A 71,670-nucleotide genomic window follows, 5' to 3' on the forward strand; every position below is an offset into this window, starting at 1 on the left:
CCCGACACTCCCCACTGTGGCGGGCGCTGTACTGGCTGTGACGTCACATGGGGGCGGTGTGTGCGTTAGTCACGCACCGTCCCAACGTCACCTTCCCGCCCGCCCGCTACATTGTAAGGGGCATGTACGCTGGTCACTGCATTGAAAGGGGGCATGTACGCTGGTCACTGTTTTGAAGGGGAGTGAAGAACACACACACAAAAAAAGGTAACTTGTTAATTTAACGTTTATTTCTATGAGGAGGAGTAATTCTGAGGGGTCAAACAAAGAAATAATAAAAAGTGACAAAAAAAGTTATTTTTATAATGATGAGTTTTGCGGCTCCCAGTTTTTTTTTCTTCGGAAACGGGTCCAAGTGGCTCTTTTTGTCCTAAAGGTTGCAGACCCCTGGCCTAACTGCATCCACCTCATTCAGGAGATTGTAGCCATAGAGATAAGAAAACAAGAATTGTTCCATTGTCGGAAGAGGTCACTTCCTGGCTCTCATGGAGAAGCCATTTTCAACCGAACCCAGTGATGGAAGTGCACAGCTGTATTGAGGCAGCATTGGGTGTTGAAATTTTGCGCCTCCTAACAATATTGCACCCAGGGCAACTGCCTCATGCCCTCCCCCTCCTCTACACCACTGCTCAGTCCGTAGAACACAAGACTTGTAATTTCAGGGTCCTGGTTTCGAGCCCCATGTTGAGAAAAAGATTTCTGCACTGCAGAGGGTTGGACTAGATGACCCTCGTGCCCCCTTCCAACTCTACAATTCTATGATTCTATGATCACACCTTGTTTCAAAAATATGTAAGTTAGGGAAGAGCACATTTAAATGCAAACTGAATCAAATTTATCCTCCATCCTTACTGGGCATCTCAGGTACAAAGAAGACTATTGCATTCATGTCCTTCTTATGAGCGTCCCATACTTGGTCATTGTGAAAACAGGATGCAAGACTAGGTGGGCCTTTAGTCTGATCCACCAGAGGTCCTTTTATATGCTGCAGTCAATTGCAGTCAAAAAGGTGTAGATCTACACTGTTCTGGCTATACCTCTCACATGGACCATGTGTTGTTGCTTTTTTAAAAAGTTCTCGTTTGCCCTGTATATCACATGTGAAGCAAAATACAAGGCTGTTTCTCCATATTGCACCAACTCCCTCATTTGCTTGAACACTCACCTCAGCTCCTGCTTTCTTTCAACTAGAAAAAGGTGTGAGAAAATGTTGCAAAGACAACTTGGGAAAGGACTTCAGATTAGTTGCACAATTACACAAGCCACATGGTCAGGCCCCAGACACCAGCTCCTGCAAAGAGCAGCTCTGCACAAATGCTCCCTGTCCATCAGTGCTGCATATGTCCAAATTTGCACACACAAACCAGGCCAGAAGGGAATGGACGTGCGCAGAGCTGACCTGAAACATTTTACCACCTGAGCCAAAGAACATTCGGAAATGTCCAAAAGCATATCAGACTGGCAGTGCAATCTTCCATCGCAGATGACTAGGGATGGGCAAATCTGTTAATGGGCAAATTGCTTTCTCATTTTTCAAATCTTAAATTCATTTCTGCAGCAACTTTTTTTTTGCATACAGTTTTGATTAATATACCTTTTTTTGGCAAGCATTTCCCCCTCATTTAGTCTTGAAAGCTATCAAAAATGTTTTGGTTCAACAAATGTGAATCCAGTCATTTCTCATTAAGATGCAAGCAAAACTACCCAAATCCTCAGTCCTTTATTTAGGGATTCCCACCCCCCATCCCTACTAATGACAAGACAGTGTTGTCTTCTGTACCTGAGGCCAGCAGGCAGGCAGGGCCGAATTTAGGTTTGATGAGGCTCTAAGCTACTGAAGGTAATGGGGCCATTTATATGTCCAGCTGTCCTTTGTCAACAACAAATTATCGCTGTTTTTTGTGTTGAATATATGCTATTTGGCAATTTATGGACCTAATAGATATCTAAAGCCATTTGTAAGAGAACAAAATATATATTTCATCAAAGTAATTGTTGAACTGAAATACAATCAAGAAGTAGTTGGGGCCCATTACTTATCATAGGAGCCTACACAACACAAAACACTGTTGCTGAATGTAGGTTTTATTTTATTTGTTTTTTATCTTATATTTTGGAAATGTACATCGTTTTTTCTTCCTTTATCGCTTGTTAAGCTTATACGTAAATCCGGCCACAGGCAGGTCTAGTGATTGCATGGCAGGCTGTGTGGCACACAAACACACAGCTCCCATCTCTAACTCTGGGTTAGCACTCTCACCCTTCAGCACCTGCCGCCTGAGGCATTTGCCTCACTTTGCCTAATGGTTGAGCCGGCCCTGAAAATGTGATTTTCATAACACATAAAGCAGGGGTGGGGAATCTCAGGCCCAGAGAACATATGTGGCCTTCCAGAAGTCTCTGTCAGACCCTTATGATTATGCATCCCCTCTCCCTGGGGTCAGTACACATGAAGGGTGGGCCGGGTGGGAATCAAACAGAAAATAAATCACTGCCCCCACAATGGTCAGTCTTTAGGGAGCTTGAGCTGATGCTTCCCTTGTTGTTGCCATTGACTACGGAGTGTCTGTGATGTCTCAAAAAGACATGGTGGCTGAGGGGAAAGAGGCAAGCGCTGAATGGGATGGAGGGATGAAACCCAGGAGGACTAGCCAGAGACACAGAAAGGAAATCTGGGTCTGCTCCTTCCTGTCAACTGTCATTGTATATTGCTGGCAACTTAAGTAATCAACCAGCATAACATCACTGAAAACCAGCAAAGCCACAAAGTCTGTGAAACACTGTTTAGAGGGTAAACATCAAAATTTCAGATATTGGTCAGAATGGTGGCTGCCAAGCTCCACCCCCTCTCAAACCACCTGAAAATTGCTGAGGGTCTTGGCGGACCACTTAATGGTTTTTCTGCCTGTTGTAGCAATTGTAATGTGCTGTGCCAAATGCTGTATGATCTGTAATTGCATTTTTACCGCTTTTATTTCTTACATTGCACTGCAAACTGGATTCCATAGAATTTGAATTGCAGTACAGTATAGCAGAATAAAAGAAGCAATAAAAATACAATTAAAAATCAATATGCATATGTTTACAGACCACTGGTGGTCCACAGACCAGTTATTCTAACCATAGCCAAGTTTACACCTGAATCTTTCAACTTGGATTTGTTTTCAGCCGTAAGTTTCAGATGCATGCAGACACAGAGGAACACAGTAGGGTGGCTGGCCCCACCATCAGGCAAAATGAGGCCTTGGATGTAATGAAAGACAACAAATTATTACAGTATTACATTTTTACTGCCAGGTAGGAGAGGTGCCTGTGTAATTTTCTGCCACAGTTGACCAAAGGACTAGGCTAGCCTTGATGGGGAACAGTATCATTTTTTTCTTGTAAACTGCCTTGGGATCAGTAAGGAAGGCAGTATGCAATTAATTCATTAACAAAATGCTTAATATCAGGCAGCAAAATCTGAGGATTTAAAAGTGGCCATGATCTTTGAGGCACCCTTGCAAGAAATCCTTTTTTTAGTGTGGCTGCACCTATCCTTTGGAACTCCCTGCCCATTGGCATTAGTGACTTCGCTGTATTCTTTTTGGCACCTGCTAAACTTTTGTTTAGGCAAGCCTGCCCAGACACGTAAAGTTTGCATGTATTTTAGTCTGTAATTTTACCCTATAATGAATATTTTTAACTGTTGATTTTATTGGTGGGGGGGGGGCGTTTTCCCTGATGGTGTTAAAGTATATTTTATATTCTTTGTAAACTGCTTGTTTACAGTTAAGTGACGTTTTGTAAAATGAAATGAAACAAAAATGGAGCAGCCCTATGCCTGGGTTTTTCTTTATCTCTTGTTCAGTTTCCCTTCAGCCTATTTGGTCTTCTTCCTGTCATTATCCCCTTATTCCCATGCCTAGAGCTCGGCACGAATGCATCCTTTGCTTTGCACTTGGTTCCACTGCTGGCAAGATGACCTGAAAAATAACAGATTTTTTTTCTTCTCCAAAAAGTATATTTCTGAGAGTGAGGCTGTTATTAAACATTACTACCATGTACATGGCATTTGCAGACTTCCACCCATCATTAAGCAGCAACAATGGCAGAGATAAAAGCCACATCAGGGGACAGAGTGCCCCAGATCAAGTTTGTCACCAGGCTACTGAGACTTTTTGGCCGACCTCTTTGTTATGCTCTTTTTGGCAGAGTATAATTACCCAAACTGTTTTGTCCAGGCAATCTTTAACAGAGAGAAGACAGACCCTTAATAGAAAGGAAATGAGAAAAAAACATGTTTTTCCCTCATACAGAGTGCAGCATTCTAACAATTAAAAACAAAAAACAAAAAATCATTTTTTTTAAGCTACTCCCCTTCTGCATAGAGACCCATTTAAGAGAATGCTTATCAAAGATTGGTTGGGTTCTGTAGCTGCAGCCCTGAAGCAGAAGCAATGCTGATGGATATGTCTTGATATCACTTACCTGGCTGCAAGGCCATGGGCAAAGGTTAGAGGGCACAGCCCTGGTCTTTTCTTTGCTAACCTTAATGGATTTATTTTTTGGTTGGGGGGGGTGGAGAGGAGAGGCTGAAGCAAAGCTTGTTAAGTGCATAACCAAACACCCCCCCCCCCCCCATGTATAAACACAACCTTTCGGATGGAGAGGATCACAAGGCCTGGGAACCCGGTTGAAAACTGTTGAGCTTAAGGCTATTAAGAGTGTTGTGTTTCACTATTTTGTGAGGGGACGAGGTCACTGCAGATAGCTCTGGATTAGAAAGCAGCTCATTATTCCTCCAACAGCTGTTAAAAACTTGTTGATTTGACACAAGTACTAAAGTTGCCATATTTTTCATGATAGAGTCACAAGCATTTACTGTCCAGTGGTACCTCGGGTTAAGTACTTAATTCATTCCGGAGGTCCGTTCTTAACCTGAAACTGTTCTTAACCTGAAGCACCACTTTAGCTAATGGGGCCTCCCACTGCCACCGGAGCACAATTTCTGTTCTCATCCTGAAGCAAAGTTCTTAACCTGAGGTACTATTTCTGGGTTAGCGGAGTCTGTAAACTGAAGCGTATGTAACCTGAAGCGTATGTAACCCAAGGTACCACTGTATATAGAATTGGAAAGCAAAAGGCTTCAGCTTTTTTTTGAAAAAACACAAAATACCAAGGAAGTCTGATAGTTACACTTGTTGCCTACATTTCTATAATATACTTAAACACTCAGGGCCAGTTACAATCCTGGGTCTTTCGGGGGTAAAGGGTTACAATAAAATTAGATGTGTGGGAATCTAAATAGGCCAAAAAGAAAAGAAAGAAATTCAAAGCATGAGCAACATTTGCAAGAGCAACTCCCCTCCTTAAATAGATGCTCCTTGACCAGAGCACACATGGGGGATTCCAGTCAAAAGATTATAATTAATTTCAAATGTATCCTCCCACTCCAACTTCACAAGCCTGGAAGAGATTCTAATAAGGTACAATTAGGCTAAAATCTCTCTCCCCCCCCCCTCTCTCACACCTCCCCCACCCCTTCATGCATGAGTGAAACCAGATGCTGCTTTCTAAGATGATAAAGCTTGTATTTTATGAGATGTTCACACAAATGCCACTTTAAATTATGAACATGTTCTTTCAAGTAAAAAACAGTTTCTATAGCCAGAAATAAGGACATGACAGCATACATGTTATCTTTCCAGCATGCGTCCAAGCAGTGTTCCAGTCTCACTCAATTATTTGCTGCTACAAAAGGATCAATAATTACTGCCAGGCCCAAAGACTGAAAGCCACACATATATTAACTCTCTGCTGCAGCACAGATAGTGCTACCAAGCACACCAGGTGGACTGCAGGCAAGGCCAACTGCGCCATGTTATGAGTGCATTTCCCAACACCAGTACATTACAATGGCTAGCCAGGTTTGCTCCATCACAATATTGCAAGAATACTGTACATCACAACGTTAACAAACTGAAGAACCCTCTTTCCAGGAGGCGGCTCAGAACCTCAAGATCTATTGCCCTGGTCAGCATATTTTACAAAATATTTTTAAAAGACAGTTGAACAGAGCAAGGGCTTCAAGACCAGCCATATTGGCACTGTTCACTGACACACTCACAGGCAAGCCAAGACACCAACAAAAGGCTCTTTAACACCCTCATTCCCAGCGTGGACAGCAGCAGAGGACTGGGTGGCGGCCTCGTCTTGCAACGTGCATTTGCTTACAGCGGCGAAGGGTTTATGAATCCTGCTGCTGACTCTCACTTTGCGCAATTCTCCCTGGGTGCTGGTTCCTCTGTGCAGGCCAAGACACAGCAAGCGGCTTAAGAGCACCAAGGGAGAGTTCTGTTAAAGCCTATGTTGCTGTTCACACCAGGAATGAATAGATTAAAGAACCCTTTGTCTGATGTCAGTGTGGCTCTGGGGCATACGGAGTGTGTGGAGCTTAGGGACAAATGAGATATCCTTAGGGCTCCAATGGAGAGCCTCCAGCCCACGGGCTCAATTAAGTCTACCGGGCCATTTCAGCTGGGCTTACCTCCCCAACACTGAACATGAGTTACAGCCAAAAGGGGGTTTCAGGCATTGTCAATCAGCTGTCTGTCAGGATGGGCTGTGCATAGCACTCTGCAAGCCCTGACATTCAACTGATAGTCTGTGCTTTGCAGGCTGTGCTGCTGCCCCCAGTCTGATTTCAAACCAGGCAGGCAAAAAGGGGTCACCCAATGTCACTGTGGGCACGAGAGGTGCAGGAAGATAATGGTCTGGCCAGCCAGCCCCATCCAGTTCCCCACCCCTGCCTTACAGGATGGATTATTGGTTAATAAGATTTCCCTCACATCCACAGGAATTTTTTATGAGCTGGCTTACCATATATTGAGAGAACAATCACAGTAGTTGTGTACAGAACAGTGGAGAACAGACTAGGTTGCTTCTTTCCCATTTATTTATTTACTGGCATTAAGTCTTCCCTGCCCCACCCTTTTCGTTCCTCCCTCCACAACATCTCCCCTCAATGTCAAAGTGCATTTACTTTTAAGGTATGAGTTTTTAAAATAATTTTGGCTGATATTCCCTCAGTCTAGCCAAGCGGAGCTGACCCTGCTTTCCCCCCTCAGTTTTCCAGGTACAGGTGACCTCTCGATTCCAACACCGCAGCAAGAGACTTGGGCAACGGTTTCTAGGGATGAGAAAAGAACCCTGAGGCAAAAATGATGGCTTTTTCTTTAGCAAGTCCTAAGACCAGTGTTCAGCAGCTTATAAGGCTCCTGGGATCTTCTGTGGCGGGAGGCCTTCCTCGATCCAGAGGGAAGGGGACGGGCCGCTGTGTAGCATTCGCCGGTGAATCCGTCGCAATCGCAACAGGTACAGCAGGATGGACAGCAGCACAACAAAGAAGCAGGCAAAGAATAGGTAATGGTTGTAAACAAAGGAGAAGCTGCGCCAATGGGAGTGATTGCCTCGGAAATTCTCCTGCTGGATGTCCCTGGGAAAACAGAACAAAATTATTAGCGTGAAAGAAATCTTACAGCAACCCACACCTCAGCAAGTCAGCCTCTGTAAGGGTGGGAGATTCCAGAAGAAAGCTGAGAGGGCAACTGAGGAATATGGTGATTTTCAAGTGGGAAGAGCCCCCAACTCCTAAACTGCCCCTTAGAACTTTATGGGGGGGGGAGTTGTGATGTCAGCAGCTGTAACACTAATGTCATCTTCCTCTTAGACCAATTCCTTTCATCCTCTCAAACCTATCTGAATGCCTATCAACCCAACAGCAAAGGCTGCTGTGCTGGTCTCGAGGAACAGGGCACACAGAGGTGAACAACAACTAGTGTTTACCATTCCATTCGTCCTCTATTCCCACCATCTGGCGGGCAACTCACTAGCTCTACATGATGCTCAGAAACCATCACAGATGCAAAGTTTTCTGGAGAAAATTATCCACTGAAAGGGTTGTGACTGGTGACTGGCTCTTTTTGAACACCACACTTCAGAAAAGCGAAGCCATACCTCAAAGGCAAAAACCGTGTTCGATAGAGAATGGCCCCCAACGTCCATTGCACCTCTTTGTCATAGACCTGCAGTGCAGTTTTTAAGTTGCCATAGTTTACAGGAAAAGAGAAACCATTGTGAAACACTTCATACATCCAGGCTGACTTAAAGCATTGATACCTACAAAGAATAAACATTAAGAAGTCAACTTCTGCTGTTTTTAAACAGAAGCAGAACTCGTTAAGACATAAAAAGCACAGCCTGAAAAGAATAACTGAATTCCCTTGGTCTTGTGCATTAATTGCATATTCAATGGCACACTTTCTACTTAAACTTACACAGACATTCTCTAGATTGCACCCAACAAATGAGGCACTTATATAGAATAGATTATTAAGTTTTGCTATGACAGAGGGAGTGCATCTGCTCCAGCAGGCTTGAACATTAAACCCAAGAGATAAAAAGGTGGGATGAAAGCTTAGGTATTGGCTACTTTAACAAGGCTTTCTCATGTTAATTTTCTGTAATTAATAGACAGTGTTATTGGACTTTCCAGGAATAGATAATATAAAAGGTAAAGGACCCCTGGATGGTTAAGCCTAGTCAAAGGCGACTGTGGGGTGGGGCGCTCATCCCGCTTCAGGCCGAGGGAGTCGGCATTGTCCACAGACAGCTTTCCGGGTCATGTGGCCAGAATGACTAAATCGCTTCTGGAGCAACATATCGGAAGCCAGAGTGCACGGAAACACCGTCTACCTTCCTGCCACAGTGGTACCTATTTATCTACTTGCACTGGCGTGCTTTCGAACTGCTAGGTTGGCAGAAGCTGGGACAGAGCAACGGGAGCTCACCCCGTCCCATGGATTCAAACCACTGATCAGCAAGCCCAAGAGGCCCAGTGGTTTAGACCACAGTGCTACCCACTCCATTTTTCCAGGAATAGCAGCATTTAACAGATCTGGCACTGCGGATCCGAAAAGTATAAGCCTTTTTCACTAATCAGTCACCTTCAGGAACACTAAGATATGATTCATAAACTCACTGGATCATTACTCTCCTCCTGAGATGGAGAACGTCCCCTCACTACTCCTCCAACGTGGAGGTAAGAGCTTGTGTGAACCACCAGATGCGCAATGGGATTTTATGGAAGCCCAGCTTATGTGGGGGAAGACCGAAGTTCACGGATCAGGCATTTGCATTACAGTCATACCTCATGTTGTGTTCCACTCGTTAACGACTTTCATCTTATGAACGCGGCAAACCCGTAAGTGTATACTTACGGGTTTGCCGCCCGCACATGCGCAGAAGCGATCTTCATGCATGCACAGAAGTATTTGATTGCGCTGTGCATATGCGCAGAAGAGGCGCTCTAGTTGCGGACTTTTCGGGGTGCGAACAGCAACTAGAGGTACCACTGTACTAACCAGCTCGTGTAGGAGGTCAGCCCCATTGTGGGGTGGGTCTCTCCCCTCCACCACATGGGAACTGACTGCAACAGTCCTAGTGGTTGTTTGCACTAGAACTGTGTTATACGAAATAGCTATAAACGTACAGCATCCGTTACATGCTTATGAAACTGTACTCGGTACTCAACCACAGTTCCAAAAAGCTCTGCAGTTTATGGCTAGTAGTTCAGATGGCAAGAATGAATGCTTCTGGGCCTCCTTGAAGTGTTTCCTTCTAGGAACTACTGGTACAATTTGTTCTCGGCTCTTCTCTCCCCAGGAAGGATGCTCAAGCAGATCCAGCCATGGGGGAATACGAACACTCACTTCAATCGATGAAGGTCTGCATGCGAGGCATAAAGACCACGGTCCAAACGTTCCCTTAGGACTGACCACTTCGTTGCACAATAATCCTGAAAAAGAAACACAAAGAATGTAAATATATACATTTTGAAGGCAATGTGAAAATATGATATAGAAAGTATTATACATTTTTGGAGGCAAGGAGTGTAATGAAATATTGGGGGCTAAGAAAATTGAGGGCTATTGCATTAACCAGAGAAGCTGCGCAGTATATTGGACAGAGTGTTCAACCTCAATTAGGAAGAGCAGGGGACTTCCGGGTTAGCGCCACTGGCAATGGCCGAGAGGAACCCGCTCCGCGAAAATCGGGTCTTGCCACCGTGGCGAAGGCGGAGACCCTTCAAAAATCCCAGGCGGAGGAAGCCTGGGAACGTGGGATTCGGCTGACACCAAGAGCGCCTCCCCTACTCGCAGGGAAACCCTTTTTCGGGGATCCGAAGTGAAGTGGGGTGAGTGGCGCGGTGTTTTGAATCGACCGCTACTTTTACGGAGTGAAGCCGCACAGCCGTTGCCGGAGAGCGCTGACTTTTTCCTGTGGACAATTGGACTCTAAACAAGTACCCGTGAGTAGAACGGAAAATTGGACTACAAAACATTTTAATTTGGCACCGAAGCGGGAAGGTTCTAAACAGGAAGTCCACCTTCCGCTTTTGTAAATAGATTGAAGCAAAAATTTTGCAAGCTAAAGTCTGGAAAGTCATATATAAAGGACTAAATTTCCTTCAGTTAAAACCACCAAAACCCCTCTTGGAAGCAGGAGAAGAGGGGGGGAATCTTAGATTGTTTAAGCCTGCAGGAGAGAGAGAGAGTAAAGAAAGATAAATTTCCACCATCTCAAACCTGGGAACGGTGTGTCAGAGACAGAATTTTTGGGGAAGTTCATTGACTGTGAATGGAACGTCTTTTGACAGATAGTTAAAAAAGAGAAACACATTGATTCCAATGTTGCCTTTTGCATTCAAAAGAAACAAAATATTTGAAAAATGAAAGTAATTTTCTTTTGTTGGACCTGCTTTCAAAAGATGGATACAAATTGAAATTGTCTCCTCTAGAGGGAGCTTGTTAAACTGTTGCTGGAGTCGATCTGGGGAATTTCACAGCTGTGGAGATTAAGGATCGTGAGACCAGACTCTGACCTTGGACAAGAATGTGTTTAGAAGAAGTTTTGGTGCTTGCTTTTTGCAAGACAAGTGCTTTGTTGGAGCAGCTGCATGAGAAGATGGATTTGATGACTGTTGCAGTCAATAATTTTGGACAAACAGGGAATACTCATATATAGAAACCATTCAGGAACCAACCCAGGAATCTGTTTTGACAGGGCAAGTGCAAGTGCAGGAAAACTTAAGGCTGAGAGACAATATCTTGCCCTAGGTCAGTGATTCTTAACTGGTGCCCAAAGGGGGGGGGCATGATCTACAAATCTTGGGGGTGGGGCATTCAGAATTGGTGGGGGCAAAGGCAGATTTTAGGCAGCCCTTTCTCCCTTCTGCCAGCCAGCAGGGAAGGGTTGTTACACAGTATAGTGCTCACTGTGTTCAGAGGATAAAATTAAAGATAATCCTTTTCAAAACTCTTTTAAAAAGCAGCATGCAATAAAGAGGAGTCAAACATGAATGCCCCTCCCTGCTAAGGGCAAAGCCCAACAAAAAGTAATGCACCTCCATCCACTTACAATGAGACTTAAATATGTATGAAGAGCTTCCAGGAATGAAACAGGGTGGGGGTTATAACAGGAACACACACAAGGGAGAAACAGGTTCTCTAAATAAAAAGAAAAGTGTCAATTGGGCTCAAATAAAAATTGAGCACCTTTTTAAAGAACTTGCTTCTCCCTTGTCAGTATGGGCTTTCAGAGCCTACTAGCTCAAAATTACATCTCTTTCCATCTCCACCACCCATCTCTGCTCCACCACTATGGGCAACTGCATTATCCCTCAGCCAGGCTCCCTCCAGCCACTCTTCTTGCCCAAACCTCTTCCCCAGTTTGATCACAGTAACTACCACCCCCTGCTGTTCCCTCTCCATGAAGCCGAAAATTAAGGAGTTGGCTGGTGAGGATTTTATTGAACACATGCAGGAAATCTGTGTATTGCATGTATATGTCTATACCTCTGGAACCCACCCCGTTACATATCATACAAGCACTGTCTCTATTGTCCTTTTTGGTACCAACTGAAGACCTTCCTTTTTCAAAAATCCTTTTAAGTGAATATTCCGATCCCAGTTTGTATCTGTATTGGTTAGGAAATCTTTCTTATTGATGGGTTTATTGTCGATCGCTTTGGAATGTTTCATGGAAAGCAATTCATAAATGAAATATACCTATATAGCAGAATGTTACCTTAATGATAGAAACTTAGGACTCTCAGAACCAAAACTCTTCAACATCAATCACAACTCATGTCCATGTGTAATAAAGAGTAGCATTAATTTTATTATATTTTGCCCTGCCCTCCTTCCAAGGAACTCAGGGTCATATAAAAAGCACGCTCTCTTTCTTACACACACACACCACTGCCAATTTCACTTTCACAACAACCATCTGAGGCTGGTTAGGCTGAGAGAAAAGTGATTGGCCCAAGATCACCAAATTAGCTTTGTGGGTTCACTGAGATGACGACCCCTCGCCTCCCAGGCCCTTGGTCTGACAATCTAGCTGCCCCTTCACCACCCAAAAGCAGAGGGACCTTTTACCTTTGCAGCTTTAATAAACTTAGCAGCGATGTACTCTCCTCCCATCCGCAATACATCCTCGGTACAGTAATAGAACTCCGAGAACCCATAGAACTCGCTGTTCTCAAACTGCACAGGAGGCTGATAAATGCCATTCAAAGAAGTCTGCGTCTCATTTGTCTTATTCATGAAAGGCTGAATAACATCACGGCACAAGTGAAAATCTCCTGTCCCTCGAAGATGCATCTTCTGCCCATTCTGCTGGATTTCATCCTCAGCATCCAAAGGCAGGCAAGGGTCTAAATAGGGGGTATCAGAAGTCATACCAATCTGTTTGCCTAGAAGCCTGCAAAAAAGATTGAGCAAAGTTACATGTGCAAAAACCGTTTACAGGATACCAGATTGCTCTGCCTTGGAGAGTGGTCCCACCTGGCGCTGTGTCAGGTGAGCAAGCACAAATTGGGGAAAGCAACGCAATGGCAAAATCTGTGACTTCTAGTAGGCCTGTGGTGGTCAATGCAGGATGCAACTACAACATCCTTAACAGAGGACCATTCCACCTGTGCTTAACATCCCTGACAGACAACCATCCCACCCGTGAAGGAGGGCCCACCACTCCCTGAGGCAGGCTGTTCCAGTGCCACACAGCTCCTCCCATGAGAAAGCTTTTTCTAATGTTCCTCTTGCGTGGATACACGATCAGGACGCTGGTCAGCAGGGCTTGCTGGCAGTCCAGAGGGTGGCAACATGAGAACAGGGTCTTTTCTGTGGTGGCTCCCTGCTTCTGGACTGCTCTCTCCAGGGAGACTCACCTGGCACCTTCATGGCATATTTAAGCACTAGGCAAAAGCATTTCTGTATAACCAGGCTTTGGCTGAGTGAACATTATACAGCCTTTAAATCTGTTTGTGGGAGAGGGGTTATTGGTTTGTTTTTGTTTGTTATGTATTTTGTGTTCTCATTTTGTGAACCGCCCTGTGAAGGGCAGTATATACAAACTGAGTAAATGGCAATATTAATCATAATGATGGCTGGGAGATAAGTCAGATAAGGAAGGGCTAGGGAGACATGTAGCAGTTAAGAGTGAGGCTTCCAAGTTCCTTGGAACTGAGGTGTGATGAAAGGGGTGAGGGCAGAGCGAGCCTGACTGGAGTTCCAGTTGAGCCAAAGCCCTCCAGGGAGAGGGTGCTGGGAAGGAGCTTATAGAATCATAGTATTGGAAGGGACCTTCATGGTCATCTAATCCAACCCCCTGCAATGCAGGAATCTCAACTAAATCACCCACCTTCTGCTTAACAATCTCTAATGAAGAAGAGTCCACCACCTTCCGAGGGCGTCTGTCCCACTGTCAAATAGCTCTTACCTACATGATTACTGCAACCATCTGAAGATGTGCCCATCTCACTGGGGAAGATTTAAATGTTGACATGTACAGGAGGGAAATCATTTGGATCTGGAAATCAAGTTAATCATAGAATATTACCTGTTTCTAAATACTGTGGTGGTAAATATGCTGTCTGCATATCTCTGCCGGGCAGCATTTCCACCAAAGCCGAGGAAAGTTGCCACATAAACTCGGTACACATGTTCAGTTTGGTGAGCATCACACCCTAGATTAAACTCTGCAAGTAGGTTCTTGGCCACCTCCTCCTGCAGATCCCAAAACACGAGATTAAAGAGGCATGAACAGCTTTGCTTTGTGTTGTGTAACACTTAACTCTGAATAGAGGGAAGTTATTTCAAATCTGCAGCTCTCTAAACATTTTCACAAGAACTTTCTCTAGAGGAACTCTTTGTACTCAATACCCAAGTGTCAAAGCGGGGGACCTCCAGATGCAGTTGGACTACAACTCCCATCATGTCTGGCAATCAGACATGCTGGTTGGGGCTGATAGGAGTTGCAGTTGATTAACATTTGGAGAGCACCACATTGGGTAGCCCTTGCTAAAGAAAGCGGCACCAACACCCAAAACTCTGCTAGTTGACCAAATCTGCACAATTTATGATCCTGGTTGCAGCCACCCATGGGGGAACTGTACATGTTCTTATATTCACCCGTTAACTCTTGCCTCTTCTTTTCCTTCCCTCCCTTTGACATCTTTACCACATATATAGTATAAATTACTGAAGGGAAGGGGCAGATATATTACCTTCTGAATGCCCTGGAATTATTACTCCCTCCATGGGACAGAGAAATCTTTGAGGAACATGAATTGGGGGCAGAAGAAATGTAACCTGGCGCAAACACCACTTAATAGCCCTAGAGGTTAGTCTCTAGAGCAAAGTCCAGCAAAACCTCCGTTCCTGAATTACTTTTGAAATTACTACAGAGACTATTTCTACAGAGGCATTCTCTGTCTGTGGGTTAAAATGTTCACGTGAAATATAACCTGCCAGTTGGCTTAAGAGGACACATCATTAAGAGGCTGAAAACAAATAAAGGATGAAGCGTGTTTAAGTAATTTATCAAATAAAGTTATCTACAGCTGGGAGGTTCTCCATTTCTGAGAGGTTTTCATTTTACTGTGATCTATTTTCAACCCTCCATCTCACTGATTAATGTGTTGCTTGAAAAGCGGAGCTACATGGCTGCCTATGGGACAGAAATGTTAGGAATGCACTGCTTGACTCTTAAGATAGGCAAGAACTGTGTGGATTTCTGAGAGTGCACCGTGGATGCTGAATTTTAAACTATTTTAAAGCACATACCAATAGCAAACTTAGTTGGTCTCTAAGCTGCTACTGGAAGGATTTTTTTAAAAAAATCATTAACTGTCAATGTCATGCAGCAATTATTCCATAAGCAACTGTTAGAAATTAAAGTGGAGATGAGTAAAATGGTTTTAAAAATTATATTGTGTAAAGCCGAGGCTGGAGAAGTTACAGAATACTTGGAGAAAATGCTGATGGAGAACTGCCAGAAAAGGAGAACGGAATGGTAAAACTGGAGACAAGAGAGGATGAAATCCAGAGAACATCCACACAGATGCCTGAAGGAGTGAAATAGCCAAATGGTGGAGTTATGATGTTGGAGGAGGCGGTGGTGTGCATAGATGGAGAGACTAAGAAATATCCTGAACTGGAAGAGATAGAGTTGAGAAAGAAAGGAATGTGATTGAAACTGGAAGAAAGAGCTACTACGTCTCCTGCAACATTTTTGGAAAAAGAATGGAAGAGGAGAAAAATTCTATTAAAAAAAAGGATTGACAACCAATAGCTACAAGGAAACGGGATTGGAAGATATGAATTTGGGAGTGGATTAATGACTATATAAGAACTAAATAATTATGGACTGTTGTGTTAATACATAACCATAGTGAAGAAATTCTGGAACGAATAAGGACTGAATGTTTCTTAAAATTGGAGGGAACGTTGTGATGTTGGACTAGAGGAGGACTGTTGTTGACTCTTACAGATAATAATAATCAAAGAACCTCCTTTGGACTTCTTGCAGTGAAAGAAATGAACAGGAGAGTCCCAGATGGAAAACTAGAAAAAAGCACCTAGCTGGATACTACTCTAGATTGAACATTTGACTGTTTTGAAGAACTATAGTATATATAACTGACAGATAGATAGTTGGAAGTCCTTTTTATCTACTTTTTATTTTTCATTTCCACTTTATTCTTTTCTTTAACATTCTTATTTGTTTTCTTTCCTTTTTTCTGCTTTGCTTTGGTCTTTTGTATTATTTGTGGCTCTCTATTCAGGGTTAAAGAGGGGCTAACATGCTGATGAAGGTTATTGATAATTGACAAAAGAACCTGCATGAGGCAGGAAAGAGAATCTCCCAGGTGAGAGCTGGGATGGTTCACGTGTCTCTGTGTGTGACAAGTTAAGATTTATCTGTGAAAGAGGACTTCGTATTCTCTTTTCTTTCTTTTTTATGTTTATGTTTTTGTTTAGATTAGTTGGTTTTTATTGCAACGTATTAGGAAAGGTCTGAATAAAACTTTATAAAAACAAACCAACAAACCAAAATAAATAACACCCACAATCCATACACCACCGCATATTCCCACCAGAAGTGTCACAATTTAAATGGCACAATTCAAAATGGGGGTTAAACACCAGGAAAAGTTAACAGTTGTGTAGCATAATTCAAGGACATTTGTATTAAACTGACTGATGAAATGAATCATGTACAGGCAGACTGCTTAGCAGATGGGACATCAAGATGCAACCTCCTCTCGTCTTGGGGTGAAGATGTCACGTAGTGAAGCACAGAACTCATAACACGCAAAAGAAAAAGAATCAATGGTATATGGATTAAAACACAGGAAAAAAACAAAAGGAAAAGAAGGAAAAGTTGTACAGATAATAACCTGCTGTGAAGAGGCAAAGCTTACAGTTTTAGGGACTTCGTATGCTATTTGAGTTGACACACCACCCATGTCAAGTATACCCACAGTCCTCTTTCGAAGAATGGCTTCCTTGTTTTCACTGCCAGGAATATGCACCTCCACTACAGCATCATCCTCTGAAAGACAAGACGTGAAGGATGTTGAGATGTGGGGGCAAACCCTTCTGAGGATCTGAATTTCAAACATTTGCACTGCCATACAATGTAGAAATGGCAATCCTGCAATGGCAGCCTAATGCCAAGAGTTTGCTAGGCTGCAGAGTTGACAAAAACATGCAATTCTTGGTATAACACTCTTGAGGAGGACTCTCGGTAAGCTCTCTGAGCATAGTGCCCCAATGATCCCACATCACAGCCATAATGACAAGAGTCCTGGAAGGTAATAGGAAAGTTAGCTTGGGGTGGGAGAAAATATGTGCTATATATTTTAACAGTATTAGGAAAGAAGCTTGGAGTAAAACAGGAAATGTTGCAATGTCATTCTAAAGTAGGCATATTTAGAATGACTTGTATATTGTTTTCAAAAATGGTAACACAGAGCTGGGAAAGATACAGAAAATAGCAATGAAAATAATACAGTATGGGGTTGAAGCACTTATTCAAAGTCGCCTCCATACCTCTCAAAAGCTAATGTTTTTGGGACTTCCTGGTGCATGTGTGTGTATACACACACAAACACACACACACCCTTGTTAAAACTTCTGTAGCTGAAAATATTTAGGGTATTGTTTTATGCCTTCTGTTCTCTAATAGGCACACATATTTTTAGACTCTATATCTTTATTATGGATCAGAATCCACCAAGCACAGCTGCTGATCAACTTTTATACACAGCTGCTGAAGGATATTGTCCACTAGCAACAGCCATCGGACCATCAACACCATTTCTCCCTTTGGTAGGCTACATAGAGTGCTATTAAGACACTTGCCATCATCGGTATGCTCAAATCTTCCAAGGACAAAGTTGATTCCAATCCATGCATATACTCCTAGAAAATTTAAGAGAATAATTTTAAGTATTAAAAGTTATTGAGCTGCACCTTTAAAAATAGTAAACTTAATTAAAACAGTATTATAACAAGGGCCCAACGAGACTTGCCCTTGCCCAGTCACTTTCACCCCGGGAAACCAGATCTTTACCACTGAATCGGAGCAAATGCCAATCAGGTTTACTCTGGATTGATGTTTGCTGCAATTTATTGCTAAAGAGCGGGTTTTCTGGAGGAAAATGGCAGGGCAAGGGTAAAACTGCATTCTAGGCACTGGACAACTACAAGTCTGGATGAGCCCCAATAAACTTGAGTTGTATGGAAAACTACTTTCCTTTTAAAAAAAATTAATTCAGACATGCTACTTCTCAGGTACATGGTTAAAAAAAAGAAAAACAATTCCTCACTGGCCACAATGATGTGTGAAAAAACCAGAAAATTCCAGCCTCTCCAAGACCTTCTAAAAATCTATGTACAGTCATACCTTGGCTCTCGAACAGAATGCGTTCCAGGAGTCCATTCGACTCCCGGAACAGTTAAAAAATCAAGGCAAGGCTTCCGATTGGCTGCAGGAGCGGAAGACACGCTGGACATTCAGCTTCTGAAAATCATTCGAAAATGGGAACACTCACTTTCAGGTTTCGATCATTTGGGAGCTGATTTGTTCAGGAGCCAATGCGTTTGAGAGGTACGACTGTACTGTAGTATGAAAGTGCTCTGCCCAGCGATTCCAAATGTTGCCACCAGAGTGTGCTCTTGCAGCTTTATAGTAAAGGTAAAGGGACCCCTGACCATTAGGTCCAGCCGTGACCAACTTTGGGGTTGCGGCGCTCATCTCACTTTATTGGCCAAGGGAGCCGGAGTACAGCTTTCAGGTCATGTGGCCAGCATGACCAAGCCACTTCTGGCGAACCAGAGCAGCACACGGAAACGCCGTTTACTTTCCTGCCAGAGCGGTACCTATTTATCTACTTACACTTTGAAGTGCTTTTGAACTGCTAGGTTGGCAGGAGCAGGGACCGAGCAACGGGAGCTCACCCCGTCGCAGGGGATTCGAACCGCCGACCTTCTGATCGGCAAGTCCTAGGCTCTGTGGCCTAACCCACAGCGCCACCCGCGTCCCTCCAGCTTTATAGTACAAGCCTGCTAATGAACAGCTATAAATAACAGAACAGAATGGCTTAGCTAAAACAGGCGTGGGGACTCTGTGGCCCTCTAGATGTTGTTGGGACTCCAATTTCCATCATCCCCAGAAGGATGATAGGAGTTGTAGTGCAACATCTTCTTGAGGGCCACAAGGCACAGGAACTATGATGAGGGGAAAGAGGTGTATTGCTGGAAAAAACAAACAAGGGATAAAGAAAGGCTTACAAAAAAATAAAGATTCCAGTATCTGTGATGTGTGCAGTGAATTAAGCAGTCAGCTAAGCAGACAAAGAAACACCTGATGACTTATTTATGTTTTTCATCAAGTTTTTATGCCAATTTTCTTCTTGCATTTTGTACTCTGCCTTGATTTTTTTTAAAAAAATCAAAATATAGAATATAAATATATAAATTTAAAAAATAAGAGAAATCTAACTAAGGATGCTACAAGAAATACAGGTGAGTTGCAAAAAGTGCATTTCACACAGTGTAATTGTATTTGAAAATAATGGAGGGGTGTGGGGGTAAACAGTGTATGGTTATTCAAAGACATTTAAAGGTAAAAGGACCCCTGACCATTAAGTCCAGTTGCAGACAATTCTGGGGTTGTGGTGCTTATCTCGCTTTACAGGCTGAGGGAGCCGGTGTTTGTCTGCAGACCACAAACAGCTTCCAGGTCATGTGGCCAGCATGACTAAGCTGCTTCTGCCGAACTAGAGCAGCACATGGAAACGCTGTTGGAGCAGTACCTATTTATCTACTTGCACTTGACGTGCTTTCGAACTGCTAGGTGGGCAGGAGCTGGGACCAAGCAACGGGAGCTCACCCCATAGTGGGGATTCGAACAGCCGACCTTCTGATCGGCAAACCCCACGTCACATTTAGAATCTGCTTTATTCAGATCAACTGTTGACATTCCACTGATGAATCTCCAATAAAGCCCTTTCTCAGCCTCTCTCGATACTGCACAAATCCAGCTGATTTTACTCTTACAGTGGTACCCCGCAAGACGAATGCCTCGCAAGACGGAAAACCCGCAAGACGAAAGGGTTTTCTGTTTTGGAGGCACTTTGCAAGACGAATTTCCCTATGGGCTTGCATCGCAAGACGAAAGCCCATAGGGAAATGCTGGCGGTCGGGAGCAAAGACTTTTGCCCACAGCCGGCCTTCAGAAGAGGACCTCTTCTGAAGGCCGGCGGGGGGCAAAAGTCTTTGCTCCCCCCCGCCTGCCTTCCCCCCCGCCTGCCCCGGGCGATCTTAAAATGCTGGGGGTCGGGAGCGAAGCGTTCGCTGCCGACCCCCAGCATTTTAAAACGCTGTTCCGAAGCGGGGCGGGGGCGGGAACACCTGCCCCAGCCGCCCCTCTTCGGAACGCTGTTCCGAAGCGGGGCGGGGGGGCGGGAACACCTGCCCCAGCCGCCCCACTTCGGAATGCTGTTCCGAAGCGGGGCGGGGGCGGGAACACCTGCCCCAGCCGCCCCACTTCGGAACGCTGTTCCGAAGCGGGGCGGGGGGGCGGGAACACCTGCCCCAGCCGCCCCGCTTCGGAACGCTGCTCCGAAGCGGGGCGGGAACACCTTCTGAAGGCGGGTGGGGGACGAAAGTCTTTGTCCCCCCTGCCTGCCTTCCCAGGGGCTTTTAAATCGCCCCGGACAGCGGAGAAGTCCTCCGCTGTCCGGGGCGATTTTAAAATGCCGCCCGCCAGCATTTTAAGATCGCCCGGACAGCGGAGAAGTCCTCCGCTGTCCCAGGGTTTTTTAAAATGCTGGGGGTGGGAAGAAAAGCCCTTGTCCCCCCCCCCCAGCCTTCAGATGAGGTCCGGGGACAGACTGTCCCCGGACCTGGTCTGAAGGCGGTTTTCCTAGGAACGCATTAATTGATTTTCAATGCATTCCTATGGGAAACCGTGCATCGCAAGACGAAAAACTCGCAAGACGAAGAGACTTGCGGAACGAATTAATTTCCTCTTGCGAGGCACCACTGTATATCATGCAGTGAAGACTTCTCATCCATTCATTCTCCTTCCCACCAAATATATTCTACCTAAAAAACCAACCACCAAACTAACACCCTCAAACTCCCTAACCCTGGTACATCCCTGGATATTTTTTTTAATTTATAGTAGAGAGGAAATGTAGCAATCTAAGGAGCCCCTGCCCCTTCAAAATTAACTTCCCATTTGCCTGTGTTTTTTGCTTCTTAAAATTGGAGTGACCTGGTATCGACACAATCTGGTTGTAGGCTAACTAGGTATATAGACATCCTGGAAAGGGACATATCTCTGCTCTCCTCATTCTGTGTTGTGATTCACAGCATCTCTTACAATTGCGTTTCTTGTAGCAGTTCTCTGTCACCCACTGAAGGGGACCTGCTCCCTGGACAGACATTCCATCAGTCTAGTGAATGTGGTTTCAAACTTGTCTTTTTCAAAAGCAGTTCCTTACCTTCTTGCTTTCCTGAAATAACCTCAGCATGGGAGTCCGAAAACAGAAAATCAAAATGCACTGGGATATCAGTTAGCAGGTCTTCTAGTATTGCCTTTTGCTGGCTGCAAGATTCCAAATATGTTTAAAATACAAATAGACCCCTAACATACTCAATTCTCTGTATTAAACTGTAATAGAAAAAAGATATTCAGTCACCTCTCTGGTAAGATTCTCATCCCTGCTGTACAAAGGATATACAGAGGTGTTTCTTTATGTTTTGCACGGGGGACATGTGCAGCAGCAAAGCTCAGAAGTGGGAAAATATAGTCACTGACTTTTTCAGGAGAGGTAGCAAATTCTGAAATGCCTAAAAAAGCAATGGAGATACATATGAGTATATATGCATACAGCAGAAAGTGGGAGAGTCCAACATACAAAAAACCCCTTATTATTTCAAAGAGTTTCTGATTATAAGAGTTGGAAGCTGAATAACTTGTTTGCTTTTTTGGTGAATTTTCTGGGTAACATTCAGTATGCCAATCCAATTAAAGACAAAATACTGCCTGAGCAAAAGGATCTACTAGCCACTATAATTCATGTGGCCATAACTTTACTACAAAAGTGATTTATTGGTTTTAAAAAAGCCTGTTTTTGGAAAGGTCAAGACTGTTGTTGAAAAAACCCACGATATGTGAGCTGAGATTAGTAACATTATCTAGGCAAAAAGTAAAACACCTTGGATCCCATGCTACAAAGGTTGTATTAGAATGGACCTCGGAATATGTTTTATTAGAGCATAAAAGGCATATATAACTGGAGTCTATATAACGGCCATGCAACCAAATGGAGAAGAAAGGCCCCAAGACATCAAATAATCATTCCATCTATTTGAAGGGAGGCATCCACAGTATGTTTGAATGCCAGGGAAAAGGCCATATTACAGGTACTTGAACGATGCATCTTTCAATTTATGTGTCAGGAAAAGCATACGGCTTGAAGTTTAATATAGCATCCTGAAGTTTGCACTTTGAATAGAACTGGTCCACAGATTCCAGATCCTTAAAAGCATTTCACTCATTCTGAAAAACAGGGCATTTCGTAGGTGGTTTTTTTTAGTGTTCTCCATTTTTTTCTATTTTTTTTTTTTTTCAAATTGGAAGTAAGTTTCACTAAACAGAGTCTTGTGCCTGAGTAAAAATGCCTAAGGGTATTCCCTGTAAATTTCATAAATATGCCAAATAGCATAATTTCACATGCTATATTGGAATTTTAGGCTACAGCAGTATTTCTTTTAGTAAATATTGCATATAAATACAGTTCACTGATGAAAAGAAAATTATGACTTGATCATATTTATTCACATAAAAAATAAGGACACTGAACAGATGCCACAGATCGAGTCTGACAAATAAAATCTCAACATAACATGTCAACTTCTATTTATATACCATATATATATATATATATATATATATATATATATACACACACACACACACACACACACATACACACACACACACACACACACACACATACATACACACACACACACACACACACACACACACACACACACTCAAGGTAGCTTCCATGAAACAGTCACTGTTAGTTGACGTAACTACCAATAGGTCCTTCCTCAAAGTTTTTCTAAACTTATAACTTTTCAGTTTACTGCACAGGCCAACCAATGCTGAATTTCAAACCACAGGAAAACAACTCTTTGTTTTTATGTTACAATAGCAAGCAGAACTGTCTGCAAGAATGAGGTGAAGGAGGTTAGAATGAAATCAAAACCCTTGGCTATATGGACTGACTTCCAAGTAAACATGGGCAGAATTGGCCTGCACATATCATCCCAAGTAAAACAGGGATAAAACACAATAAAACATTTAATAAAATGAAACTGCTACATTTTTATAAATTACCATTCTTTTTAAGACATGCTGCTAAGCTATGGCAGGGAAAAAAAACCCAAGTTATGGCCTTTTCTCCAATACCTGGTTTAATTTTCATAACCACTGGTTTGCTGTTTTTGTCCCTCATTTGTTTGATGTCCAGCAAATCATGTGGGTTGCCATTGTGCCTCGGCCACCAATACACAAAGATCCTAGATCCACTGCTACCACAGTCCACCATAATACCATAGTTCAACTTGGGATTGTTGGTATCTGTAGCTTCTGTGTCAGTTACTCGAGCAAGATACCTGGAAGAGAGCATCAAAGTGTTGTTTAGCAGCAAATTTCATTGAAACCAGTGGGACTGAGCTTAAAGAGTCAACAAGAATAAGATCTCACTGCAAATTGTATTCAATTTATAGGGACTTAGAAGCACATTTAAAAGCAAAAACAACTATCCGTTACTTGTGTTGTTCTCAGATGTGAACAAACACTTTTGGAACATATATTTTTGTCTTACAGGATGTTCTTACCTGTGCAGCTTTTTGTCCCTGTAGCCATATTTTACAACAGAATAGTACAGCAAGAAAAAGGCAGCAGCGAGCAACCCAATGACAATAATCTGCCGTAACGTGGTGTTCAATATTCGTGGACACCCTACTGGGGAAATGCTGAAGTGCCAAGAAGCAGGAAACAGACATGAAACACTGATCCTGAAATTTAGAAAACAAAAAGATAGCCTGTCTGAAAAGGTACCTTACTACAGTATACTCACTGACACACAAAGGATCCAATCACTGGATCCCAAATGTTATAAGCCAGAAAATATGTCATAGTGAATTTAAGTAGATTGTAAACTCTTCAAATAGATGATTCTGCAGTTTCAAGAACTGAAGGAAGACTCCAAAAGTTACATTACTAACTCTTAATTCCTAGATTTAAAATGCTTCCCTACACTTTGTATGTATTTAGAAGATGTATACCTTGTCCTCCTATTGCAGTCATGATGCTCAATTACAGTAATTCTAAAACCTCAATATCATCACTATTGACACTAAAGCAACAATCCAATATTAAGAACATAGATATGCTTAAGTAGATGAGTGAATGCAAGCTAAGTTTGCATAGCCCCCAATACTGCTATGAACACAAGTAGCTGCCTGGGGACAGAGGAGTGAAGCCACAAGGGTGGAGACTGCTGGCAGGAAGAAGAGATGATCAGGGGATATGGCTTAGTCACACAAAATTGTATATGTGGTCAGAAATTTCAGCTCCCACAGTGTAGCCTTCTAAGACACTGCTATATTCAAGAGTTTGTGTACTGTAGTTTCTGCTGTAAGTCAAGCAGAGCTTATTAGATGACCCTAGGGCAAGCCAAAATCCTCATATCTCAGACTGCAGGACTACAACATGAGGGGTACTACATTTATGGTATTGAGTTGCAGTAATTAGAGATGGAATCTTCAATTCATTCATCAGTTAGATTAACTTAAGCAATTAAATGCATTTTGATTTACTAAAAGATGCCCCAATTTAATCAAGTAGCAGGTTTTCATTTCAGTTTGAATAAAATTACTTTTTAAATTGTGGAAGCAAGTACCACCATTCTTCTTGTGTGAGAAAGGGCAATGCTTCCTTTATGATGCTGCTTGCTACAGGTGTGCAACATTTTTTCAAAGAACACTTTTCCTTTATCACAATCTCTCAAATGCATATCTTATCAATTCATTTTTAAAGCGTTAAGTAGATGACAAGCCTGGTAAAATATTTTAAAAATAATTTATATATGTGCTGTTATTTCCAAACACCTTTTACCCACTTTTCCAATTTACATGCAGTGCCACTGTGAGTCCTTTCCACTGAAGTCAATTTCAAGTACTCACTGCAGAATTCCCATTGGCATCTAGTTGGCCAGTGTGAGAACAGAGTGCTAGAATAGAATGGCCTTTAGTCTCATTCAGCAGAGCTCCTTTTGTGTTTTATATTTCTTCATGACACAAGTGCTGAAAACAAGCAATGGAAATTCAGCACCTTTTGTTATTTATTCATTATTTGTACCTATTTGTATCTTGTACAGTTCAGTATTCAGCTGTAACAGTTTACAGTGGTACCTCGGGTTACAGACGCTTCAGGTTACATACGCTTCAGGTTACAGACTCCGCTAACTCAGAAATAGTACCTTCTTTGCTTCAGGATGAGAACAGAAATTGCCCAGCAGCGGCGCAGCAGGCCCCATTAGCTAAAGTGGTGCTTCAGGTTAATAGCAGTTTCAAGTTAAGAACGGACCCCCAGAACGAATTAACTTCTTAACCCGAGGTAGCACTGTACTTGTTAACAATGTGAGGTGTTTTGTCTCCAACTGTACCTTCATCAATAAAAATAGTGCAGGAAGTGTCAAAATTAAGGGAGCCCACAGTCAAATAGACTTTTAAGTCCGTTTCATCCCCATCAAGCACTCAGCTTATTCCTTTCACCCCGACAGTATTCGGATACTTACCTACCCATTTCAGAACAGTTTGATCAGGCAAGGTACAGTAAGAGAGACTTCTATTGTCAGCCAAATGTTACAGATTCATAAGACACAAACATAATCCCCAGGACCAATGGTACAAATAGGAACTGAAAAGAAAAGATTGCAGTGATATTAAAAAGATGGTACTTTTATTCAGATCCAACATCTGATGAGCACAAAAACTAAACCAATGTAACAAATTATTAGCAATGATCCCTGATCTATATCCTACCCTTCTTTCAAAAAGTACAGGATGGTGTGCATGGGACTGTCCTATTTTAACCGCACAACTAGGCTAAGGATAGTGAAGGCCTCTCAGATACATCTCTAGCAACTCCATTCACCAAACCATACTGTGGGAGGGCATGGCAATATGAAATACATGTTCTGAGGGGGTCAATTCATCTCTCATATCTGAAGCAAGTGCACTAACACAGTTACTTACAAATTGGAGCTACAGGCAACTTTATTATTATTAAATTTATCTCACCCTTCCTTCCGAAGAAGCCCAGGGCTAGCTTACACTACTTCCACTGAAGCTAGCAGAGCAATGTGAGGTTATGTAAACTTCCCACTTAACTGAATGCAGTCTGATGCTTGATGACCTTCCAGCATACATTTGCTGAAATTCATCTTCTGTATCAGTGCAATTTGATGCTGAAGCAAGCAACAAAACTGCTAGCTTCCAGCTATAAATAACCAGCAGAACACACTATTTTAAATAACGTTTCAAAACACAAAAACCCACATTATACAATCAAGGCTTTAACTGCAATAAGATTTCAAGTCTTATTACCAAGTTAAACCCTACTTTCTAAACAGAATTTGAAGCAATCGGCAGGGTGTGTGTGTGTGTGTAAAGAATATATATAATGATTACAACTTTACAAACTAGAACCTTGAATCAGAAACAAATTGGCTGCTAGCAGATGGAACACTATCACAATATGTTCAAAAAATCCATTTCATGCATGTATGAGAATTGCCTGACATCACTATGACATCAGTTGAAGCATTTTCTTTTGCCCACATTGTTTGATTTCAAATTGCATGGACAAAGGCACAGATTTTGATGGTGTCACTCAACACACTGATTGGCAGCACCTGCAAACCTTGCTTTCAGCATAGATCAATTGCACTCAGAAGCTCTGTTTGGGAGCTGCCATGTGGAACAAATCCCAGCAGGCTTGCCTTTGGAGCAACATTTAAAAGGTACCACATACAAAATTTGCCTGGCAAAGAACATTTAGAGGAGAATTTTAAGGCTTCCAACTATTTCTCTAAAACTGTGTTTTACCTGTTCCACACCTGATGTCATATGTGGCATCAGGTACGGGGCAGGTGGGGAAATGGTCTCATGGGCCGGGTTTCCCAACATTGTTGAAGGCATTAATGCAGACTCTGCAGTCCTATTATGAGTAATTTCCACTTAACAATTTATGGTTTGAAATGGAACTCCAAGTGTGCGTGTTCCAAATTATGACACCGCAACATGAGGTACTTATAATTACTTACCTCTGAAACATTGTGACCTTCCGCAAACTATACCAGCTATTTAATACAAATTACATATCTTAATAGTTCCATGCAAAGAATGCTGGAAGAAGCCATATCGTGCAGAAACTAAATGGAGAATAGAAGAAAAAACAAGATATTAAAATGGGATTTTCATTAAAATCAGCAGATCTGCTGAACTTAAAAACCAAGTTACACTGTCAGTATAATACCCTGTTGCTAGGTTACATTTAACAGCACAATGAAGCAAGTAGATCCCAGACTTGAAAGGATGGAGGCCTATGAGGAAGAAAATACAGTGGTGCCCCGCAAGACGAATGCCTCGCAAGACGGAAAACCCGCTAGATGAAGAGACTCGTGGAATGGATTATTTTCGTCTTGCGAGGCACCACTGTATGCAAAAAGGTTCATCTTTCATCTCAGGATTAAAGAATACTTCGTTTTTATTACATGTCTGCATGTTATGTAATACATGGGCTCCTACGCTTTAAGACATTAAGAATTACCTTGGCTGCATCTAACTAAAGTCCCTTGCTAGCCTCTTTTTTTGCTAAGCTAAAAAGCTCCCAATGTTGCAACTTTTCGAACTAGGGGAGCTGATGCAGCAGCTGGATAATATGCCCTTTTCTGCACTTGGTTCTTTCCACATAACAAGCATGAGATTTTTAGGACGCTGACGGCTATAGCACAGAGACAGGGGACCTCGAGCCCTCAAGGTGCTGCTGAACCACAATTCCCATAATCCCTCGCTATGGGGCTGATAACAGCCCAACAACATCTGGAGGGTGACAGGATCCAGCCCAGGACACAGTTTCCAATAGCCAGCCAGCTGTGGGAAGCTGCTACACACGCTTCATGTTTCACCGCGGTTTATACGAACTCTTCTCTCGGTTCACCCCTGACACCAGCCTGGCCCGGGACAGCCATTCAAACAGAGGACTTTCCTCCGCTTCCCGCACGGCTTTCCCGCAGCTCCGCCGCCGAGGCCCAGTTACCGGCGCATCGGGGCTCCGCCGCGGACCCCACACCAAACCCTCGTTCTCCTCAAAAATGGCTCCGAGAGGCTCCTCCCCCGCCCGCCGGGAACCTGCCCTTCCTCCCTCGCCTTTTCAGACACGGCGGAAGGGAAGCCGGCGGCGGCGCCACTGGGCGCGAAGGAAGAGCCCAGGAGTCCGAGCTGGCCGCGCAACATACGCGCGCGCGCTGCCCTCCCCTCCCCGCCCAAATTCACCTCAGCCGCCTCCTCTGCGGCTGCTCCGGGCCGCGCGCCGGGCGCCGGGCGCAAAGCGACACCTCAGCCATCCTCCACTTCCGGGTCTCGGAGGACCGGGCGTCGGAAGTGACGTCAAATGCGATAGCCGAACGGGGTGGGACGCAAGAGCCGCCTCAGGAAGAAGCAGCGCGCGCGCAGTCGCCTCAGGGTCCCTTTGGGCACACTTCCGGTGTAAACATAGATCTACAAACATAAAGAAAAGGGGGGGAATCTCTTTCATTTATCACATTGCTATACCGAGAGGGCGACTGGCCGCGGGCGCTTCTTTCGCAGGGCATCATGGGAGTCTGGCTCGGCGCGGGGGGTGATGGGACTTTGGCTTTGCCTCCGCTGCTTTAAACCGCGGATCGGGCCCTGGCGGCTCAGTAGCCGGGGAGGAGGAACAAAGCTTCCCCGACTGCTCGGGCGCCGCCGCAAGACTCCCTTCCAATGCATTTGCCGCAGCCGCAGCTTTCCCTTCCGTGCAGGAATAGGAAGGAATCGACGCGCAAATGCAATTGGGGGAATTTACTTTTTTTTTCCAGGCAGGAAGGAGGGAAAAAAAGGAGGGGACACCCGGATTTGAACCGGGGACCTCTTGATCTGCAGTCAAATGCTCTACCACTGAGCTATATCCCCTGGCCTGTGGGCGCTGAAGAGCTAGGAAGGATAGTTGTGACATCTAGTTCTTCCATCATTTCACCTCCAGCCTCTTCCAGTAATAAACTGATTGGCTGTTGTTGTCGTGGCTAATTATTATGCTTAATTTTGTATTCTTCATAATAGGTAAGTGCTTTGTTTTCTTCTGTGTGATGGGGGTAGAGCATTTGACTAAGGAACCCTCCCTCCTCAAGTAAGGCTTTTAAGTCTATATAGAATCTAAAATTACTTGACTGCACTGCTGATCACCCCATAAAGAACCCAGTCTTTTCTTTAAAGGGCAGTGCTGTAGTGGTGTTGCAGCATGGGCTGTGAGGAGAACTTAGTCCCCATTCAAAAACAAGTGCCGCCTCATTTTTAGCTGAGAGGTAGAGTGCATACACCAAGAAGATCATGATGAGAGCAGAGAACTCATTCTTCCTTTGATTTGATTTTGTATTCTGTGTGATAGGTTAGATTATTTTTGTTTATATGTGCGTATAACTCAATAATCAAACATATAACTGATGATGGGAAAAGTTCCCTAGTTCAAATCCCGGCATCTCCTCATAGGGAAGGAGCTCCACAGTAGAGCATTCACAGAGAGCTACTGTTGGAGAAGGTGGACCAGCGGTCTGACGCCCTGTGCAACTTCACATTCCTCAACCTAGTGCCCTCCAAGAGTTTTTGGATTCCTGCCTTGCACGGGGTTGAACTAGATAACCCATGGGGTCCCTTCCAGCTCTACAATTCTATGATTCTCCTATCATTTTTGAACTCCTGTCGGCCTTTGGCTAACTGGAAGGCACCAGGCTGGGGAAGACCATAAGGAGAGTTTGTCATACAAATCTGCTTTAAAAGTGTACTGCTGCTGATATGCAGCCTTACTGCATCCAGTGCTGCAGGATGGTTTGCATCCGTCTAATAAGCTGAGCAATAGAACTAGCCCTGCTCCTGACATTCCATGTGTAGACAATGGAACCCTCCAGACTGGTCTTTTATTGGAAGTGTATTGTGCCTTGTGGGACATCTTTGGGAAAAGAAAAGGCTAAGGAGTAAACCCTACACAAATTCAGACTGGAGTCCCTAAGACAATTGAGTGGTGCCTTATGCTGCTCCCTGCAGCAACTCCTGCAGCCAAGCTGGTGCCAGATGTATTGCTCTGCTTTCCTTTGGACCCCACCAGCGAGGCCAAGAGGGGAGTCTTGTTGTCTGGGTAGCCCAGGCCCTCCAGACACACTGCCCAGACTTGCACCCTGGGGAGATCACTTTGGTGCAACAAAAGTGCGCACACAGCTGGACATTTATGGTATGAAAAGTTATAGGATTTCAGCAGGAAGTTACAGGTGTGCGCCTATTGGAAATGAGGCAGCATGATCACCCAAAAACCTTACTGACACAAATATCATGGAAAACAGGCTCATGTGGGATGACTGCCCTGAATGTGAAATAAAAGGGGTATCTGGAATAACGTGTGGATAGGGAGCAAGATGGGCTACAGATTCCCCCCAGCCCACATAACCAGAGTTTGCAATTGCATGAAGTCTAAGGGTTGTAGCCAGTGCAAGTCCTACTAAGAGTAGACCTATTGAAATCAATGGACATGAGTATCTTAAGTCCACTGATTTCAATGTGTCTACTCTGAGTAGGACTAGTGTTGAATATGGCCTTCGAGTGAAAGAGATCCTCTGATGGAGCACTTCTGGTGGTCTCTGATGTTTGGCAGCCTTTACTAGGGACTGAACATTGATTATAGCAGGTCCTGCCCTGTAGGAAAAAGCCCTGCCACTAGAATAATCTCTGCCCACTTTCAAATGTCTGCTGACAATTTTGTATATTGTACTCTGCCTTGCTGTATTTTTATGAAAAGTGTGGTTAATAAATATTTAAATATATAGGTAAATAAATAGTTTCCCCTATCCTCATCCTTTCTGCTGGGGAATGCATACCATTATCAAAGCACTGCAGTGAAAAGGAAGTGATATTTGCTGATATTTTTTACATTGATTCTTATGTAAAGGTGTCCCATACATGGAGGATGGGGGTTTCAGACATGGGCTGTGTACACACTACACCTTAAAAGCACATTCTTTCCCTCAAAGCACTATGAGGGGTAAACTACATCAGCCAGAATTCTTTTAGGGAAACTGACTTGACAATGTTGGGTTTTGAGAGGTAAAGCATGGGAGGTAACTGCCGGCAATTGGGACCCTTTCCTACATTAAGTAGCAAGCCCCAAGGAAGCTATGAGGTCCCAGTCACACAGAAAACCTTTGGCTGGGTTTGCTAACAAGGAACCTCATGCTGAAACATTCCAGGGTGTACCGTGGATAAAGGCAATGACTGTGAACATTCCTATCCATAGCCCATTTCTTTCAAATTTGTAGCATTTGCATTGTTATAGGACTGGAGGTTGGTTAGGATGGGTTGCAACCAAGCCTGTGATTTTGTAACTGTAAGACTGTAGTCTCTAATAGCAGGACCTGCTGGACTGGTCAAATCAGTCTCTTTGTTAAAGTGTCAGTTACAGATAGGTAGCCGTGTTGGTCTGCCATAGTCAAAATTTAAAAAATCCTTCCAGTAGCACCTTAAAGACCAACTAAGTTAGTTCTTGGTATGAGCTCATACCAAGAACTAACTTAGTTGGTCTTTAAGGTGCTACTGGAAGGATTTTTTTTATTTTGTTAAAGTGTGTTAGGTATCCATTTACATGTGTAAAGAGTTGGTCAAGACCAAACATGTTACCATAGAGACAACTGGCTGGTGACGCTCTTTCAGGAGGGGGTAAGCCTCCCGCCCTCACCTGGCTGGATGCCACGTCATCCTAGGGGTGGGGAAATAAGCCAGGGAGCTTGTATTTGTCTTAGTCTAGTCTGACGTTGGGAGGTGAAAGAGAGACACAGAGGCTTGACTTGCTTTCTTTGCTGAAATAAAGCTGTGGCTTTGGAGGTTGTAGGGATTGTTAATGCTGTGAGCTCTTTTGTCTTATGCTTAGTTTGTACATATCTGTAAATAAAACTATATATAAAGACATTACTGTACCCAGAGACCTACATTCCTAGGAAACCAAACCCTAGAATCAGAGAAGTTGGAAGCTACCCTGAGGGTCATCTAGTGAAATCCTCTGCAATGCAGGAATCTCAGCTAAAGCATCCATGGCAGATGACCATCCGACCTCTGCTTCAAAACCTCCAAGGAAGGAGAGTCCACCACCTCTCGTGGGAGTCTGTTCCACTGCTGAACAGCTCTTACTGTCAGAAAGTTTTCCCATATATTTTGTCAGAATCTCTTGCAACTTGAAGCCATTGGTTCAAGTCCTACCCTCTAGAGCAGGAGAAAACAAGCTTGTATGGAGGAGTACAGGGTCAGGTTTAAGGTGCTGGTTTTGACCTTTAAAGCCTTAGGCGGCCTAGGACCCACGTACCTATGGGACCGCCTCTCCTGGTATTCCCCACGGAGGACCTTAAGGTCCACAAATGACAACACTTTGGAGGTCCCAAGTCACAAGGTGGTTAGATTGGTCTGAACTAGGGCCCAGGGCCTTTTCGGTACTGGCCCTGATTTGGTGGAACGCTCTGTCACAAGAGACTAGGGCCCTGCAGGACTTGACATCTTTCCGCAGTGCCTGCAAGACAGAGCTGTTCTGCCTGGCCTTTGGTTTGGACTCAGTCTGACCCTTATGTTTTTGATTTATGGCCTACTTTTAAAATGAGGCTGCATTTTAAATTGCATTTTAACCTGTATTTTAAATTGGTTTCCCCCCCTATTATGTTTTTGAGTGTAATTTTACTGATGTTAGCCGCCCAGAACCTGGCTCTAGCTGGGGAGGGGAGGGTATAAATAGAATTTATTATTATTGTTGTTGTTGTTATGTATTGAAGTTCTCACCCTGGCCACCAAGAGTATTGTGTATGTAGTTTTCACTCAGGTCCATGTCAGTTATTTTAGGCGGGAAACCCTGGGTTGTTGTTGCTACAATGCTGACAGCCGGCTGCCTATAAAAGCAGGCCGGCTGAGCTGTTTGCTGTTCAGTTCTGTTCCAGCTTACAAATAAAGAGCTGCTTTGGAAGAATTGCTGTGTCGTCTGCTATGTCTACCCACTATTCAACAATTATTATTATTATTATTATTATTATTATTATTATTATTATTCTGTGTGACAGCCCTTAAGACATTTGAAGATGGCTATCATATCTCCTCTAAGTCTCCTCTTTTCCAGGCTAAATGCACCCAGCTTCTTCAAGCGCTCTTTGCAAGGCTGTGTTTCCAGATCCTTGATAATCCTGGTTGCCCTCCTCTGCGGACATTCCAGTTTGTCAACATCCTCCTTAAATTGTGGTGCCCAGAACTGGACACAGTATTCCAGGTGTGGTCTGAACAGAGTGCTACTATTACTTCCCTTGATCTGGACACTAGACACCTGTTGATGCAGCCTAGAACAGCGTTAGCTTTCCCCCCTGCTGCATCACACTGTTCACTCATGTTTAGCTTGTGGTCCACCAAGACCCCTAGATGTTTTCACGTGGACTGCACAAGTACTGGCAAAATGCTGGAACCCCTGGACCCTCTTATCACTTGGATATTGGGGTGCGCACAGCCATATACAGTATTAAAATTATGTTAGTGTTTTATGTTATTATTGATGTATTGTGAAACCGTACCTTGTATTTGAGAACTTCTAGAAATTACAAGTATTTTTTTAAAAACCAAACCAAACCAAACCAAAACAATGCTATTTCATGCTGAGCAACAGGAAGTGATGTTTGCTGGCATTGATTGACCTAGGTGAGAGATTTGCTAAAGTGCTGCCTAGGGGGTCGAAGTACCAGGGTGTCATGTTTAAGGACCCTACAGGAAAAACACAGGGAGGTCATTGTGTCAACGCCTTGGTGGAAATGCAGCTGAATACACACAGGTCCTAGGCAGTCATTCACAAGAGGAAGGAACAAAATAGCTTAAATGACAGGATCATACCTAGAAGGGCACGCATGGCACTTGCACTGTGGGAACTGTCAAGAATAGAATGTTTTTAACACATGTCTAAAAAGATGTTTAAAGCAGAAGAAAGCTTTTCTGTGGTGCCTTCTCACCAGATTGTCCCCATCTGTATGTGGATTTATTATGCATGAATGTTAATACCAATTTAAAAACACTACAGCCCTTTCAAAGGGCTGCTGCATCTCTGTTGAATGAACACCAGCCATAGGAACATAGGACTGAGTCAAATCATTAGTCCCTGCAGCTCAGTATCTTCTCCAATGATTGACAGTAGCTCTCCATGGTTTCAGGCGGGGGCCTCTGTCTCCCAACCCCACTAGGAGAAAGAACTCCAGACCTTTTGCTTGCTACTGAGTTGTGGTCCTTCCTCCCAGGCCATGTGCATGCCCACAAGTATGGGATTAATGCAGTGCTTTTTTTCTTTAAAAAGGTTTAAGGGTACTCTCCTTTTCCTTCTCATATTGAAATACTGCCCCTCAATGAGGCCAAACTTAGATTCACAAAATGTTTAGGGGTATGCGTACCCCCTGCATCCCCCCAGAAAAAAAGCACTGGATTAATGTATATTTTATTGGCTGGCTGCCTGGCTGATACCCCACTCTATCCCATGGGCTCAGAGTGATTTTTAGTGGTCCCACACCTCTGTCAAATTTTAATAGCCCCATCTTCAGTCTAAGAAATCAATTGTTTAGGGGATAAAACAGACCAAGTAAAGACAATATTGCAAACAGAAAACCTATTTAAAAGCCCCAAAGAAACCAAAGTTGCTGTATTACACCAAGTGGTGCCTCAGGGCAGAACTTTGAGGCAGATGTCGAGCAGCATGGCCAGGTTGGGGGGGGCCCAAATGCCACAGGACAGGCTTGCCATATTTTCACATTGGTAAAATAATACACATAACCATCTAAGGAACCCTCCCTCCCCAAGGAAGGCTTCTAAGTCTAGAGTCTGAAATTACTTGTCTGCACTGCTGATCACACCATATATAACCCCGTGTTTTCTTTAAAGGACAGTGCTGTAGCGGTGTTGCAGCATGGACTGTGAGGAGAGCTTAGTCCTCGGTCCAGTGGTGATGGTTGTTAAGAATTCCTGCAGTCATGGGATTGTTGTCTATCACATGACGGTGTATGTTTTGACTCCACAGAGTGGGAAGTGACAGAGGCAGGATATTTGTGTTACTGTGTTCCGTGAAGTAGGACTATTGCCCTTTGTTCTTTCTCTTTGCTGTCTGATGCTAGAGAGAGAGGGAGCCATGTTGCAGTGCTCCTTGTGTGTTTATATGTAAATAAAGTAGTTTAGCCAAAATGCTGAGTTGCTGAGGTCTGTTACGCAAACTGTGCAGACTCTGCGGATCCCTAAGTGTGCCGGTGTCTGTTGGCATCGGTCGCCGTGATGTTTGGGCTGAAGAAAGTTTTTGAAGCTCCCGAACGAACGACCAGGAGGGAAAGAACATGCCAGTCGGGCATGTGTCTCTACCAGGGTCCTACTCAAGTGTAAGACGAGCTCCTGACACTGGAGCTTTGACTGGGAAGGAAGTACTGTAGATGGATAGAGGTTCACGTTTCTTCTTCCTTTTTATAATTTTTTTATCAAGCAATTTTAACATAATCAATTATCAGTCATATTATTACATACATTCTTTTCCCCCTCCCCCCTCAACCCCCCTCCCCCAAAGACTTCCCTCAGCTCCTTTCTCTGATTTCTCAACACATTTTATTCTCTGCATATTATAAAATTGTACATATCTTTGTCTTATCTATCATATATTCAACTAATAAAATTTGTGAATGTTTATTCAAAACCCGCCAAAGAGTCCAATTCTTTTTGTTGTCTTTTTAAGTAATTTGTAAAAAAGCTCCCATTCTTCCGTGAAGTCAAAATTGCCCTTGTCTCACAATTTGTACCTCAATTTAGCCAGTTCTGCATAGTTCATCAATTTCTCTTGCCTCTGTTCTTTCATCGGGATTTCTTCATTCTTCTATCCTTGTGCTATCAAAACTCTTGCGACTGTTGTAGCATACATAAATAAGTTCTTTGTTTTCCTTGACAGGTCTTGTCCTACAATCCCTAACAAAAATGCTTCTGGTTTTTTGTTTTTGTTTTTTTTTACAAATGTCATTTTAAACATTTTTTTTTCAGTTCATTGTATATCATTTCCCAATTTTTTTAAATTTCTCTACATTCCCACCACATATGATAAAAAGTCCCCTCTTTTTCTTTACATTTCCAACATATGTTTGACCCGGTTTTGTACATTTTTGCTATCTGTACTGTTGTTATATACCATCTATACATCATTTTCATATAGTTTTCTTTCAAAAGAAAGTTGATGTGCCTCTTTTCATTCTGCTAGTTGTTCCTTGTACTTGTGGGGTGTCACTATATGAGCTTGAAACTTTAAAATTGGGGGGGGGGTGTTCCAGAACCAAACCTTAAACCAGGAAGGTGAAGCAAGGTGAGGGAAAGGGGTGATTAAAAGGGTCAGAAGTAGGATTGCCAAATGATGAGAAAAACAACAGCCTAAACTGCTAGTGTGCCTTTTACAGCCAAAATAGGGTGTGGCCATAGCAGCAGAGAGGGGGTTGCCAAGATTTTGGGGTTGTGGACACATTTACAAACCAGAGCGATTGTCATGGCCCCCCCCCCAAGCACTGCTGGACTGTGACCCCATCACCCCTAATAAGTGGCTAAGTTAGACGGGGATGATGCTGAGGATATTCCAGCTGGTAAAAGGTTCAGAAAAGAGAAACCCAAATGATCTAGTGGCTACAGCAGCTCTCCCAATGAAGAAAGCTTACAACATTTGGGGGTTGTTAGTCTCGGGAAAAGGCGAGCAAAAGGAGACATGATAGAAGTGTATAAAATTATTAATAGTGCTTTGATTTAGTGCTAAAGAGGGGAAAGGGAGAAACCACTTTCTAAGCACGGGACAAGTGGAAGGGCAGATGAGTCCTAAGTCTATCAATGTTTACTAACCACAATATGTATGTTCTATCTCCTCTGTTGGAGGCAGAATGTCTCAATGCTCGTTCTGGGAATCAGACGTAGGGAGGGTGCTGTTGCCCTCTGGTCCTGCTTTGGTGCTTCCCATGGGCCTGATCCAGCAGGCTCTTTTTAAATTCTTATGATAGAATTGTAGTCCAGCATCTGGGGAGCCAAGGATGAAGAACACAGGTGTAGGTAATACTGCGCTCTTCATCTGACTGGGTAGGAGTTCACAGAGGAGATGAGAGGAGGACCAGAGGCTTCCTGGTATTCTGCACAGCCTCTCAGCTGCAGCTACTACATTGCACCAACTCTCAAAACAAAGTCACAGGGATTCATTTCTACCACTGTGGGGCAGTGGAACTCTTAGCACAGCTGTGTCTGATGCGGCTGCTAGTGCTGAGTCATGCTCCTTGCGTCTAGGGGCGCCATGTCACAGTGAGCGGGGGACGGGTGCAGCTCAGACCCCGTGTTTCAGACGGCCCTTCAAGAGCAGCTATATTTCTGGGTCTGTAGGCGAAACATATTGTTACAGTAAAATGGGCTATATATTGGACAAAACAGCTGGTGTCCATGTGACCTTTTCTTGTTCTGCGTTAATAGCAAGACTGCAGCTATTATGGGGTGTAAAGAGTACAATGCTGGGTTGCATCCAACCAAGGAAGTAGACCCATTTAAATGTGTTTGCTATGTTGAAAAACTTCAATGGATCTACTCTGAGTAAGATTAGCATCGGATACCATCCATTCTTTAGATTTTTTTGTCAGTTTAACTGGGTCCTTCAAACTTGGGGCCCCCAACGTGGCATTCATGGGCACCATGGAGCTAACAGACACCCGCTTTATTACCTGCCAAGGCCTCCTGTTCCTCCCAATCATTATTTTTAAAATTTGAGCCTTATTTGGCTGGTTATGTTTTGGTTGTTTGTTGGGGAGGTTGCCTGTTTTCTGTGGGTTATGGGTGTTGCCTGCTTTTTTGTGTCCGTTTTTGTTTTATTTGGGATGTGTAGGTGACTTACCTTTTTTCGGAGGGGGCATACCTGAGCAGCACCAGTTTTTCTTCTGTGACATTGGTATTTTGCAGTTCCCGTAAGAGATTTCCAAATGTGCCCCCAGGTCACAAAATGTGGGAGACTCCTGTAGAAAGGGGCAAGATTGGCTCTTAACACTGGTTGCCTGACTTGCAGCAACTAGGACTTTTGCTGCCCCCCCCCCACCTTTGCAACTAGCCAGTTCCTGACAAAGAGGCTCTATGGCAGTTCAAGGACACATTCCAGCCAAGCAAAGACACTTGAGAAGGAGTGGAGCAAGGCCAGTGAAGGGGTGGCTTAAGAATAGTTGGAGGAAGAGTCCCAAGGGCCAGGCAGAGTGGCCTGGGGGGCCACATTCAACCCCAGTCCTGGGGTTCCCCACCACTGATATAGGTCACATCCAAGCCATACATTTACAGCACTCTTACACCACTTTTAAAAGTCATGGTTCCCTGCAAAGTTTCCCAGGAACTGAAGTTTGCCACTGACCTATAGTTCTCAGGACAATTGGCAAGCTACAATTCTCAGAATCCACATTCCCCATTATAGGTTGTTCTGTACCATTATCTAAGGGAGACTTCTATTTATAGTTGTTGTATATTAAAAACTAAAAAAAAGTTTAGAAAAAGGTAATGAATCAATGAGTAATAGCCACAAATAGCTCTCCAGGAATCTAGTCGCTTACTAAGCCTTGCAGTTCCCAACTCAATCAGATGATGTATCATTCTCAAGTCTCTTGTGACACAGCTGGTCAGCACATCCAGCTATTCACTGGGCCAAACAAGACAGCCATTATATATTACAAGGTTTTATTATTTCTAATGGAAGCTTCTATGTGGGGTTAAGTAGCAGCTGGAGGGGTAAGGGCATCCGTGCACTGTGCTTCTGATTCGGATTGTGCTCTCTTGGGCAGCTATTTACGTTTGAAAAACTAAGACCCTTAGTTGCAACCATGCATTTCAATGTCACATTTAGTTTGATCCCAGAAAGTGATCACTGTCGGTGGCTTCCTCTTCCTTTAGCTTATGGGCCCAAGATACGTTTGCTGCTGAACTCTGCTGAGGTCCAGCTGTACCCCAGCCTGACTTAGGACCAGTATTGTTGTCCTGATCATAATGCCTGGGTTTATGATGTTGGAGAGAGAGGTTTGGAAGAAAGGCTCCTACTGTCCAGTAGCAGAGTTAGCACAATGGCTTCAAGCACATGAAAACTTGTTCAGATTTACATCTGCCCTCATCCACCTTTAAACAAAGATCCCCACAGAAATACTTAGGCTACAATAAATCACAGACACTTAGTAAGTAAGTGAACATTTTACTCACAGAGTTTCCAGATTTTACAGCAAACAAGTCTCCATCTGTTGGCAGTAAAACAAAGAAGAAGAAGGTACCAAACGCCTTTAAAAAGGAAAGTACTTTCCTTACAAAAAAAGATCATGCAATCTTTGGGTTAGCAGAGATGCAGGCTTTAAAGACTCCTTTCAGAGTGATTCAGTTCACTTGCAGGGAGCCAAGGTCTCATGGCTTCTTGCTTGTTTCAGGAAGCATGAAGAGAAAAATGCTGAAAAGTGGTGGGGGGGGGGGTAGGGGAGAGCAGAGCCTGCTGAGAGGATGTCAAACTACACCCACTTGCAACCTGAGCTTAGGTTTACCCTTTCATGCCCCCTTTCATGTGAGCCACTAGTGGAGAAGACAGTGACTATATGACCTGCTTGTGGACCCGCTCAGTGTGCTGTCAGGTTGATGTGCAGGGACACATCAGTCCCACAACATCTGGAGGGCCACAGGCTTCTGTGTTTTTAACATGATTATATATGGATGCAAATGTGACTATTGTAAAATTTCTAATGGCTTTTTATTGCTGTGAGTTGCTTTGAGCTCAACCTGGTTGCTTGGAAAAAGTGGCACACAAATCAAAAGCAATATTAAATCAAATCAATAGCAACCTTACATCAACATTGGCAGTGGGAACAAATCCTCCACCATAGCACACAGTAACAGGCATAGGCGATAGAGTAAGCCATTTTGTTACATGCTCTGTCCCCACATACCTTGTGGCTGCGTCTCCCTGCCACCGAGTGTCTGCCTAATGATTGGGCCGGCCCTGAAGGCAAAGGTGGCAATGCAGATTTTGCCCACAGTAGGACCTGCAGTGTTGGGTGCAAGTGTGACAGAGGTGTACTAGGCTTCTAAGCAACTCCTGGCACTTATTGGTAACTGAAGGATCTTTTATTACCTTCTCTGTCTGAAAACAGGAGGCTTCATGCTGTCCTTTATATTCTACAGGTAAACTTTGGTTTTCACAAAAGCCTGCCTGAACCATTCTGGACACCTGTTCCTGTACATCTGCAGATGTTCTTAATTAGACATGGGTCAACCAGCCCAACTAAGCCTCCCTCTAGAGGAGCTTTTGCCCACCTGGCAACCTCTAGAAGTACTACAACTCCCTACATTTGCAACCTTAAGCCCTTGTCCAATAGCACCCCTATAGTAATGGCAAACTCATTCTCCCAATGCCAGTCCTTATGCAGCCAAAAGAATACCATCCGTGTACAAGAGGGAGGTGTCATCAGGGATGGGGGGGGGGGAGCACAAGTTTTCCCCAAATGCAAAAAAAATTTAGAAAAAAATCTTAAGTGTGCAGAGCCTCCCACCGATACAGATCCACAGTATACATTCAAAACATATTTAGCATCAATTTAAAGCATGTGACTTCTCCCAAAGAATCCTGGTAACTGTAGTTTCTGCTTCACAGAGCTACCATTTCCAGCATGCTTAGCAAACTATAGCCCCCAGCATTCTTTGGGGGAAGTCATGTGCTTTAAATGAGCATTGAATATGCTTTAAATGTAAGCATGCTCTAAGCGGCTAGCATGCTCAAAGGGCATGGAGCGCTGACTGACAGTTGTGGCAGGGGGAATGGAAATGAGTGTTGGTGGGCAGATGGAATGGAGTATCCTGAAAAAGGACATGGCAGGCTGGCTGAACAGCAGCATTCCACAAGGCAACATGTTGTTTTAAAATCCCCTAAAGTAACCCCCCCCTTTCATCTCGTCTGTGTTGGAAATTATCGTGCATCTTAAAAATGGATTTGAAGCTCCTCTAAGACAAGAAGCTGACGGACGAGAAAGACATTGTAGCATTCAGGGTGGGTGAGCTCCTATCTGTTCAAAACACATCTGCAGCTGCTCCCTTCTCCTCCCAAGTATCTGGTTACAACACGGAATGACTGGCATTAGCAGATACAAATTTTATGTTGAAGACAAGCAGCTGGTTGTTATATTCCTCCATTTAATTCAACTGCTGGGCGGTAATAATAACACCTCCCTCCTATTAACACAGGCTTCCTCAACCTCAGCCCTCCAGATGTTTTTGGCCTACAGCTCCCATGATCCCTAGCTAGCAGGACCAGTGCTCAGGGATGATGGCTATAGTCTCAAAACATCTGGAGGGCCGAGGTTGAGTAAGCCTGTATTAACATCTGCTTGCTTATGAACCAGTATTTTAATTTAAACAGGATTGCCTAACTGTCCCAAAATACCATCAGCTGCCATGTTCAATATCTGTTCAATCTCCAGCAATTAGTAGGCAATCACATTTAGCTTCATGTCATGAAGCTTCACCTGTTGGTTTATGTTTACAAATCAGAGTCCTGTAAAAGGGCCAGGAATGGCCACTACTGCAGGGTTGGGCACTACAGCCCTCCCAATACTGTTGGACTCCAACTCTCATCAGTCCCAGCCAGTATGGCCAATGGTCAGGGATGCTGGGACTGGGAGTTCTAGGCCAGCAACATCTGGAGGGCTATAGGTGGTGATTGCAGAAGGGTGTCCAGATGCAAAAAGAGACAGGATTTCTGTACAGAGGCGTAGGAGATGAGATTTCAGCAGGTCTAACCTGTCCTGCAAGCTGCACCTGCTGAAATGCCTCCTTCAGCACAACTACTGAAGGCCTAAGAGCCCTGGTCTCTTTTGCATCATTCCTAGGTGACTCTTAGAAATGGGTACAGAGTTCAAATCACTGTGACCAGTTGTATCCCCTTTAATTTTCAAGGCACCTACACTATATTACAGGGATGGGGAATCTGTGGCCTACCAGATGTCATTGGCCTTCAACTTCCATCAAGCCCAGGCAGCTTGGACAATGGTCAGGGTGATGGGAGTTGTCTTGCTTGTGGTCTTCCCATAATGGACATCAGCCTGGTCAATGTGAGAATGGCATGCTGGATGAGGGTGGCCACTGGCCTGATCCAGCAGGCTCTTCTTACATGCAGGAGGATGGTCTTTCTTGCATCTCCCTGCTGGGAGGGTGTGCATGTACATTACACACTGCAGAGGCCATGTGCGATTAATCTGGGCATTGTCACTTGCTCTGCATGCCTTTCTGCTTTCTCCTGCCTACCAATCACTGACACCGCAGCTTCACCTGTGTTACCTGAGGCCCTCCAAACCAGAAAGACAAGTTGCTGAAGAGACTGGGTCAAGGAAGAAACACAAAAGGTGGTATAATTACTCTGCTAAGTGGAGCCGCTCCCTGTCCCAGGAAAGCTCTGCACTAGGGAAAGTGAACTGAATCGGAGTTTATGTCCTCATGGAACTTCAGGGACAAAACCTACAGGAAGCGAATGAAATGAGCCAGCAGATGTGAGCCAGCCAGCGAATCCTACGTACTAACACTCCCAAGGCAGGCAAGACGCTGGTTAGGCAGCTTGTTGTGGTCAGGAAACTGCCAATCCAGAGACAGAAGCTGGAAGTGTTTCCCTAATATTGATAGAGCCAGACTGCCCATCCACTGACTAGCTCCAGGAGCCACAGAACATCTCAAGTTGCCATTCCAAATGACTTCCACAGTCCAGATGCTTGAGAAACATCTCCTTAGAACTTGCTGATTCCCATATGAATGGGCCCCGAAGGCGGGTGCTGAAAGACTAGGCCCTTTTAGTGGGAATGTGGAGGCTGGGCAGCCAAATGCAAAAGACGACAGGGCTACACCTGCTCAAATACAAGTTTTAGTACTTGTAGGCCAGCAATATCTGGAGGGCAATAGGTGGTGGCTGCCAGGGGCACAAACTTCAGGGAGCCCTGGGCACCCACAGCCACCGGCGGAGGAAGGGGGGCACAGTGGGTGCTGTCCGCCCTGGATGTCATCCCTGAGGAGGGGTGACACCACTGCCCCGCCCCCATGGGACACTCGCCCCACCCCCTGGGACGCTTGCCCTGCACCCGCGGGCGGCTAACCCCTCCCGTGGGTGCACAGGATGTGTGCCACTCTGGGTGCCAGAGCAGCTAGCTCTGCCTCTGCCCACAATTTTTCTGTGGGTGCCCAGCCCATACCCCCTGCTGTAGCGGAGGCACAGGCACCAGTTCAGTTGCTGCCGTGAGGTGCGAGGTGCCAGAACGCTCGCACGCCTCACGCCACCATGTTGCTGTTGCAGTGTCATGATATGATGTTATGACATCACATTGCATTGCGGCATCATGACTTCAAGGCGCGAGGCGAGTGCACTGGGCATTCAAAGTGTGGGGCTTGAGTCAGTGCCACTGGTGGTTGCAGTTGGTTGTCCAGATGCAAAAGAGGCCAGGATTTCTGAACTTTTAATAGAGGCATAGGAGAGGAGATTCCAGCAGGTCTAACTTGTCCTGCAAGCTGCACCTGCTGAAATGCCTCCTTCTGCAGAACTACTGAAGGCCTAAGAACCCTGGTCTCTTTTGGATCATTCCTAGGCGACTCTTAGAAATGCATACAGAGTTCAAATCACTGTGACCAGTTGTATCCCCTTTGATATTCAAGGCACTGTACTACAGGGATGGGGAATCTGTGGCCTACCAGATGTCATTGGCCTTCAACTTCCATCAACCCCGGCCAGCTTGGCCAATGGTCAAAGGTCACCTGACAACACTGTTCAGACATCAGCAGGCTTATAATGGGGATGAACGAAATCTCCTGTGAATGCCTGTATCTCAATCTGCTAAAGGCAGAGCTACAGTGACAGACTAGTTTAAAAACTGATAACCCGGCTGCTATACAATGTTCACTGAGGATAAGGTTGCCAAGGGACCTTTAGATCTACCACCAGAATATCACAGCCCCATCAAGTAAAACAGATCTCTTATATCCTGACTAGGATAACTTCTGCGTCATACATTTAAAGCGTGTGGCTGCCCCCAAAGAATCCTGGTAATTGTGGGTTGCAGAGAGACGGCTTGCACTGCAGTCTGCCCCAAGCCACACATGGGCATAGATGGCTGATTGTGCCCTACTGCACATGCTCCTGAGAGGAAAAATGCATCTGGGAAGGAAGAAACAGTTTGCAAGGGGAGGGGAGAGTTGCAGCAAGAAGCAGTGAGTGGAGAAAAGGTCAAATGGCCCCCCTTCCCCTGTGCTCAGAAGAGAGTGATCATAGGTCAGTGGTAGACTGCATGCTTTTTATGCAGAAGGTTCCATTATCATGTCTCATATTTTGAAGGGAGCCTCCAGGCAGTATTTTGCAGGAAGGACTCAAACACATGCCATAATTTCAAGTGGATTAAAGTCATAGGAGCCAACTCCTAGGGGCCAAGGTCCCTTCGGTTGCCCAATAAAATATTAGAGCCCCCCCCAAGTTAATAGGCATTGCAATTCAATTGGTGTGCGTGTGCCATGTCTTGTGACCAGTTATGCGGGACGGGGCTCTTTTATTTCAGTTGGCACCCTTGATTAAAATGTCCTATCTGATTAGGATAAATGTCCCATTAAAATGTCCTACCCTACTGCTGCAGCCAAGCCAGTCTCTGAGCAGTGCGAGGCTGCAGTGTTTCCTTTGGAGTGAGGGACAGTGGAGAATGTGGTGCCTTTATGAGATGTGGTTTATTTACACATATATACAACCTGAGCCTACAATGGAGAGGCTCACAGCATTAACACCTCAAGAAGCTGCCTTGCTTCTAGCTCACATCACTCCAACTCTCTGCTCTCAATCCTGCCATTGTCCTTCTAACTAGCAGTGAGTTGAGTGATGGGACCCCATCCATTTCTGTCTCGCACAGAGCCACTTCCTTTGTTTCCCTTATTGTTCCATCACCTCACCGAGACGCTAGCTTGGCTATTCCAATAATTAGAAGGGGACTCAGGTATTCAGCCTACTGCCCCACCCCCCTACTCATAACAATACACTACAAATCCACACTATTTTAAAGAGAGAAAAAGAGTATTTGTGGTTTGTAAATGGATGAAGAAATGCATTGTAAAATATGGGATGAACAAATGATTAACGGGAAGACATGTAAACACTCTGCAAGCAAATCAGGATAAATTTAGGACAAGTGCTCATGGTCACATAACTTCCCCACAAACAAATCAGAATGAATGCTCAATGAAGACAGGTCATATCCTGACCCCTGTGAAAGTTTTGTGCAAGTAGATCAGGATGAATGCTGAATAAACAGGTCATCTGAAGGAACCCATAATTTGCAACAGAAGAGGGGGGGTTGCCTGGGCATCATCTGGTGTGCCATCACTGGCTTCCTCTGGAAGATCTAGCAGGGCTGCTGAGCTCAAGGAACAGTCTGAAAAGTTCTGGAATCTGGGGGAACAATTTTCAGTCTACTGCTCTGCAGCTGAAACAGCTGGCTAGAAAGAAGACTGTTCAGTTGGTGGGTCGTGCCCCAAACTCAGTGAGCCACCTCTATTTTTTCTTTCCTTGCTTCATAATTTAAAGAGAGGGAGGGAGGAAGGAAGGAAATACACCCATATGGAAGGAGAAATGAATAGCTTGGCAAGAGAGCTAAAGGTGGTTTGAAAGAAGGATCACAGTTTGTAGTTGCATTCACTCATCTGAGGTGCTTCCACAAAGTAACACAGGAGACCAGGATGCTAGACTAGATGGCCCATTGGCCTGACCCAGCAGCCTCTTCTTATGTCCTTATGAACTAGATGGATCAATGTTTCCTAGGTTCCCATGAGACGATGGGCTACCACTTGATTCTTAGGGAAGGGTGTGCGTCCCACACATGCTGCATCTAGGGAGGGTGCATTTTAGCGAAGATAAGAGATCCTACTGGATCTGCTAGATAACAAGGGCTAGTCTCACTTCTCAGAAAAGTTTCCTCCCACTTGGGTGCTTAAAACCGGCCGCACCTTCTTTATCGGACGGTATGCACATAGCCCAAGTTGGGAAGTGGCAGTACACACCTCCTACCCTTAGAAAGTAGCTTAAGATAAGCTTGGCTCAGTCTTCCTAATCAGTTGAAAAGTAACAAACTGTACTTTTTGGAAACTGGTGGATGTGTGCCAGCTTGCTAGGACAAGGAGGCTGAAGAAGGTCAGAGTGGAAGAGGCTTATCCACCTAGTTAAGCGAGACTAACAATGCAATCCTCAAAATAAAAAAAAATCCTTCTAGTAGCACCTTAAAGACCAACTAAGTTAGTTCTTGGTATGAGCTTTCGTGTGCATGCACACTTCTTCAGATACACTTCAAACTGCAATGAAATGCAGGAAGCGCAGTCTTAGGACAATTCAGTGAGAGCCTCACTGTATGCAAGAAAATCATGGTGACCTTTCTAAACAACATTGGACTCATCCACTCTTCCTTTTGTGCTGTGCTCTCCAGGCACAGGTCCAGGATTTCTTTTGCTTAAGTAGACCAAACTGGATGACTTTGATGGCCCCCTGAAATATTGCTCTTCCACCTTTCAGGCACAGTGATATCACGACCCTATAAGGCATGGATTACCTTGTTTATCCCTCAATAACATTATTTGACTCCATCCCCCCCACCTTGCTTTTCTGGAGCTGCCCCTTCTACACCTGCACGTCACATTCCCATCATGGCTTCCTGCAAAGAAATCTGGAAACTGTAGTTTACTCCTCACAGAGCTACAGTTCACAGCATTCTTAACAAACTACTGTTTCCAATATTCTTTGGGGAAGCCATGAGCTTTCACTGTATAGTGTGGAAGTGACCAGTGAGATTTGGTGGTAGGATTCTGGAGGCAGCAGGTGGAATGTGTGTGGGGGGGATGCATTTATGATGCTCCTGTCCCTGAATGACTCCCCACAGGTAGGAAACTGCTTCAACAGTGAGCAGGATAGGCCAGAACTTTTCTCCCTGATGTCCTAAGACAGGGATGGCCAAACCATGGTCCTCATTTTTGATTCAGGCACCACCCATTTTAGGAATTGGTCCTGCTCACAGTTGGCTTCAGCCCTGCTTACTGCCAGCATGCGCCCCTCAACCGATAGTTGCAGAGGGAATGCAGCCGTCAGCAAGGAAGTTTCCTAATGTTTCATTGTTTTCACTTGCAGGGAGGCTTTCATGTGAGGGAGCATCCCAAAGCAGGATCCCTCCACCTGCTGTCTGAAGCCATAGAGTCTATTCTCTCTACTCAAGATTCTCCCACCACTGCGTTTGGCTGGCTACCTGCGTCAGTCAGGCCTAAGATACACCTCTCTCTCAAGTCCTTGCTCAAATCCTTATCCCAGCAACCATGGGTGTAGCCAGGATTATTATTTTATTGGGGGGGGGGGAGGACTTTGTTAGCAGAGGCAGAACTGATGTGATTGGTCAGTTGCATTTTTCCACCTTTGCCACATTAAGCAGTTGGTCCCTTACCTTTCCCGCCCCAAACTGGCCACAGTGATCCATGCGACGGTCACCTCCAGGCTTGACTACTATAATTCGCTCTATGCCCTTGAAACTGTCCCAGAAACTCCAGTGGCTGCAGAATGTAGAATGCTGCAGCGAGGCTCCTCATGGGGTCCCTGCCATGAGAGCATATTCATCCAGTGCTTTACCAGTTGCACCGGCTCCCGGTGCATAGGGTCATGTTTAAGGTGCTGGTTTTGACCTTTAAAGCCCTTTGTGGCTTAGGGCCCATGTATTTACGGGACTGCCTCTCCTGGTCTGCCCTGCAGAAGACCTTAAGGTCCATAGTTTAGAGGTCCCTGGCCCTAAGGAAGTCAGACTATCCTCCACCAGGGCCAGAGCCTTTTCAGTGATGGCTCCGACCTGGTAGAATGCTCTGTCCCATGAGACCAGGGCCCTGCAGGATTTAACCTCCTTCCACAGGGCCTGTAAGTGTAGCCTTTTCAGGCTTGGCTTTCAATTTGAACTTAGCCTGATCTTTTATTCCACCCCCCCCCTGCTTTTTATGAAGATTACCCACTCTGGGATCCCACAGCTAATTCTCCCCTGGTCTCCTTGCTGGCCCAAATAGGGCTAATTTAGCCAGCTAGCCCTGGTGATCATCTAATGTTTATTGGATGGTTTTCCCCCTTAAAGTGATTTTTGAATTTATTGTTATTCACGCATTTATACTGTATTTTATGCTGTTTTTTGTTGTATCACAATTAAGTGTTTTAAATTTGTTGTTAGCCGCCCTGAGCCCTGTTTTCTGAACCGGGAAGGGTGGGGTATAAATAAAAAAATTATTATTTATTATTACTTGATGGGGGGGGAGCAGCCCCCCCTGGCTATGCATCCCCCATCATCCCTGAGCACTGTCAATCCTGGCTAGAACTGATGGGAATTGGAGACAGCAACCTATGGAGGGCCAAAGGTTCTTCAATGGACTGCAGGCTCTGCTTCCATCTATACAGTGCAGAGAAAGGCCTGTGTGGGTGAACAAGGCCTACCAGGGGTTTTACCACATTCTGAACCCTCACCTGACATTATCTGTGCTGCAAATTGACCCACAGGGACAAGCATGACGGAGAAGGGATATTTAATAGAGATATTAATACGGCTTTTAAGAAGACAATAGGACCAAGGAAAACTGCGTTAGGAATTTGGAAGAATTGGAATACAAAATGGAAGCCAACATACTCAAGGTGGACGCCATTAAAATATATGCAGGAGGGTCAAAGGGAACCGGGTTGGTGGAAGAAATTAGAAGATCAGGGATTTTATAAATTAAAAGATATGTTCAATGAAGAAGGGAATTTAATTACAAAAAAGTTTTTTTAGAAAAAATAGGAAAACAATATTGGCTGAAAGTGCAAGGACTTTATGATTTAATAAAAACGGAAAGAGTAGAGGAAACGATGAGGACAGAAATGAAAACAGATATGGTGCTGAACAAAAGACAAATAACGGAGAAAGGGATAGCAGGGATGTTATATAAACTGATGATAAGTGACAAAGAAAGAATGATAAGGATAATCCAGATTAAATGGGAGCAGGAAGGTATGATCCTTCCAAACACGGCCCAAGAACTGATGAAGAATATAAACAATATTAAAATAGAAAAGTATAAAGAATTAAGTAGAATTTTTTTATTAAAATGGTATAGAACTCCGGCACAAATGGCGTATATAGTGAAAGGGTTTAGTCCCAAATGGTGGCATTGTGGTCAGGAAAAAGGACTATATTCACACATGTGGTGGGAATGTAATCTGGTTAAGGAATATTGGCAAAAGATTATAAAGGTAATTTCTGGACTATTTCAAATAAACATAGAAGTTAATAGGGATTTGTTATTTTTGGGAATACTGGGAAATAACAAAGTAAAGAGTAATAAGCAAGAGTTGTACAAGATTATGATTCTAGCTGGAATGGCAGTTATTGCTTTGGGATGGAAAGAAAAGGCCAAATGGGGTATGGAAAAATGGAATGATTATGTTTTTGAACACGTACAATCAGAAATATTCACACAGATAGTGGTAGAGGATAGATGGGAAAATAAATGACAAAGAATCACAAATAAATGGGCATTTTACAGGAACTGGATAGAAAGAGGGGAGCCAACCCTAACATACAAGCTCGAATGAACAGACTGTGTACATGGATAAAAATATGAAGAAGGAAGGCCTGACCGGGGGGGGGGGTTTGGAGTGGGGAGGGAGGGGAAAAGAAAAGAAAAAGTAAACCGGATGGTATTTTGAATGGATTTTGTTATGTCAGCCTTTTTTTCAGAAACCATATATATTAATATTATGTAGTTAGGCTTTGTAGTATGAATGAATTTTGTTCTGTATTCTTTGTTTTATAGAATATATATAATAATGTTATGTTACTAAGCAAATTTAATAAAACAAGCATGACGGTTAGCACTTTCCTTTTTTAATTGTCTGCTCTGAGCTAAGAGATACCTGCCACGGACACATGGATTTCCACAGACTTGTTTTGTTGTGCAGTCCTACCAGACTTCCACAAAATGGTGGGTTAAAAATAAAATTTTAAAGTGTGGCTGCCTCCCTCCTGACTCCACCAGCAGCCTTGGCAAGAGGTGGTGTGGTGATAGATGGCACTATTAAAAAAATTCCTGCCCACACAATATGTCCACAGATGCATAACATGGAATGGCATGTTGAATTTGTTCTTACATCACTCTCAGTGGTTTGGGATAATGCAAAGTAAATGATGGGAAAGTGCAGGTTGCCCCTTGGATGAGAAGAGTGTTGCATGGAAAACATGGGGTGGATCAAATCCACTTTAAACTGCCATGTGTACACTGCCTAAGATATCTGAGTTGTTTTTATTTCTTTCCATTTAACATCTTGCTTTAATACCTTCATCTTGCATCTTAAGTTTATTGCTGACATTTTTTGGGAATGTTTTTTAAAATTATATTTATACTACCTCTTCATTTTATTATTTTCATTTTATTTCACCAGAAATCCACAAAAATACATTATGAAAATCTGTATTTATTCCTGTATATACTACACACCACACCTTGTAACAGAATACACCTATAAAACTCGGAGAATCACAGAATGGTAGAGTTGATCCTCATGTTAGTACAAATCTTTGGAGCGGGTCTTTGGTTTTCTGGAGAATTTGTAAACAAAACGAAGCTCCATCATTCTCCTGCTTTGTTCCTTTTGCCAGTGTTTATTTGGGAGTCAACTTTTCTGTAAGGCTGATACGCCATATTCTCTTGCACCGAGCATTACATTCGCACCTTCCAAAATGTGGCTATAACTATAGGTGCTGCTACCAAGAGAAATCCAGTTAGCAGCATATCCACCAAGTCCTGACTGTCATTGGAAACAGATTGGGTAACGCAAGCTCGGGAGACTTTGTTACATGCGGATGCGTCTTCCTCATTGCCACGGCGGAGACCCTTGTAGTAAAGCGGGGAACGCACCCCAAACCCCCCGCGGAGTCTCCGCGCGCCCCTGCATGTGCTCCCGAGTTGGCCCGTGAAGTCATCACAAGGCGCTGCTCTTTGCAAACCTGCCATGCGTTGCAAGCCCGCAGGCTGCATGCCCGCCTGCCTTAACTCACTCCCCGATCTGGAGAAGAGGAACCTTCTAGTTTATGTCGGCAAGCCTCGTAAGCCGCCTTCCTTCGAGCCAGCAGCAGCCCAAGTCAACTTGACTGTGCCTGCTTGCATTCGGAGCGTGGCATAGTAGTAGTAGTAGTAGTAATAATAATGATGAAAATAAAAATAGTAGTAGTAGAGTACTTCGCTTTCCCCTTTGCAGCGGGGCGGGAGCAAGGCAGGACCCGATCCCGCCCAGTGGGCGAGAGCCTGGCTCTTTCTGTTCCCGGGGATTTGCTGGCCGGCCTGTGAGTCACGGCGCGCGCCTGCAGGATTGCAGCTGGGCTGCCGGGAGGCTGCGGCGCGGGGCGGCCCTTGCCAATGGCTCGCCAGCTTTTGCGCGCAGCCATTGGCCGGCGGGGGGGCGGGGGTGTTACTTGAAGAAGTGAACTTTCTCCCCTCCTCCTCCTCCTCCTTCCCTGCGCGCTCGCTCTCTTCTTCCCGGCAGCAGCAGCTGCCGCCTGGCTGGGGCTGGGGCTGGGATGGCGCTGAGCTGCGGCGTCGGGGGCAGAAGCGGCAGCCCGGCTGGGGCGGCGGGCGGCCCCGCGGCGGCGGCGGGTCCCGGGCTGCTGATGGAGGTGGAGAGCCCCCCCGGCGAGGAGGAGTACGAGAGCCTGCCCCCCAGCGCCACCCTGGGCACGCACATGATGGCCGGGGCGGTGGCCGGCATCCTGGAGCACACGGTCATGTACCCCGTGGACTCCGTCAAGGTGAGCCGGCGGGAGGGCGCGCGGCGGGGGAGCCCGGAGACCCGGGGCAGGGGCGCGCTTCCCCCCGCGAGGGACCTTCCGCTGCCCCCTTTCGGGCGAGTCCTGGTTGTCCGAGTGGCAGCGGCTGCCATGTGTTTCTTTCGCCCTCGCGTGGCTCCCGAGCGCCGCTCCCCTTCGCCTTTGACTTCAGGAGAGCGAGACTGGGGGGCACGTCCCGGGCAGGGCTTTTGAGTCGGGCTGCGCTGCAGCATGGCACTGCCATCTGGGCTCTTACAAGCAACATCTCTGTAAAGGTCGCAACCGACAACCCCCCCCCCTAAAGTCAAGAGGGGCATGTTTTGCTGGCTGCCCTCCGCCACCCATACCCTCAAATTGCCATTTCTTGTCTTGACACTACTTACAAATAGGCTCCACTCACTCTGCATATTTATGCAGTCTAATAATAGTTGTGCTTCAGCACTGCAGCTGGAAATGCTGTTTGTGCTAATGACGGTGCTTAGACTTGAGACTAAGGATGCATATACATTCAAAGCACATTCTTCCTCCACCCTGAATCTCAGGAACTGGAGTTTACTACAATTCCTGACACCCTTAACAAACTACAGTTCCCAGGATTTAAAAAATATATTTTACTAGGGGAGTGTGTGCTTTAAAATATATGTCGCGTACGCAGCCTAAGAGATGCTGATGTTCTGTGCAGTGAATCATTGGCAGAGAGCACCCCTCTTAACCAGTCAGTGGACCAGGGGGACTAGGCTAGTCCCCTAAATGTGCCTAGTAAATTAGAGTATTAAAGCCTGGCGCTTCCTTCCCAAAGCCCAGGAAGCTTCTGTCCAGCTTAGGGAGGGATGTGTGTGACCCCCGCCCCCAATCGTCCTCACACTATGAAAAATTTCACTGCACACCACTGCTAGTTTCTCCAGTTCTTAGCCCAATGCACTGGGCACTGTTAACCCCGTGAATAATCATTATGTTATCACAGTCAGGATTAAGGAGGGAATGTGCCTAATTCATGTTAGTGAGAATACAGTAGGAGGAATGGTGGCTGCAGGACTTGGTGTTCTCCTGCTGCTAAATATTAAATTTCTAGGTAATCTTCAATCTGGAGTAAAAGTCTTGTCTCCTTTCCCCCATTCTCAGTTTAGCAGCCCTTCTCCTGTGTTCTGTTACTTGGAGATGACTGCACCACCTTCCTAGATGAACAGGTGAACTGCTTTCCCTCCTGTCATTTCAGTTGGTGGTTGGCTCTTACCAGGCACTTCGCAGGAGTATTTAGAAGTGAGCTCTGGTGACCATTTTGGCATTATTGCCGAAGAGGCATCATGGAGTTCCCCTGCCCATCTGCCAGCAAGCCTGCATTATCCAATTTCTTGACATATAGTGGTACCTCAGGTTAAGTACTTAATTTGTTCTGGAGGTCCGTACTTAACCTGAAACTGTTCTTAACCTGAAGCACCACTTTAGCTAATGGGGCCTCCTGCTGCTGCCGCACCGCCGGAGTGCAATTTCTGTTCTCATCCTGAAGCAAAGTTCTTAACCTGAAGCACTATTTCTGGGTTAGCAGAGTCTGTAACCTGAATCGTATGTAACCTGAGGTACCACTGTATATGTGTATGTTCATTGTTAAAATCAATTGCCAGTGGAATCCTAAGCATATTTGTTCAGAATCCAGTCCCATTATGTCCAGCAAAACTGAGCTGGAAGGAAGTATGCATAGGATTGCAGCCTATAGAACTCAGACTAATGTTAACGTTGCCTTAACAAAAAAAAAAAGACCCACTCTTCCCACCCCTCATTGATCAGGTTTAATCTCATTTGCAAACACACATTCATTGAATCATAGAACTGTGGATTTAGAAGGAACCACCAAGGGTCATCTAGACCGTTCCACTGTTGAACAGCTCTTACTGTCAGAAAGTTCCTCCTGATGTTTAGTTGGAATCTCCTTTCATCTAACTTGAAACCACTGGTTCAAGTCCTCCCCTCCAGAGCAGGAGAAAACAAGCTTGCTTCCTCTTCCATGCAACAGCCCTTTAGATATTTGAAGATGCTGTCATTCTACGTTCTCTAGCAATATTTAGTATAATAGGCTAATGCTTTCTGCCACTCACTTGATTGCAAAAGCAGTCTGGCAGCAGGGTTGTCTGGTAACAGCATGGGCGTGTGCCTGACGTTACAACGCTCATTAACAAAAATGTGGCAATGTGCTACTTGCTTGCCTTGCGAAGCCCACTCTGGTTTGGAGCAGGAATTCGTGTGTTGCTCAAGAATGAGGGAAAATGCAGCTGGGTGGCTGGCTTCCCTCCCTTGGTTGTTTTTGTGGCTGGGTGGCGATTCCCTGATCTCAAGTTTTGCTAAGTTCAATCTTGAATGCCAGGACATTTTTCAAGGCTTGACTTGGGAGTAGCTGCCTCCTGTCTGCTATACATGGGGCGCAGCAAATGTGCCTGCTCTGTGGGAAGGCCACAGCTCAAAAAGCGAGTGTGAGCTTTGCACGCAGAAGGTCCCAGGTTCAATCCCTGGGGAAGAACCCTGGAGAGCCTCTGCCAGTCAGTGTAGACATTATTGGTCTGGTCTGGTCTGACTTGGTATAAGGCAGCTTCCTATGTTCATGCTATCGCTCTGACATCTGCTGCAGCAGTGGAAATCCTGTACACATTTTAAAACATCTTCATACGTTTCCCATGGTACTTCAAGGAACATTGGTTTTCACACCGCCATTTCACCTTCCACATAGCATGTATATCTGCCCCTCATTTGACCAAACTCTTTAATATTCTCAACTCTTTACTTGAAGTCTACCTAGAGGGATGATGCTTCTAATCAGAGTTGGGGAAATATTTCAGATTCCTAGAACCCAGCGTCAGTATTTTAGGAGATAGTCAAGGAAATATTTTAGGATCTTGGGGATAGGCCCCCCCAGCTCAGAGTGTCTGGGCATCTAGTGATTAGGTACCAGGAATCTGATTGGCCCAGCTCCTACCTGAGGGAGGTGGTATTTTGAGTTGGAGGGTGGCCATGGTAGTTTAGGGCTGGGCGCAGAGCCAGGACAGAAAGCAGGGCTGGCTCAAGACATTTTGGTACCTGAGGTGAAACACAAAATGGCACCATGAAACAATGAGTGGAGATCTACATTGGGAACAAGGGGGTAATAAAAATCTACATCGGGATCTGCTGCCCCTGTAGATCCTGCTGTCTGAGGCAGTTGCCTCACCTTGCCTCATGGGTCGGCCAGCCCTGCCGAGCGTTTGGTGATGGAACGGTGCTGAAGGATCAAGTGGCATAAGCTGAGATGCAGCCTTGGCGTTTTGAGGTCAGAGTCCATCTTGTATTGTCCTATTGTAGCTTCCACTGTTATAAAACAAATTGCCTGCTTTCCTTTTCCAAGTGTCAAGTTAATAATACTCAAGCTTGTGCAACGAGGAGCTAACCTGTTGGACCCCTTTGTAAAGTGGATTAAACACATTAAATTCTTTTGCGTGTGAGAGAAATGCTGGTAAATAAGCAGTAATGACTGGTTTGGTGGTGATTCAGTCATCTCTGTGTAATCCTTTGCTGAAGGTGGCAGGTGCAGGTGAACTTGTAGGAGCTGTTTGAAGTGGGAGCAGTGGGGTAGGTGAAGTAAAAAAAGAGACACACTTGCACACCCTTTTAATAAAGGGCAGCACTGAACATGGGCAGAGCGCCTTTCCCAAACCCCGGAGCCAAGTGTAGCTTTCCCCAACACATTTCGAATGAAGTAGAGAAGCAGGTAACAAGGTTGTCACTGAGACTTGAGCCTGGGTCGGTACTATTGTTTGAAAAAAAGAAGCATGGTCTTCATTGTTCATTCCCATAAATTTGAAGCTTGCTGTTGATGATAGATAGTCCCCTCTGGTGTACCACATCCAAAACGTAGGGCAGGATTCTATACCAAATTGTGCATAGCTTCTTACTCCCCATCTCCTTGCACTGAGTGGACTCAACAAATGCACTTATATTTTTCTTGGTATAATGCAGTGTAATCTTAACATCCAAAACACACAGGAATGCAGGAAGCCGCCTTCTACTGAGTCAGACTGTTGGTCCCTCTAGCTCAGTATTGTTTACCGTGATTGGAACCTGCTCTCCAGGGTCTCAGGCAAGCGCCTTTCCTAGTCCGGCCCGGAGATGCGGAGAATTGGAACTGGGACCACCTGCACACAAGGAAGATTCTCTGCCATGGAGCTGTGGATGGTCCTTGGTTGGTTATATTGCTTGCAGCAGTGAATGCTGGAGGATGGCAGGACTTTTCTAAATATGTCAGATGTAAGTGAGCATAGTTTTTGAAAACTAACATTAAACGGCTCTACTCATTTGGATTTGTGACTGCTGTTTAAGAAGTGGATGATGGTAAGAACATTTTCACGCCTTTACATTTTTATAAACTCTTGAAGCATTATTATTACTATTAGTATTAGTATTAAAATTTGCTTACCGCCTTTCATCTAAAGATTCCAGGGTGGTTCACATTATAAAAATACAAAATGAGAATACAAAATACATAATAAAACAAAAATAAACCAATAACCTCCCTCCCACATTAGAAAGCCATAGAATGTTAATCAGCCAAATGCCCAGTTAAGAGTTCTTGGCTTGACATAATCTAGAATTTGTCATAGACCTTTTATCAGGATCGTTATGCATGCTAGAGAATTTGGGTTGGGGTTCTTCCATATTGTTAGGTGATGAGACCCCCCCCCCCAGTTCAAAGCCCAGTGGAATAGGAGAAATGGAGTCCCACTCCAAAGCCCAGTCCGGGGGGGGGGGGAGATGAGGGACTAAGTCAATTTCAGCATCTCACAGTTTCTTATTATTCAATTCTTAAGTTCAGCTATCCACATTTCTGTATCAGTTTGTGAATTTTATTTTATGTTCTCATGAAAATCCACCAGAATTTTAGTGCAGATTTTTCCTAATATGCATATATTTGTAAGCAGTGTTGCCTAATGCACACATTTTTGAAAAGCATGTTTCCCTGATATAATGCATTTTTTGTGCTTTTTTCTGCACACTAGTATATGCATTTTTGTACACATTCATGGCTAGCAAATTGCATTGCAGAATTTGGAGCAGAATTTGGAAGGATGACTGAGTTTCAGTTCATGCATTATTTTGGAAAGTACACATTAGGTAGGTGTGCCTTTAAATATGAAATGAATTTGACACCCCGCCCCCCCATCCTTATTCCCTGGCAGTATGGTAGGAGAATACAGAATGCGGACACTGCCAGGCAGATTTGGGGTGAGCTACATAATGACGGTCATTGCATAGCTAACAAATGGTTAGAGTTCAGCAGGTGGTTTAGGGAGTTGTATATCACATGTAGGAGGAAGTGGAGACTTCTGAGTTTGGTGACGGGTCCCCTTTCTTCACTCTTTTATGGATAAGGAACTTAAAATCATTTCCTCTACGACTGAAGGAAGATGCTTCCTTTGAAGAACTACGTCACCTGGCTTATGAAACCATCTTTGAGTACTCCTTTTAATTTTTCCAAGGTGGTGATTTGGCAGGCTTAAAGGTTTAGAGTGTTGTAAAACATGTTAAAGAAACAAGGGAGGTGGAGGGACAGGGAGAGCCTTATTGGCATTAAATTACGTGATAAATCTCAGCTTGGTGAACTTGAAAATGTGGATATGTGCTGAACACTTTGCCGTTCAATGTATAGCAGTAATTGGTGAAAGCTGATCTGTGCTAATTGCAAAAACAAATAAATTTCATGTTAATTGTAAAATAGTGACATATACATACACCTGAACACCCAGGGGCAATCTACAGTTAAAAACATAACAAAAAAGAGAAAAATAAATCATCAGTTTTTTAAGGCAGTTATGCTAAGTAGACCAGGTCTTGAAGCCTCGTGGTTTCATGGAATGTTTGACAGCTGTCAGTTGACCATCACAACAACTATAGTTTTTGGTGGAGTCGAACTCTGCTGCCCATGCAAAGAGAGCTTTTTAAGGGGTTCCCTTGTCTTCCTTACCCCTCTCCCTGTTTGGACATCTCCTCCCCACTCTGGGCTTTGGTCTCTCTATCTCTCATTGGGATGAGAAACCTTCATCCCACCAGAAATGGTTGGGCTACAACTCCAGCAGCTGTGACTATGGATCATGCTTGTTGAGGCTGATACAGTTTGTACCCCAGTAGCATTTGTGAGCCACAGGTAACCCATTTATCCCCTGTTCTTTCCATCCCTGCCCCCCTAGAGCCATATACCTTGAAGCTGATTTCTGTGTTGACTGGGGTCATGCCCACACAGTACATTTAAAGCATATTTATACTCCAGTAGTCATGTCTTCCCCAAAAGAATCTTGGGAAATGTGGTTTGTTAAGGTTACTGGGAATCATAGTTCTCTGAGGAGTCTTCTAAGAACTCACAGCACCCTTAACGGATCCTATAAACTGAATTTCTTAAGGGTGCCAAGAGTTGTTAGGAGACCCCAAGAGAGCTACCATTCCCAGCACCCTTAACAAACTTCACTTCCCAGGATTCTTTGGGGGAAGACTATTAAAGTGGTATAAGAGGGGTTTGAATGCATGGTGTGGCTGTGACCTGGTTCTTCAAGGCTGCAGGGGCTTGAATTGCATTCCTAGAAAACTTGGGAGGTGCTGTGGCTGAACAGGAGCCCTTTGGACAAAAAGTATGTCCTCTGCCATTTGGCGATGGTCCTGAGCTCTTCTCTTCCTGCAGCAAATGGCAAATTTCTCAACTGAGTCTGTGCATGGGAGATGAAAAGTTTCAAATCCTCTGGCCTGGTTTTTGTTTAGTGTGCATTTACAGACAAAATGTGGAGTAGGAGTTTTTGTATGTGCAGTTGAAAAGTTGATAATATCCACTTTGGAGGAAAAAAATGGGTTGGGGCAGGAAGCTAGATACATTCAGTGTGTGTGTTTATCTAGCGCTTAAATTACAGGTATCATCAGGGTCAGCAGGTAAACAAATTTTGTTAAGATAGAATGTGCTCAGATTCCGTACTTAACACTGTCCATATCTTATTAAAAGACACCACTCTTGGGGGCCAGGCATGTCTCTTTTTCACCTTCAGTGGCAGGTGACACTTTGTTATAAACACCTTCATATGCTCCTTGTTTTGGTGTCTGAACTTAGGCAGAATCATTATTGAACTGTTTCTGTATAGTAGTTAAAAGATATTGATTCCTGGGGAGAAACTCCCCCCCCATACAGAGTAAGCAAGCAGTCCAGGATGCTTCGTGTTCATATTGCTTTTGGGGACTTGTGCAGTTGGAAAATCTGCTTTTTAAAAACTATGCCTACGGCTGTGGAGTTCACTTCATGTGGGTTGAAGGATCCAGGAAGCAACACAGCAGAAGCCAAATTCATGGTTCTCAGAAGTCCTATGACACATGATACCCGATGTTACTCAAATTGCAGTAGACATATTGAAATCAGTTGAGTTAAGAAACTTCAGTTTGACTTAGTTGGCTATCAACTTTTAATTTGGGGGTTGCTGGGAGAGATGGTTGTTCTGTGTTCAGGCCTTCCAGTTCCACCACAAGTGCTGAAAAACCAACAACTGCCTTGTTAGCCACCTATTACGGTACATCATTCATATTATTACATGGACCTCAATATTCGTGGGACTTCAATGAAAATTAAAATATTTTCTGTCCAGTCTTTCCACAGTGGAGTCTACAAGGCATCTTAACAAGCATGTTTCAAATACAGCTGTAACAAAAAATCTGAAATAATCCAGCTGCAAGGTAACTAAAGTATGAAATATAGGCTACAAAAGAGCAGCCTTCAATCAAGGACACTTAAAAGCTCTTTCAAATGAGACAGTCTTCAGAGGGTACAAGATTGCAAGCCATGTCTGGGTGAAGTTGGTGGGACTTACTTCTGCACAAAATAAAATGCATAAAAATGTGTGTACTCTGCTGAAAGGGACCTTGGGATTTGTTCTACAGCCGTCGAAGGTTGAAGTTTGTAAGCAAAAAGACAGGTCCTTTCTCTCAAGCGGCTGACAGTCAAGACCAGGGGTACACTATTTGTGACCCTCCAGATGTTGTTGGACTACACCTCCCATCATCCCTGATCACTAGTTGGGGCTGATGGTCATTGTAGTCCAGAAACATCTGAAGGGCCGTAGGCTGTGCACCCCTGTTCTAGATCATGGATCACCTGCCTGCTGTCTTACTGATGCTGCTGACTGGACCCCCAGCTCCCACCAGTCCCAGCCATTGTGGTCAGTGGGGATCTCTGCATGTTGGACATAGTATCCACACAACTTTGTAAATAAACCCATAAATCTTATCGGATTGCCGGAGTCTGGCAGAAGAGGGAACGAAAGCTCTGTCCTTCATGCAGTATTGTGGTCTTCATCAGAAGTTTGCTTGTGTGAAGCTCCTGTTTCTGACCTGAAGATCCATGCTGATTTTGCAGATACAGTGCTTGTCAGTGGTGGACCAAGGGTGCTCTGATCCACATATTGTAGACTGGCTTTTAGGCCCAAATCTTGAACGTGATGCTGTGTGTGTGAATTTCTGACTTGTGTGACCTATTTGTTTTGTTGTGCTAGGATCCTCCAATCTACCAGCCAGGAGTAGGTGCAGGAGAGGGGCTCCAGGATGCCCTGGGGTGCCATGAAAGATAGTCAGGGGTGCTGTAGGCAACACCGGCCTCTGTCCCTCTTTCCTTCCCTCCCTCCTCTGATGCCCTCTCTGCCTCCCAAAGGCTTGCACAGCGAATGGTGCCTCTGGGGCTGGCCAGGGGGTGCTTCCCAGGCCCCTGTGGGGCAGTGTGAGGAGGCAACTCTCTTTGGGGGGGAGGGCAGCTCAGAGACCAGGGACGGCAGCAGCAGTGGGCAGTGTTAGCAGCCAGCCTGTGACTTGCAGCTTGGGCAAGCATTGCATTGCTGTAGTTCGTTTGAATGAGGCGCTGGCTTCACGGAATGCTGCTTGGCTAAGTTTTTGCTTCCTTGCCCATCATGTTTAATCAGGACTTAGTGTATCTTCCGCATGTTTAAGAGGTTGCACAGGACCACTGAAAGACCGCAGGGTGAAATGCTTTCATTCCTTCTCTGTTGCAGGTTGCACATGGCCTTCTGAAATGACATTCCATACTTTTCCGTGTATAAGACTTTTTTTATTATTCCAAAAACATGTTCAAAATTTGAGGTCATCTTATACATGGGTAGTGCATTGTGGGGCCGTGGGATTGGTTGCTGCCGTGGGTTGGAGATTGTTATTGGTGGCTGCTGCAAGAGCTGTTGTTGATTGGCTGTTGCTGTGGCAATTGGGCGGGTGATTTCTTCTTTTTTCGGCAATGGGACAGAGAATAGTTTGCTTTGTTGACACGCATGAGTGGCATTGTCTATCCCCCCTCCCCATTTTCTTAATTTTGAGTCCCCCAAAATAGGGGGCGTGTTGTACACGGAAAAGTACGGTAACTGGGGGGAGATTTGGTTCTCTTCCCTTTTCTGCTCTCCTGCTTCCAGCAAAATTGGCTTCATGATGATTAAGTAGCTAAAGAGGAGCTTTTGCATCCCTCCCTGGCTGCACTGCTCTAATCCAGCAGGCAGTTATTCAAAAGTGTGCTTTGGCATGCTTTTCCAGAGTGTGTTGCCAGAGCTTGGCAGAATTAAGTGTACACAAAGTTGCTTCGCATGGCTTATGAGCACTTCCTGTTTTTTTGGATGAAAAACGGCTCTGCTTATCTTATGGGATATGTAGCAGGAGAGCCAGTGGTGTGAATCAAGACCTTCTATTGGTTCTAGTTTTTGAAAAATCTCTTTTCGAAATCTAAAACTAAACCTCCCTAAAATGAGAGGATGACAACTTTCAGACTGAGTTTCTAGGACAGAGCTTTCCAAACTGTGTGTCGCGATACTTTAGTGTGTCGGCTGCAGTGTGTAGGTGCGTCACACGAAAACTCCCTGTGCTCCTCCTGGGGCTGGAAAGGGAGCGGGCAGCCTGCCGGGTAGCTAGTAAAACTGAATTAGTGTGTCGTGAAATGATGCACGTCTAAAAAGTGTGTCACCAACATGAAAAGTTGGGAAAGCTCTGTTCTAGGAACTTTTAATTGGGGGGTGAGGAACACTGTGCCCCTCCAGATTGGGCTGCAATTCTCATTCTTTCTGACCATCTGGAGGGCCCAACACTGTGGAAGATAGCCCAAAGGGGGCACAGTCTCCCATTTCATCCCTGGTTTGGTGTAGTGGGTCAGAGACTAAGCTGGGGCCACATCCACACCAGCCATTTAAAGCAGCATAATACTCACACATCTATGCTTGCCCAAAAGCATCCTGGGTACTATAGTTGGTTAAGGGTGCTGAGAGTCAATAGAAGACCCCTATTCCCTTCACATGTGGAGTGGTTCAAAAATCCATGTGAATGCTTGCTGTATCCTCCGACTCGGGGTGTGCCTGCTAGACAAGCACTTTTCTAAACGTTGTTCCTTGGCACTCTCTGTGACCTTGTTTTGCTGGAGGTGATGGAGAACCAGAAACTTGGAGGAGATGAAATAGGGTTATTCGATTAGAACACCAAGCAGGATATTTACATGTACTGTATCTGTAGTGGATCTCTCTTTTTGAGCTGGTGAACTTTGCATGCATTATAGATCCTTTTCCAGATCTGCTTTAACATGCAGGAGTTCCATGGATGATATGTGAGGATTTCCTGAAAGGGCAGGAAGTTCAGTGGTTGGAAATGTAGAAAACAACAACTGTTTTTGTAAAAAAAAAAATCAAACATTGTACATTTGAGGGCTAGAAATTTGTTGATCTGGCACTCCCGTAACTCCATTGTGATGCTGGGCAAATAGATAGGATTATGAAAGAGTTAAGACACTTCTTGGGGTTTGCCCACTACTTTGGACTTTTCCTCATGTTTCAAAAAATGTCCCCCCCCCCCTTTACTGAAAATCCCGGTGAGACTGTGAGAAACTGAAAACAGCATTTTCTCCCCTCTCTGCCCTTCCCTTCCCTTCATCTGCTGCCACCACTGGAACTAAATAACTTTGAAACTGTAAGAGCAAAAGTCCTAAGTTGCATCACAGCCTTACTTTGGCAGTGATATCTTGGTCTTCCTGGTCAAAGTGCCTTTAAAATTGCTGCCTCAAATGAGGGCATTCATTCAGGCAGCTGTTGTGGAAGCTTGTTCTCTTGCGTAATCGGCATAACAGGAAGAGTCTACCGTCCTGAAGGTAGCTCTGGGCCTTTACGCACAGGGATTATGAAATTCTCCCTATGCAAATTTCTCCCCAGTCTTTAGGGCTCCAACTTACCTGAACTTTGCCACAGCTGATGGGCGCATTCATGCCTTCTGTCTCCCCCCAGTCCAGTCCCCTCCCCTGGTGTGCAGATCACTTCTGCACATGTGTGTAAGGATACCAAAGCACAACTTGGTGTTGTGACATTATGCATGCACTGATTAAAAAACTGGTTTTGATCCCTCCTGGCACATTTGACTCTGCAGCATGTGTTTCTATGAGCAATTGAGCACTGAGGTATGCAATTGCCTGCACATAAGGAATGAATTTTGTCTTGAGGTGGTGCTATTATGTGATGAGTGGCTCAGGTGATGGCTGGTGAGTTTGGTCTTGTTGGTTGTTAATCTGATACTTTTCCTTCTCTTCACCATAAGGTCCCAAGGCAGTTTGCAGCAATTAAAAAACTACAATACTGAAAACGGTTTAAAACAAACTACAGTCACAGGAATAGGGTTGTTCCTAAAAACCTCTATCTTGGCTGTCAGTTTGTTCTGTTCACGTTAAGCAGGCTATTGGCCCATATTTCCTTTCCGTCTGCCTTTTGGCCGCTGTGTGGCTATTGTGTGCTGCTAACCAGGCACACAGGGCTGGATGCCTGCAGTGATGGCTGTGCATGAGCAGCTGCTTGCTGTCTGGCCCAGGTCCCTGGGAGTCACCTAAAGGTGACGGGTTAAGCAGATGTCATGGTCTTGGGCGAAGGATACCAAGCAGCTCAGAGCAGAACCCTGTGTACATGTACCGTCCATAAGAATAAGTCTTGCTGTCTTCAATAAGACCCAGGAAAGTGCCTGGCACAAAGGCCTTATTCTCTGTTTGTGGACATGATGGATCCTTGCACCAAAAAACCTGCCTGCCTCATTTTATCTGTGGGCGTTCTTTTTTCTCAACAAAATCATTTTCTTAAGCATGGTCAAAGGATTTATTTTGTTTTCTGGAGTGTGGAGGGACTTGCCCGCGATCTGCTTACTGCATTTTGGGTAGGGAGGAAATTTCGGTCAGATGGGCTAGCAATGCTGGAAATGCCTTAACTTAGTTGCTTGTGGATCAGTTTTCAAAGGTCTCCCTTTGTCCATGTGCATCTTCTTCTCAGTGGCAAAGCAGACTCATTCTGACAGGGTAGGAGTCTGCCTTGCCAGGAGTCCAGGTACAGAATGCCCTTCAACGTTATCTTTTAGGTGCTGGTAACAAAACAACCCCCCTTTTTATTTTCCCAAGCTATTTAAAATTCTATCAGTGATGTGTTCTTAGTACTGTTTAAGCTCTCTCATCCTCTGCTTTTTATCTTGATTGATTGCATTGTAGCCCTTGTGTTTGTTACTCCCCCAGTGGCCACAGGCAACTAGGAATTCCATGCAGGCGAGTGGGTGGTCTGGCAGAGGAGGAGCAGATCTCTCTGCCTCTTACTCCATGGATCCACTTCTGTGCTGGCCATGGAGGATGGGAAACCCACCCCTCAGCTCCAGCCCTCCTCTGCCAGCCTGCTTGGCAGAAGGGATCATTATTATTATTAGTCTGCTACTAAGAGGGTAGTATCCTGCGTTAACAAGTCTGGAGATGCAAGCTGCTACTAGGCTCAAGCTCATTGGTGGAAAGGAAGACTATAAATGTAATAAATAACAGTTAATATAACTTTAAAAGCCCATGAAAAGTTACAAGGCAACTTTTAACTTAACTTATAAGCAACCTTGAAAGTTTTAGAAAATGAACAGTGATAAAATGATTTTATATTTTAAATGTTTATATATCTGTGGATTGAGTGGAAGGGAGGAATGGTGGGTGAATAGTCTGGTCCTCTTGGGCTTCCTGGTGTGACTTCTTCAACTCCAGACTGAGCCATAGCAGGGCTAGGGAGCACTTGGCCTAGTGGTGGATGAGCTGTGCTTGCATTGGGCTGTGCTTCTCATCCAAGAAGAGAGGGGGAAAGTTCAGAGTTCGATGAAAGTGTTTATTATTGTGTCAATGTGACATTTCCCAGTATTTACGCAAGTGTAAAAAGATAGGCCTCTGCCCCAAGGAGTGTGCAATCTAAATTTAAACAGGAAAGAGGGGAGTGAATTGTGTTGATATGTGTCAATAGAAAGCTTTCATTTTCTCTTCTTAACATGGGCCAGAACCAAATGTTTTCTGCCAGTCGCTTGCACAATTGCAAGGGAAGCTTGCATTTTCTGGCCCAGGCATGCTTCTCCCTCCCTGCCTACGTCACCTTGTTTCACTGCTGGGAAAGATGACTGAGCATTTGGTGCGCTCTGAGTGTGGACGCGTTGACTAACCTTGAATGGCAGGCCTCTTGGAACACAGAGCGAGTGCAATTGCCATGGCTGCTTGCTTGCAAATGGAAAGTGAAGGAATACTAGATCTGTGCTTTGCCAAGGTAAACTTTGGCTGCACTTGCCAAAGAGAGACTTTCCTTTGGCTTGTGCTTCCTCCTTCTGCAGAGCAGTCATTCTGGGGAGGATTCCTTCCAAGCTTCTGAGAAGCTCTGCATTTTCCTGATGGGTCTTAATCATTTTGCGGTGGTTGTGGTCTGTTGCTCTTCGCATTGAATCTTATTTATATGAATGTGTGGCTTTGGGGGCAGAGGAAGCTGCCTTATACTGAGTCAGACCATTGGTCCATCTAGCTCAGTATTGTCTACACGGACTGGCAGCAGCTCTGCGGGATTTTGGGCAGGGAGTCTTTGCCAGCCCTTTCTGGAGATGCCACAGATTGAGCTTGGAACCTCATTGTTGTTGTTGTTTAGTGCCTGCATGCCAGGCACTCCTGTCTTCCACTGCCTTCCGCAGTTTGGTCAGACTCATGTTTGTAGCTTTGAGAACATTGTCCAGCCATCTCGTCCTCTGTCGCCCCCTTCTCCTTGTGCCCTCCATTTTTCCCAACATCAGGGTCTTTTCCAGGGAGTCTTCTCTTCTCATGAGGTGGCCAACGTATTGGAGTCTCAGCTTCAGGATCTGTTCTTCCAGTGAGCACTCAGGGCTGATTTCCTTAAGAATGGAGAGGTTTGATCTTCTTGCAGTCCATGGGACTCTCAAGAGTCTCCTCCAGCACCAGAATTCAAAAGCATCCATTCTTCGGCGATCAGCCTTCTTTATGGTCCAACTCTCACTTCCATACATCACTACTGGGAAAACCATGGCTTTAACTATACGGACCTTTGTTGGCAAGGTGATGTCTCTGCTTTTTAAGATGCTGTCTAGGTTTGTCCTTGCTTTTCTCCCAAGAAGCAAGCTGCTGGAACCTCATACTCTGCCCCTGAGTTGTGACCTTGCTCAAAGATGCTTCTTCTCTTTTACTTGCTTGAGGGCAGGTAGATTGCACCTTCAAATGTTTCGCTTTCCTGGAGCCCTTTTTAAAAAAGATGGCATCTGTTTGAGTTTATAGAGGGGGGAATCCTTGGTTGTGAAGCCCTGAGTTTGGTCCACGTTCTCCCCTCCATTGTGACAACTGTCCATTTGCTTACCCCCATCTCTCTTTCCCTTCCTGGGCTCAACTTGCACTGCTATGCAGGATAGCTGGGAGAGCATGAGGCTGTTAATCTCAGGGTCGTGGGTTTGAGCCCCAAGTTGGGCAAAAGATTCCTGCATTGCAGGGGGTTGGACTAGGTGACCCTCCTTCTCTACAATTTTATGCTTCTAAGAATGGAAGGCATGTGAATGGTTTCTGCTGTTGCTTCTGCTGCTGCTAGTCGCTGATTCTCACAGGTGAGGAGAGTCCTGTCGTGCTTGGCTCCTGCTTACGGGCTTCCCATGGGCATCTGGCTGGCTGCTGTGACTTCTTCTCTTCTCTTGGGCAGGTGAACAGGAAACAATAACAATGTAGAGTAGCAGCGCCTACAGGGCCCCATACACTAGCAGTGGGCGCTTTGCTGCAGAGTGTGTCGCTGGGGGTGAATCCTGTGCCCTGCGTATACAAAACATGGGAAATGCTGGATGTCTCAATGCTTGGGACAGAGGCATCTGCAATGAAGAATAGCAGGGGCTAAGATGCTGGAAAAGATGCACAACACATATTTTAAAGTGTGTGTTGGGGGCTGTTGGTCTGTCAGTAGTTGCAAGCGATGCCTCCACACTTGCAAGCTGCTCTGAGCTTGGAAGAATGGGTCTATATGTAAATGAAATAAAATTGCATTTTTGTGAAGAGGATCCCTGTAGTACCTATTTTGCAGCAGTTTCCCTTGTGGGATCGTTGAAATCTACCTGTTTTCAATACAGGTGTTTCTGGGGAATTGTGTTGTGGGTTGCACCCAAAATTTCTCTTCCTCTGGAATGCAGTTCCATTAATGTCTAAAGAAAATCTCAATTACTTTATTTTCCAGTCATCAGCAGTTGGCTTAACTTGAGGGTTGTATTCCTAGATATGTGAAGGCCTGGAAGAAAAATGGAAAAACTGAGGACCTCCTCCCCATTATTCTGTCCCCACCCCCCACCAGGCCTTCACATCTCTCTAGGTGCTGGGACCTCTTCTTTTTAATGAGTTTGTGTTCAAATTTGGGTGCCCGCCCTGCAGAAGGCTTATTAGCTGTTAATAATGTGTAGTCAGCTAGAAAGCTGGGACTTACTTTGCTTGCTCTGGCTTGCCCTATTTCCTTTCAGCACTTTGAGAGCCGGTAGGTGGGGCTTCTCCTTCCCAGGCGGTGCAGTGATGGGAGCAGCCATGTTGGCTGAGCACCTTCCCTCTGTGGAGAAGTTCAAAGATGCAGAAGTGCCATGACTTCCTGAAGGATCGAAGAGGGCAAAGCTCATCCCTGGGTTTGCCAATGATTGACTCTGTAACCTTCTGTATGCAAAGCACCTACTCCATCACCGAGCAACAGCCCTGATGTGGAGAATTGACTTGTCAGGATGAGTGGGGCCTGTAGCATCCCCACATTTTGGAGGCACTGACTGCCCTCTGCACTGGGCACTAAAAGTACATGGTTATCACTACCGGTACTCCAGTATGAAGAATGTCCAAGGAGCATAACTGCTTGGATTCCTAAAATACAGCACTAAAAGTACATGGTTATCACTACCGGTACTCCAGTATGAAGAATGTCCAAGGAGCATAACTGCTTGGATTCCTAAAATACAGCGCTTCCCTCTAGACCCATTTTCACACAGGCTGCAGTTGCATGCATTTCCCATTCTTGGGCAAGCACAAGCTGCTACTGGTTCTGCTTCATGGTCCACACTTGCAAGACATCTTTATTTTAGCTTTTATTGACATAGCCAAAGGGGATTCAATACCAAAGCCTTGTGACATATTTTGTTTTCCAGTGCAGCTTTGTGGTAGGAATGTAAATCTCAGAATGCAATGTCTCAAAATAGTCTGCAGGAAGCTAAATGGAAACTAAAGTTCACCATTAAAAGGGATTTTTATGGTCACATTTTACTAGAATAGCATTTTAGTGGCATCTCTCCATAGACAGGTATGCCAGGGCCAGCGTTCATGGATCTTAGTCATATGTGCTTTGCTACTGCAATCTAGATTCCAGATGCTTTTTTTTATTTTTGAGGCCTGTCCAAGGCCAGTACTACCATTAGGCAGAGGGAGTCAGCTCCTTCAGGCACCAGATGCTGGGCAGGAGGGCAGGAAGTGGCAGCAAGGTAGTGGAAAGATGGCTGTATGTGCTATGCACCCTCCAAACTTGCCTACTGCTCTCATTTGTGGTGGCCAAAATTGCCATGATGGCTAGTCCAGTCCGCTTCCGAACATGTAAGCCAAGGAGTGGGAGGTACCATATAACACCGGTCCTTAAAGACCTACATTGTCTCCCAGTATGTTTCCGAGCACAATTCAAAGTGTTGGTGCTGACCTTTAAAGCCCTAAATGGCCTCCGCCCAGTAGACCTAAAAGAGCGTTTCCACCCCCATTGTTCAACCCAGACACTGTGGTCCAGCTCCGAGAGCCTTCTGGCGGTTCCCTCACTGTGAGAAGCAAAGTTACAGGGAACCAGGCAGAGGGCCTTCTCAGTAGTGGCGCCTGCCCTGTGGAATGCCCTCCCATCAGATGTCAAGGAAATAAACTACTATCTGACTTTTAGAAGACATCTGAACGCAGCCCTGTTTAGGGAAGTTTTTAACGTGTGATGTTTTATTCCATTTTTAATATTCTGTTGGGAGCTACCCAGAGAGGCTGGGGAAACCCAGCCAGATAAATTACTACTACTACTACTACTACTACTACTATCTTGTTCCTCACCTGAAGCAGTGAAATATCTTGGGCTGCCCTGCATATGCTTCATGTTGGCTTCTGAACTGATAAATCTGATGGGGTAGCACAGATCTTGGATTCCTGGGCGTAATAACAGTGTGAGTTGCAATCTAAACCAGTGTTTCCAGGTAGATATTCCCCTCCCCTCTCCCTGGGGTTTTGGGTCTGTGAAGGGGTGAGGAGGCCTAGGGTTAGAAAAGGCGTTTATGAGGTACAGAGTGAAAAATTTAATTAGGAACTATGAGCCCCAGAAATATAGGGCATGGGCATGTATAGAGTGCATTTCTGTTGCCATTGAGGAACTTCTAACTTTAATAAGATTATTCCGCAGTGCAACAATATTCCTTTAAAAAAACATTTTATGATTCTTGGGAATGGTGATTGATAGATAAATGTTGGTTATATATTGATTTTTCTTGATTGTATTTCATTTACATTCCCAAGAATTTGGGTTGCAGTTAATAACGACTTTATAAGCTCATAAAGGGATCAGTGAACTCAGAAGTTTGGGAAACCCTGATCTAAACAGAGGCATAAAATTCCAGAGCTGTTGGACAGGAACTGTGGAGATCCAATGGACTGGATGCCTTGCGAGGGACATAAAAAGGTATCTTTACCTGAGACAGTGAGGAGTAGCAGTCAGTGCAGGAGTTGCTGGAAGGAGGACTACAAGGTGCCAACCAACCATCTGAGGGACTCCATTCCAGATTTGTGTAGGGTTTGCCCCTTAGCCTTTCTTCTCCTGAAGGTGTTCCACAAGGCAGTGGAGATTTAGGACCAGAGTTTTTCTTCTTCTAAATGGGCCACCTTCCCAGGTTGAGGAGCCCCATCTACTCAAGAGGAGACCCATTGAATACTTGGACCTAGGTTAACCATGTCTGCAAATTTCAGTGGGTCTGAGTATGATCAGCATGGGATGCAAGCCAGGGCCTTTACAAGATATCTACAGCCCTTCCGGGTTTATCTCTTGTGATGATCTTCGTCGAGGGTTCTTGCTGTGGAGAATAAGGCTGCCAAAGCCAACCAGCCATGATAGCTCTATGTTGCCATCAAGATCAAGGGTGGCCTTCCTGCGAATAAAGGTTGCTGCATGGGAGCATCAGTGGCAGAATGCTGTTCTGTTCATGCCCTCTTTGTCGGTTCACCATTGAGGCATCTGGTTGGCCACTGTGAGAAATGGGATGCTGTGCATTTCTTTACAAAATTAATTTTATAATACCAGGAAGTCCTGGGCTGGGTGGACTCGTGGTCTGAGTGTAAGGCCATTTCAGATGTTCATATGATGCTCAGCTTGGAGAGGTATTTTTTGGATGGTGATTCAAGCGGCTGGAGAGTGTGTGCAAATGGGAACTGTCAGGATTTTGTTTCCATTGCCAAAGAATGGCTTGTCCAAGATGAGTGGAAAACCCTTCCCACCCCCTTGCGTGCAGAAAGCTTGTTTGCAAGAGTGTGCACCAATGTGATTCCTTACCAAGCCAGTATTAACAGGTGCCTCATGATGTTATTTCCCAGCTAGTGAACAGTGCCAAACAGGCACTCTTCTTTGTTCTTCACCCAGGGGCGTTTTGTACTATACGCCTTGAAGGAGTGTTTGAAATTATTAGCCCCTTGCGACCAAGTGAAGATGCCCAGATGCCAGGATGTTGTCTGATATCTCCACCATCTAGAGGTGCATGCCTGGGGATCCTTGGATCTGGACAGTTTTCATACACTAATACCACATCCTGTAGAATTATGTCAGTTATATTTTATATGCACAATCAGAATGAATTTCAGGAACCAAAATGCTTTTTCTGTACAGCCGGAACAGGAGTGCTAGTCAATTGTTATAGTCAATTGTTGTAGCTTGTACTTCACTTACTCTGCCCCAGTGCCCTGCTTGCAGTTGTGAAGAATATTCTTACGTTATGAATGGTCCATGCCTGGGGCTTTTTTCAGCTGGAACTCCCTGGAACTCAGTTTTGGCATCTCTCAGGTGAGTTCCAGCACCTCTCAGGTAGGCACCATTGCTATTCTAAGAGGATGAGGGACGCATTAATGGTGAGTTCTGGCTCCACTTCTTCTA

At 44.7% G+C, this 71,670-nt stretch overlaps 2 protein-coding genes across 8 annotated transcripts in view; one reads left to right on the plus strand and one right to left on the minus strand.

Annotated features, from left to right (window-relative positions):
* Positions 1 to 5,552: 5,552 nt before the first annotated feature.
* On the minus strand, positions 5,553 to 28,669 carry ENTPD4 (ectonucleoside triphosphate diphosphohydrolase 4). Of its 4 annotated transcripts, none has more exons than XM_083480533.1 (14): positions 28,542 to 28,669; positions 27,311 to 27,418; positions 25,785 to 25,902; positions 23,817 to 23,996; positions 23,386 to 23,591; positions 21,602 to 21,752; positions 21,404 to 21,507; positions 17,754 to 17,813; positions 16,811 to 16,941; positions 13,945 to 14,111; positions 12,483 to 12,807; positions 9,753 to 9,838; positions 7,999 to 8,160; positions 5,553 to 7,477 (listed from the first exon to the last, which is right to left on the minus strand). In XM_083480533.1, the coding sequence occupies exons 5-14, from the start codon at positions 23,522 to 23,524 to the stop codon at positions 7,249 to 7,251; spliced, it is 1,554 nt and encodes a 517-aa protein (XP_083336659.1). In that variant the 5' UTR covers positions 23,525 to 23,591; positions 23,817 to 23,996; positions 25,785 to 25,902; positions 27,311 to 27,418; positions 28,542 to 28,669; the 3' UTR covers positions 5,553 to 7,248. The 4 variants fall into 4 exon arrangements, with proteins under 4 accessions (XP_083336659.1, XP_083336658.1, XP_083336657.1 ...); XM_083480532.1 differs by having other exon boundaries at positions 16,787 to 16,941; XM_083480531.1 differs by having other exon boundaries at positions 25,781 to 25,902.
* Positions 28,670 to 48,869: 20,200 nt separating this feature from the next.
* The window catches only part of SLC25A37 (solute carrier family 25 member 37), a 33,497-nt gene continuing 10,696 nt past the window's right edge, over positions 48,870 to 71,670 (plus strand). Inside the window, exons 1-2 of one of the 4 annotated variants that reach the window (XM_083480665.1) lie at positions 52,072 to 52,168; positions 53,309 to 53,373. Coding sequence is in view for 3 of the 4 variants with exons in the window: in XM_083480662.1 (XP_083336788.1) it covers positions 51,941 to 52,168 (228 nt within the window). In the remaining variant the exon portion in view is untranslated. Of the gene's footprint in view, positions 49,021 to 51,925; positions 52,169 to 53,308; positions 53,374 to 65,647; positions 65,788 to 71,670 lie in introns of those variants that run through there. The other 3 variants (XM_083480664.1, XM_083480662.1, XM_083480663.1) reach the window with 3 other exon arrangements.

The sequence above is a fragment of the Podarcis liolepis genome (assembly GCF_965112155.1).
Source record: "Podarcis liolepis genome assembly, chromosome: 16".
NCBI classification, from domain to species: Eukaryota; Metazoa; Chordata; class Lepidosauria; order Squamata; family Lacertidae; genus Podarcis; species Podarcis liolepis.

Excerpts from the sequence above, each read along its gene's own strand:
- ENTPD4 (XM_083480530.1), bottom strand. Across the intron at positions 21,753-23,385 it reads GGTTATGAAAATTAAACCAG|GCATTTCAGAATTTGCTACC; the intron begins GTATTGGAGAAA and ends TTGCTTTTTTAG. Across the intron at positions 7,478-7,998 it reads ACACGGTTTTTGCCTTTGAG|GGACATCCAGCAGGAGAATT; the intron begins GTATGGCTTCGC and ends CTGTTTTCCCAG.